This window comes from Haliotis rubra, unplaced genomic scaffold (assembly GCF_003918875.1).
Source record: "Haliotis rubra isolate DU_JTF1 unplaced genomic scaffold, ASM391887v1 Scf376, whole genome shotgun sequence".
Lineage (NCBI taxonomy): Eukaryota > Metazoa > Mollusca > Gastropoda > Lepetellida > Haliotidae > Haliotis > Haliotis rubra.
Window position 1 is genome coordinate 701,151 of NW_025767053.1, and position 60,948 is coordinate 762,098.

Genomic DNA, 60,948 nt, shown 5'->3' on the forward strand with positions numbered 1-60,948 from the left:
TTCTATCACTACCATTTTAGTCACCATGAAGTCACCATAATCCTGGTTGTCCGATATAGCATTTGTTACACTAACGTCTTGTGTTTGGGTGTTGTGCCAGTTTAAATTGTTGTTGGTGATAATGTTGGTTCACCTAATGCAGGTTATATAATAGCATGACAGAACATGCGTTATATCAAAGAGGACATAAACAGAACAATGTTTGTACATCGGTTAATAAACACTGTTGTCATCTACATTGTTTCAGTTAGGATTCACCATTATTCATAATAATATGTTTTAACCACACTTTGTTTTCAGGAATATATAATTTACTTATCTGAGCAGTGGTGTGGAAACAGGATCATTTGTTGCTTAAGTGTGGTCTGGAATCTTCGACAGGAACTTCTCTCTTGTATTGTAAAGAACAGGTTTTCAAGGGGACAAGGGCAACTTCATATCATCTCTCATTCTATCCAGGCCAGGGGTGGTGGGTTAGGTAGCATAATGGTTAAAGCATTCGCTCGTCAAGCTGAGGACCCAGGTTCGATTCCCCACATGGATACAATATGTGAAGCCTGTTTGTGGTATTCCCTGCCGCAATATTGCAAGAATAGTGCTAAATGCGGCGTTATACTACATTCACCCTCACTATCCAGACCAGTGGTTGTGTGATGATCAGATTATTACAAAAGATATCGAACCTTCGATGTGATATCACGAATGAGACATGTCCTGGTCATGAGCGACGGAAAGCGCCACACGTAGTCAAATTTTACACACCCACGTGAAACTGTCTCGTGTACCTTAACCTGTTTCACATTGTGACTCTCCGTCCAGGGTTAGACATGACGAAACCTCATGAGAAAAGCAAGCACGTAACGTATCCCTTGTTAACATGGCTTCTAATAGCAGGCAGAGCCTGAACACTGACCCTTCACATGGTTGCTGCATCCGTCAACCGACAAAAACCTGATGACACAACCGCTGTGCTCCACGGCTGTCAGCTACATTGTATATCACCTGTGAAATAAGAAGAGATGTTCCGATGGACAAGCAATCTGTCATGTCTACAGTTGTCGTCTTCCTCACCTGAGGCCTTAGCCCAGTGATATTGGAGCTGACTGAATGTTGTTTAACGACGACTACCAGCGGCATCACAACCGCCGGTATAGCGGCTGAAATCGATGCAAGAACATGCACATCTTCCCATTCACTAGGATTAAGACACTCACTAAAGGATCAGGACCCTCTCCGATGGTCTCCAATCAACCCTTTCATTGAAGTATTTTATTTCCCAGGTTGTCCAATGTAAAAGTGACCTTATACCAAACATGGCGATAAGATGTTCCAATGCAATTGCGTGCTACTGCGTAAAATATGAAATTCTTGTCCTCTGCGACACCAGGTCCTCAGTTGACAGTACCAACAACGTCTTACTACGTATGACGACACACTCTCTGTCGGTGATTCGAAATCCTGTCCGTGCCATAACCCCAAATGGTATTGTTCTTACCTTGACTAGCAGTATTGATGGGCTAAGACATCATGTATCTGAGTCATGTATCTGAGCGGAGTATTGATGTTACAACGCGGGCACCGTCTCTCCAGACTTGTATATGCAGTTGCACGAGAACCAGAGTGTTCTATCTGCAAAATAAAACTAGAATATTATGGCCGATCTGCCTCAGAAAGTATTTTGTACCTCAGAAAGTAACTTCAGTTTTATCCCAAAACAGTAAGAGCTATTCAGTTCAAGAGTGTGTTACTTTGTGTACTAGGAACCTATTCAACGTCGGACGTTCGTAAGGTCTGACATTTGAAGATCGTATATTATTTTATCAACTAAACCATGACAACAAAACAGATCGGAACATTAAGGACAAAGTTCTACACAGCACATTGAGGCATCTTATGCGTCTTGACCACACGAGACTGGACTATCGAATCTTGACGTAGCTAACCAGACAAGACATACTGGTCATCTCAGCTAATTCTGAAAAAAATGCATACTTAATGCAATATTCAAGATGAACTCTTACTATACAATAAAAAGCATATTTGTATCCTATGCTTACCAGACCACAGGGGCGGTTGGGTAACCTAGTAGTTACAGCGTCGGCTCGTCACGCTGAGGACATTGGTTCGATTTCATACATGGGTCAACAAAAAGCGGGAATAAAAGCGGCGTAAAAGTAAACGCACTAACTCACAGTTCACACACACTACATTCGAGACGTGACAGTAATTCTACCTGTCTACCTGGTGTGTTGGCACCTGTCATGTACTGTTAATGCAGCGGGACGCTGTCTGAAGTCCTTCATCTCCGTCCCACAGGTTAATCTGTCAAACTGTCAACGTGTGGAATTCTTTAGGAACTTAATGGGATTTTTATGTCCATTGTAAGGACTATGTTTTAAGATGTATTGTAGTTAATTTCGTTGCCCAGTGACTTAACTGACAATGAAAACCCCCGTTAAATTAAAGACTTTTAAGCCCTGATAATGACGGACTCAGCCGTTACGACGCAAGCGTGTGTGGTATTTGTTCTTGTGATTTTACGTATGTGACAAAGACACGAGGCTGTACCAAATGCATTGGTGAGTGAGTGGGTTGGATACCGAATGTCTGGGTTGACCAATTCACATTGCTTCTTTGACTGGCATTTAGAAGAAACATAATGAACAGGAGCGATGTTTCATGGAAAGACGACTTCTTTAATGCAATGGATGAGACGTTTTGGTGTGGATGCTAACAACACTTGCTTCATAACGGTGTCAGTAACGGCACCGAAGCGTCGCAGCCATTGCAATAAAGAAGTTGTCTATCCATTGAAAATGGTTCCGCTTTAGTTCATATTGGACAGGAATTTGTTACGGCATTCAATAATGATGTCCCAGTGAATATAGATATAGTTGTATGATTTCGGTCAGTGTATTTAATTATACGTGGCGGTTGGGTAGCCTAGTGGTTAAAGCGTAAGCTCGTCACGCTGAGCACCCGGGTTCGAATCCCAACAAGGTCCAATGAGTGAAGCCCATTTCTGGTGTCCCCCGCCGTGATATTGCTGGAATATTGCTAAAAGCAAAACCAAACTCAGTCAGTCAGTCAGTCAGTCAGTCAGTCAGTCAGTCAGTCAGTCAGTATGTATGTATGTATGTATGTATGTATGTATGTATGTATGTATGTATGTATGTATGTATGTATGTATGTATGTATGTATGTATATGTATGTATGTATGTATGTATGTATGTATGTATGTATGTATGTATGTATGTATGTATGTATGTATGTATGTATGTATGTATGTATGTTGTCTGTCTGTCTGTCTGTCTGTCTGTCTGTCTGTCTGTCTGTATACGAAGTGTAGAAATGTATATTGACCGTTATGTTGGGCCTAGACTGGTGAAATACAACAAGCTACCCTACAAACCGTCCCTGTAATTAGAGAGGCTGTGTACGCTTTGATCTGTTACAATGCAGTCCGCTTAGCTCAAACTCGGAGCGATGAATTGCAATCTAACTCGAAAACTACTCAACATATATGTTGCACGTCACATATATACGTTTACTTATTAAATGTTAAATGACAGTCAGCTGTAATAGGCTGTATTAACACATCATCAGGATCATCATTTGCCAGATGCATTAAGCAGGCTGAAAAACAGTATAAAATGTATAGTATATTGAAAAACATTTATATAGATGAATCAGAAGCATAAATGACATATGCAAATGACATAATAAAGACTAATTTATACAAAACATAAAATATTATGTATAGATATGCATAACTGAGGCATAAATAATGTATAAACGGATTATATAGGTTCGGCTTTTGAGACGTTTTAATATTATTCTCGCGGGTGATAATAATCGAAGCGGTCTTAAAAACCCATTGCTGCCTCACCATCTGTCTATGGGCGCCCTGACACAACTAGCTGGTTTACCGCCGAAGGTACACGCCAAATTACAGCATGTCAGTAGGAAGTGGAAGGAGGACACGAAATAATGCAGGTTACCACTGTGGTAACAGCTACTTGTATAAAGTCGCCAGACAAGGTCTCTGTAAGCGGCTCACTCTACCTTCAGACACCTGAGACGACATGACTTACGCTGGACTGCGGCAACGGTAGCGCGGTGATCTGTTTCTTATGCTTAGGAATTCAAACACAAGGTATAATGGTCAAGATAACTACCGTAAGGTTCAGGGTAATATTCACAGGCGGATGTATTGGGGAGGGGTGTGTGTGTGTGTTCTTCCTAACCTTTGGACTTCATGATGTATGTCCATGTACCACCCCCCCCACCCCTCCTCCCAAACCATGGATCCGGCCCTGATACGATATCTGATGCCTGGATGAAATCGACCTAATGGAGCGATCACTGAGACCACCTCATGTGTTTGAAAAGTATACCTGTGCATAAAGATTCCAAGACAATATGAAAATAGAGATGACGGGGACTTTCCAATATTCATATGTCACTTCGTGTCGAACAATAGTTTATCGGCTCTAGCCTGACGGTTCACGGTTTGGAGGATACAATCGAGCTTGGTCTGTTTCTGCAGACATCGAAGAATGCCACACGACCATTGTTCAAATCGCAACGTCCATGGTCTCAGCAACGATTTCAGTTTCGGGGTAGACATGTTGCGTACATAAAATACCTGAAGCTCTTGCCTTTTACTATATGTTCCTGTACGTGTGCACGTGACTTCCATGTGCACGTGTTTGTGACTGGGGTGGGGTGGGGGCGGAGGGGTGGGGGCAGCTGATTTATTGTTAGAGTTTTCTAACCTGGGGGATGCATGGCTGTGTATCTTATAATACACATTCATACCATATACTTCAAGATGTTCAAGAAAAGTTTCCACACTGTTGCAATGACTGATGGTGTAACAACAAGCACGTCATAAACGGTCCTCTCCGAATCCATATAGGCCTTCATCCAACTATACTCCCATGACATTTGATCAACAGCGTGTTTGAATAACCCTGGATTACAAATATGATATTGGCATATACACACAGCAGTTATATTCTCTTGTAAAACACATCGTTGTTTGAAATAAACACACATTCAAATATAAACGTGTTTTAATGTATATGTATTGTATGTCCTTGATATATTTTCATTGGTTTCGTTGATTTTATCTGGTACACATATTTCACCTTGCGGTAATTTTTATGAGTCATTAATTTGCATTTGTGGGTGAGAGATGACCTTGAATATGTTCATGCGTGCATATTCCCATTACTTGACTAGAATGAATGTTATGTAACGACATATTCCAGCAGGACCACGTGTACATGGTTGATAACAACAGCATAGATCCACTGACGTATGATGACGCGCAATCGGTCAAGCCACTGTCCTTTCGCCTATATGTTTGGTGGTTCTCAGGACATGCACGAGGAATTGGGAACGTTTCTGACCCCCCTGCTAGGGTCACTGGATGTAACCACTATGTAACCACTATGTAACCCCTATGTGGCGAACTTAGCAAGGGACAATGACGATGGTAACAGCGAGACAAAATATGAGCGAGGTCACGTCAGGTGCCGATCAGTGTAAGGTCATACGTGCTGCAGGCGATATGTGTCACCGAACAAGGACACCAGGCTCTTTGCCATGGATACCTTGTCACATAAATGTTAACTAAATGACAACTCAAATATGTTCTTCTGGAGATGAAAAACAGAGAAATAGATTTAACGGTATCCGTGGGAAGGCTGACCGTCCAAGGATATTTATGTTATTCCAGAAACCAGATCTAAATAAATATAATTATTATTTGGCCAAACTAGGATGTATATTGGGTGCTGAGAATATAAATGCACATTTGTTAAGGTAATCTTCCTGCACACTGGTCACACATGAGGTGAAGTAATAAACGTCATGGTTGCGGTGTTCCATGGTTCACCTTGTGATGTCTCCTTTGTCAAAATACTTTAGGTTTGTCAAAATACTTTAGTTTATTTTAACCAGCAGGGAGTGAGTACCGGTACCAGGGGATGGCATTGAGATTCAAGTACACACGAATCAATTGATCATACAGCTTTGTGCAATATTACAGATATATGCACGATTAATTTTTTCTAAATACAGCACTATGTTTTGTCAGCGGTTACGCTTATGTAGTACTAGACAAACAAAATATCCATTAAGTGTTCCATGTGGCTAAAATTAGAAGAACATGCAATATTCACTTCTTACGTCGGCAATACACTCCATATCCACAGAATCGACTAACACTCGGACGGTAGAACGTAACTAGACACCTATGTACACCGAACAATATTAAATGTTTTAAACGACCCGAAATTAGTACTCAGGTAAATGAATAAGAAAGTCACTCGATTCAGCCACATCCATCCCTTTCTCATTTGGGAAGTCACTCACTCATTTCATTGCTCACTCTCTCGCTTACCCAATAACAGTGATAGAATGAAAATTTGTGTATCAATGATAAGCTGCCAAATAATTTCCGTTTAAAACTTAATTACCAAAATATTTTTAATCCCCCATACATTGGCTATCACCATTAATCATCACTTATCCTTATCACTGGTTAACAATGATGTATATTGTTTAGCATATAACCATACATACAATCCAAAGAAATATACATCCATCTTTGTTTAATGCTGGCAAAAAATTGAAAACCGAAGAAACATAAAGTTGCTTATTCGATGATAATGATGATGATGTTGTTGTTGTTGATGATGATGATGATGATGTTATTGTTGTTGATGATGATGATGATGATGTTGTTGTTGTTGTTGATGATGATGATGATGTTGTTGTTGTTGTTGATGATGATGATGATGATGATGATCATGATGATGATGTTGTTGTTGTTGATGATGATGATGATGATGATGATGTTGTTGTTGTTGTTGTTGTTGTTGATGATGATCATGATGATGATGATCATGATGATGTTGTTGACGATGATGATGATGATGATGTTGTTGTTGTTGTTGATGATGATGATGATGTTATTGTTGTTGTTGATGATGATGATGATGATGATGTTGTTGTTGTTGTTGTTGATGATGATCATGATGATGATGATCATGATGATGTTGTTGATGATGATGATGATGATGATGTTGTTGTTGTTGTTGATGATGATGATGATGATGATGTTGTTGTTGTTGATGATGATGATGATGTTGTTGTTGTTGATGATGATGATGATGATGATGATGTTGTTGTTGTTGTTGTTGTTGTTGATGATGATCATGATGATGATGATCATGATGATGTTGTTGACGATGATGATGATGATGATGTTGTTGTTGTTGTTGATGATGATGATGATGTTATTGTTGTTGTTGATGATGATGATGATGATGATGTTGTTGTTGTTGTTGATGATGATGATGATGATGATGATCATGATGATGATGTTGTTGTTGTTGTTGATGATGATGATGATGATGATGATGATGTTGTTGTTGTTGTTGTTGTTGATGATGATGATCATGATGATGATGATCATGATGATGTTGATGTTGATGATGATCATGATGATGTTGTTGTTGTTGATGTTGATGATGATGTTGTTGTTGTTGTTGTTGTTGTTGTTGATCATGATGATGATGATCATGATGATGATGTTGTTGACCAGTATTGTCAGCCTGGTAAGGATACCGTTATTGATGTAATCTAAACATCACAAACCCATTAAGGACCATTTTGTTATTGGATGATGATGACGATGATGTATGCTATATGTGTACCGTAATTCATGCAGTCAAACATTGTATTTTCGGTTCCGTTAATTGTATACTTTCTGAATTTTCAAATTTTGTTTAAAATGCTGTCGGTTGTCCGCTGACGTCATATGCATGTTTAGCGCACGTTGTACTCCTTATTGGATTCACGATTATCAGGTGAATGAGACGGATACCAGTCTACAGCAGTCTTCCTTTATTATTTAACAAGATGTAAATACTAATGAAAACAACCGTAAAACAAGAAATAAAAATATCATTATATAATATAATACGTTACGTTTCCTGCTGTCCAAATCGTACCAGCAGGTATAACACTGTGGCTGAATTGTACGCTTAATTGTCACATACACTCTTCAAAAAAAGAAACGCATATGCTAGTTTAGGAATACTGGACTCATATAGCTGCGTCAAAAGCAATACAAATGTACTATTTCTTTCCAAAATGTCATCATTATGTACAGGGCAATTTTAACTTTTCCCCTTGTTTTAGAAGCGTTTGAGGAATATTCGCCAAAACGTCACCAAGAAAACATACAAAGCAAATTGCACGTGCAAGAAAGCGGAAAAACATGCGGTATCGATCAGTATAAAAAGGGAAACGTTGTGTTGAAGTTTGTCATTCGTTTTTGCCTGGAAAAGCGGAAATCATCATGCCACGACTGAGTGCTGCCAATCGAACATCGCCATAGGCCACCTTGAAGCTGGGGAGTCGCAGTCTGCAGTTGCCCGACATTTCAACGTTCATCAGAGCACCATATCTCGGTTTTGGGACCGTTTCCTGCAAACCAATTCCGCCCCAGAAGCTTCCGTCCAAGAGTTACCACCCCAAGCCCAGTACCGCTACATCCGGGTTGCTCACTTGCGTCATCGTCTTGCAACAGCGGTGGAGACTGCACAACGCATATTTGGTTTGAGGAGAATTTCCGACGTGAAGTGGGGATTCGACCAAAAAGGCCAGTTGCCTTCCCTGTTTTGAGAGACTTCCATCGGCGCAATTGTGGAACTGGAACCTAAGAAACTGGAGTTTTGCACCGCCCCTAACTGCATTCGACATGTCGACATGTGGTAGAGAGAGTGCAATGGTATGGTGTGCCATGGTATCCATCACGCAAAGATCTGATGTACTGGGGATTCAGGGAAAGTTTACAGCAAATCGGTAGATCAACGAAGTCCTTGCACATCACATGCTTCCGATTATGGAGCGACAGAGGGAGTTGTTCCAGCATGACTACAGAAGAAAAAGAAGAATCTCTTTGTTTGCAGTCTCTTTTTCCAAACATACACTCCTAAAAAACAAAAAACAACAAAACAAACAAAACGCATAAGCCATGTTTAGAAGAATTTATTGCGTAGTTTAAGAGCAATTATTGCATGTAATGTCAAGGGTATAGAGGTGACAATTCACACGTCTATAGACAAAGAGTTCGCTAACACAACAACAGCCTTTATTGTTGTGTTTCTGTTTACTTGGCTCCACAAGATGGCCTCAAAGTCAGTACTTTGCATGGCCGCCATTGCTCGGCACCGTCTCAGCACAGACAGGATAAGTCATTCTTGCGGAATTCTCCCCAACTCTTCCTGCAATGCGATGGCCAGTTGTGGAAGTATCTGAGGCGTGTTTTGACGTTGACGTACACGTCCATTGAGTTCATCCCATAGGTGTTCTATCGGGTTTAGATCTGGTGATCGGGAATGCCATGGGCAGACATTGACGTTAGAATTGGCAAGGTGGCAGACCGTGACGCGTGCAGTATGTGAAGTAGCATCGTTATGCTGGAAGAGGGTTGGCATCTGGTGTATTCGGAGGAGGGTTCACATCTGGTGTTTTTTGCTGGTGGGTTCACATCTGATGTATTTGGCGGAGGGTTCGCATCTGGTGTTTTCGAAGAAGGGTTCACATCTGGTGTGTTTTGAGGAGGGTTCGCATCTGGTGTAACCGCCCGAGGGGTAGGGGTGGTGTTCCGTGGACTGGGGTTTCGTGGAGCCAGAGGCGGTGGCACAAATCCAAACAGTGACGGGTAGGGTTATAGTAGACTGAATTCAATATTACAATCGCTAACGGATAATACAGGTTCGATGTTTCAGAATACTGTGTCTCGGTGTTGTGTTACCCTCTGCATCTCACTTTAGTCCACCAGGTATTGTTTGAACAAACGGTGGAAGACTGTTCTCACATTTCTGTAAGATCAATCAAATTGTTATTCAAAACCGTGTTATATAACTCAAAATAGTTATCAATCATATAAAACACACTGTTTATATCAAGTTTATAAGGAGTGGTTGGGTAGTTCAGTGGATATATCGATGGCTTGTCATGTCAAAGGTCGGGTTCGAATTTCTCATGTAACGGCCATTCGTGAAGCTGAAACCCGTAGTATACACCGCCGTGATAGTTGAGTAGAGAGTTAAACCATTCAAATGATGTCTATCATAAATATCATTATACCTGCGTATGTTATAATGACTGCATACATTATAATATTTTCATAAATATCATTATACTTGCATATGTTATAATGACTGCATACATTATTATATTTTCATAAATATCATTATACTTGCATATGTTATAATGACTGCATACATTATTATATTTTCATAAATATCATTATACTTGCATATGTTATAATGACTGCATACATTATTATATTTTCATAAATATCATTATACTTGCATATGTTATAATGACTGCATACATTATTATATTTTCATAAATATCATTATACTATTATTCTAACATTATGGTTATATGTCATCCATCACATTCTTTCGTTCAGTGTCAAAACACAAACACAAACAATGAATACAGTGCTACAAGAATAATATCCTGAAGCGTGAATTATTCTTTGACGCCATCTTGTGCACTCAAGTAAACAGAAACACAACAATAAAGGCTGTTATTGTGTTGGCTAACTCTTTGTCTATAGAATTTTCATCTTTTTATCATTGACCTTACATGAAATAATTGCTATTAAACTAACGCAATAAATTCTTCTAAAATGGCTTATGCGTTTGTTTGTTTATTGAAGAGTGTATGTTTGGAAAAGGAGATTGCAAACAAAGAGATTCTTCTTCTTCTATTGATAGCAAGCTCAACGACCCAGCATTCCTGTTTGTTATGTTTGACAAGTGACTGATCTGATGCTGTTGTTGTGTTGGTCATTGCCCCGCGGACACAAGGTGAATGACCATGCATGTCTCCATCCCTGCACGTCTACCCAATACTCATCTCGTCTCCATATCAGAATGGGCATCGGTGATACAGTGGCGGCGGTGGCTCTACTGACATGTGTCGTCACAGGTAGGTTTCGCATTTCTGTCTCTGAAAAACTGATTTAAAGAAGGATGCATGTTTCTATTTTAATTTCTGTTCATTTTGCTCTATACTTAAATATATTGATTGACATGAGTTTCCTTTGATATTTACAACATGTTTTTATTTATGTAATGTCAAACGGCCCACATTCAATTGCTTCACTGATATTCGTTATTCATTCAATCAAACATTATATTGCGGATCAAAGGACTCTTTTCTGAATAAACTGTTCATCTGTCTGTAACTGCACGAACTGATTGAGATAGTAGATCGAAATTCACTGTCGTTCTAAGCAAACGATAGTTTGTCTATGGAACAAATACAAACGGTTATTCGATGGGGCTGTATTTCGGAGGGGTATAGATGTTGTGTATTTTACTTTAAGCTCTCTGTGTTGAGGGAGCTGCTTTTAGATAATGTTTGTATTATTTTAGTCCAATCCAGGTCGAAATTTATTTTCTTGTGTCCTAAGTATTTCTGTACATCATGTGCTGGAAGGACAACTTGTACCGCGACAATGGTACAGTTACCAAATGTATTTTGCCCGCGTTAAGAAAACAATATGACTAATTGTATTGAAAACGTCAAGGTATGTATCTGTGTTGGGTTGTTAGTATGTCTCGTTGTATTGACATATGGCATATATAAAATTAACAGTAAAGTTCAAATCCACACTTTGAGATTTTGGCACTTGATCGCCAGCACCGCTCTAACCACTAAAACGGGTGTCAGATAACTAGTAGTCTTTATTAAGGAACTTGTGCACCGATCTAACAAGAGTAAATTGTGTATTCATGCTTACATGCTAATTCACGCTTCAGGATGTTATTTTTGTAGCACTGAATTCATTGTTTGTGTTTGTCTTTTGACACTGGACGAAAGAATATGATGGATGACATAGGACCCTAATGTCAGAAATATTGTTCTCTCGAGACAAAAATACACCGTATAGTCACGAAAATATACAAAAATATATATGCAGTCGTCATAACACATGCATAATAATAATGTTTTAACTTTCTACTCAACTATCACGGCGGTGTACACTGCGGGTTATGACTTCACGTATGACCAACCCAAGAAATCCGAACCCAACCTTTGAAATGACAAGCCAGCAGTCTAAGGATATTTGGTATAAATAGTGTGTTTTTAACACGATTTTGAATAACAATTTGAATGATCTCAATGTGAGAACAGTCTGCAGTCGTTTGTTTGGCAATACCAGGTGGACTAAAGTGACTCACATAGGGACACATTGAACCTGTATCATCCGTTAGCGACTGTACTATTGATATCAGTTTAATATAAACCCTTTTGACTCAAGAACTTGTAAAATGTCGTACACTAAATGGTTACATGTCATACACATGTAGTTCCATTGTTGCAGGATGCGAGGCGTTCAGCCTTTACCCCTACCCGTCACTGTTTGGATTTGTGCCACCGCACAACCCCAGTCCACGGAACACCACCCCTACACCTCGGGCGGTTACACCAGATGCCAACCCTCCGCCAAATCCGCCAGATGCGAACCCTCTGCCAAATCCACCAGATGCGAACCCTCCTCGAAATCCACCAGATGTGAACCCTCCGCCAAATCCGCCAGATGCGAACCCTCTGCCAAATCCACCAGATGCGAACCCTCCTCGAAATCCACCAGATGTGAACCCTCCGCCAAATACTCCAGATGCGAACCCTCCGTCAAATACACCAGATGCAAACCCTCCGCCAAATGCACCAGATGTGAACCCTCCGCCAAATACTCCAGATGCGAACCCTCCTCAAAACACACCAGATGCAAACCCTCCGCCAAATACACCAGATGCGAACCCTCCTCAAAACACACCAGATGCAAACCGTCCGCCAAATACTCCAGATGCGAACCCTCCTCAAAACACACCAGATGCAAACCCTCCGCCAAATCCACCAGATGCGAACCCTCCTCAAAACACACCAGATGCAAACCCTCCTCAAAGTGTTCCCTCATACTCTCCCAATGGCGGATCTAATTACCCCTTCTACGGACGTGGTACCCAGAGAACGTTTTCTCCTTTCCCTGGTCGCTCAGGGTGGGGTGGATTCGTCAACAGGTACAAGCCACCGCCCCCTTCCCCGGAAACATCAGGGTTTCAGTACACACCGTCCGTACCACACGATACAGCACAGGACTCCCAGGACTTTGTGGAACCACACAGAGAGTGGGTGTACCACTACAGGGGGACAAAAACAGAACGGTACCCGGAACGTATGTTGATGTCAGGATATGAAAAGGGAATATCAAGAAATATGGTCGATAACCTTGCTCCGTATTCTGAAACTGTATTACCCGGACAGGAGAAGTCACAACGAGATGAAGTCAAACATTATCCCCTAACATCAATGATCAACCATCTCAGAAGCAGTCATACTCCTTCCGAATTACGCTCTGTGTCAGATCCAAGTACTAGTACCCATACTGGAACAACCATACATATAGAAGAACATCAAGACGTGACATATCCAGAGCAAGAAATACAACCAGGCACTGAATTTATCGATGGCGAAAGAAACCTTCCGACAAGAGGAAGTGAATCAACTCCTAGTGGAAAACCCGTATTTCCCAATACAGCACCGGAAGACTCGGACCAGGATGGTTTTCATGGCGATCCCGTCCCGGCAGGTAGATCTCATTCCATGCAACCTTCGGCTGAGGCATATCCAAAGGAAGAACAGGCCAGTGATCGGGCTGCAGTCGCCCCTTTCGCTGGTTCAAATCAACCTTTTTTAATCGAAGACACTCTGATTTCCTTCTTTGGACCAAGGTACCCTGAGGGCGGAGTCAACTCCATGGTGTGATACAGACATGCTTCTTGCAACCAAGGTATCTTGAGCTCGGAGTGAACATCAAGATGTGATACGCCATTGGGAACATTGAATTACACCATTCGAATTACATATTAAATGTAGTATTTGTTAAAGAGTTTATGGGGTGACTGTTCATCATGGCCAGTAGGTCACCTGTGGGGCCTGTGACCTGTGTACATTTCAGCGTTATTGCCAGTATACAGAAACGACTCCAATATTCATAAAAACTTCTACTGCATCTCCACCAAAGAGGTGTCATATGTGAAAGGTCAAAGTGTACAAAGTTGAAATGCTTTTCAAAGAAAAATTGCAAACATTTAATACATGAAAGTGATAAAAGCAATATTTATACCATCCGACATTTGTGCCAACATGTTAACTTGACTGTGCGATCTCTACTTTATCATGAACATGTGGTTCTGAGTCACCATCACAGAGTGATGACATCATGTGTCCGCCGAAAGGTGAGCGTATCCTGCTGCTCGAGAATCACCCATCACAAACATATGCGAACTAACGCAAGTAGCCACAAACACACACACACACACACACACACACACATACCCCTACAAAACAATCTGTCGAAACATACGGTACACTTGAAACTACTGATCTGATTGAGACATAGTGTTTGACGATGAGGCGTCAAGTTTGGATTTATCCTCTACCATTTAGCCCTAAAATCTCCACATAGTGAGGCTCTTAACCCACCAGTCAGTACTTCCTTATGATACTGAAGATGATAAAGTTCCATATCTTAATAAGATAGTTGCAGGTGTTAGAGGGTTTTCATGTGACGTCCGTTATGATAAAGTTACACAAACATAATCATAAGATCATCTTGGCATGTCAAATGTATGCGGATAGCTTGCGTATGACGTCATTCCCATCAGTTGCCATGGCAAAATGGAATGGAGCAAGGTAATCATATTCAGATGATAACTGCTGAACTTCACATGCAGCACGAGTTGGTATGGACAAAGGGTTCCTCTATAACTAACCCATTCACAACACAAGGGACCTGTTAGCATTACAGTAACCTGTTAACCTTACTAGTAATCCGGGGTGGTGGGGTAGTCTAGTGGTTAAAAGTTCGCTCGTCACGCTTAAAACCCGGGTTCGATTCACTACAAGGGTACAAGGTGTGAAGCCCATTTCTGGTGTCCCTCGTCGTGATATTTCTGGAATATTGCTAAAAGCGGCGTAAAACCATACTCACTCACTCACTCACTTACTAGCAATCCAATTCGCCATGGTTTTAAAAGAGACTGACCCACCAAGACTTTGTATTTCTGCCCCTAAATGGGAGTGTTCAGTTAAAAAACAACTGCTTTGTTGTGGATGCGTTCTGAACATTTTACAATACGTCACAATACAACACAATACAACACAATACATCACAATACACCACAAAACATTACAATACATCACACTACACCATAATACATCACAATACAACACAATACATCACAATACATTACAATACACAAAAATACATCACAATACACCACAATACATTACAATACACCAAAATACACCACAATATATCACAATACACCACAATACATTACAATACACCACAATACATCACAATACACCACAATACACCACAATACATCACAATACACCACAATACATGCCAATACATCACAATACATCACAATACACCACAATACATTACAATACACCACAGTACACAACAATACACCACAATACATCACAATACAACACAATACAACACAATACATCACAATACACCACAATACATCACAATACATTACAATACAACACAATACATCACAATACAACACAATACATCACAATACACCACAATACATCACAATACACCAGACAACACCACAATACATCACAATACACCACAATACATCACAATACATCACAATACACAACAATACATCACAATACACCACAATACACCACAATACATCACAATACATTACAATACACCAAAATACATCACAATGCATCACAATTCACCACAATACATCACAATACACCACAATACACCACAATACATTACAATACACCACAATACATCACGATACATCACACTACATCACTCACAATATATCACAATACATCACTCACAATACATCACAATACATCACAATACACCACAATACATCACAATACACCACAATACATCACAATACACCACAATACATCACAATACAACACAATACACCACAATACATCACAATACACCACAATACATCACAATACAACACAATACATCACAATACAACCACAATACAACACAATACACCACAATACACCACAATACATCACAATACACCAAAATACATCACAATACATCACAATACACCACAATACACCACAATACATCACAATCCATCACATTACACCACAATACATCTCAATACACCACAATACATCATAATACACCACAATACAACACAATACACCAGAATACACCACAATACATCACAATACACGACAATACATCACAATACATCACAATACACCACGAACACCTGAACATCTATTTTACATGTACGCACAGCGGTATATGTTTCACCAGACAAAGACGTTTCGCCTTCCTTTGATGAATCTTAATTTTGTTTTCTCTTGTGTACCCGCAGGACCGTCTGTATAGAGTGAGTGAGTTTAGTTTTACGCAGCTTTTAGCAATATTCGGCGGGGGACACCAAAAATGGGCTTCTGACATTGTACCCATGTGTGGAATGTAGGGAATCGAACCCGGGTCTTTGGCGTGACAAGCGAACGCTTTAACCACTAGGCTACCCACCCAACCCCCAACCCCTGTTTGTAAAGATCATGCTTACAATGAAGATTTGATATATGAGGTATATGTGACATTTTATATCCATTGCTACTACAGCTGCGTGTAGAAATATTCTTTAGCAGAAGGCAGAATCATTCTTACAGATATGACATGTTATGATATGCGTGTAACGTAGTGTGCAGACTGTCGTGATTCCTGTTGGTTGTGTGATTCCTTATACATGTTCACGCCATGTGACATGCTGTAACTCATGCATGACACTGTGCATGACATATTTGATGTGTATTGTGCTCTTTATATGTATCAGAAAATAAACCGGCTTTTTTAAAGATTATGAAATAACATAAACTATGTCACGATAATGCATGTGGAAACTTGACGAACGTCACCATGCTGTACAAAACACAAGACAAATAACCCTTTATACACGAACATGAACTGTCAACATTTTACCGGCCTTGTGCACAACATAACAATGCTACAAAACATATTTCAGCTAAAACGCATGAATAGCAGACTGTATTCACTTAAACCTACGATGTTCAACACGCGGCAGGTTATCGGTGAAGTGCCAAAACATGTCGTCGTTAATGTTGATGCTTCCTAAAGTGTAACTGTCTACTGTTTCGAGTGAGTCGGGTCATCAGAAATGTGGGGTGGCCTACATTGATATTATGTACCATCTTTGTTTGGTTGTTTGTTGTTAAACGCCGCATCCACTAAAAATCCAGATATATGGCGTCGGTCTTTAAGTAACTGAGATTGGATCAGGCAATCCAGTGATCAACAGCATGAACATTGAACTATGCTATTGCGATACGATGACAGTCAGCGAGCTTGACCACCCGATCTCGTTAGTCGTCTTACGACAGACATGGGTGAGAACACCAAGATAATATTCTTCACATAATTGATGATAACTGAGTGAGTGAGTGAGTGAGTGAGTGAGTGAGTGAGTGAGTGAGTGAGTGAGTGAGTGAGTGAGTGAGTGAGTGAGTGAGTGAGTGAGTGAGTGAGTGAGTGAGCGAGCGAGCGAGTGAGTGAAGATTTTAAGTCACATCGGCAATCCTTCAGCCATATCGTGACTAAAACTAGTTCTAAATTCATGAGAAATACTTACACTCTATAAAACCCTGTCAACGATGGACAGTAAAATTACTAGATTATCACAGATTTGTTCAAACGAGATCAAAGAAAATTAAGATAATATACCAACAATTAACGATACGAGATCAAAATTTATGAATCAAATCAATTTCTTTCTTTTTTTTAAAAACAATAATTAAATGAGAACTGATATCATTAAAAAGATCCTTCATAGTTAGTGATTTGAAATAGTTATCCCTTAATAGATGATAAGGTAATCCCTATTACAAGGTCACGGTATATAGATATAGTTTACAGGTGTTGCAGTATCAAGGGAAGCGTACCTGTTGCAGAAACAACCAACAGTAAACACGTACCCTCTTGTTTGAATATTTCACGTCGATGTTTTTAATCAAATTCAGCATCAATGATAGCTAAAATTTACCTTCATTGTGTTCTTCGTATCGACAGTAAGGACACAGAACTGTGTATGCAGATATCAAAAACGTTTTCAGCGAGTGGGGAGATATTTTGTTGATTAACTTCTCGTCGCGACAGAGTAGAATGTTAAAGTACCAAAAAATAGAGTTTGACATTCACAACACATGTTTTGGCCACTATGACCAAGTAAAACAAGACAGTTTATGATCCCGGTCAAGCAAAGATCATGTCATGTTCAGTTTGGTGCGTCAGTTACCCCATCACCTGCCAACACTGTGATACGTTTATGGAGGGACTTCTGAAGATTGAGTTCTGAGGTCGTACACAGTTCAGACGGGGTGGGAGTGATGGCGGGTATATATAGATGGATCGATACATGGTTCGAAGTGGTACCTAGCCAGGAACACAACCATGATTGTTGGAATGCTGCGGAACCTTGTGTTGTTCTGTGTGGTGTGTCTACAGATGTCGGGTAAGTCCTACTCTATTCAAGGTACGCCTAGCTAAAGACCCAGAATGTTTTGCGCCTTTGAAAATAACATAAAACATCATTGATGAAATATAATACCGTTTTGTTGGGAACAAGTCGAGTATTATAAGGGTTTAAATCCGAACTGTAAACCTAACCTTAACCCAAGCTCGCATCCACCTCTAGCAGAAATATCTATATTCTGGAATTGACTTGGTTCTTTGTCACTTATAGGGGGCGGTGGGATAGTCTAGTGGTTCGCCCCGGGTTCGATTCCCCACATGGTTATAATATGTGAAGCGAATTTCCGGTGTCCCCCGCCGTGATATTGCTCACTCACTCTGTCACTTATGAGTCGTAAGCGTCAACTTAGTGGTTCCGTTGTCATGATGATGAAATTGGTGGGACGTTGTTCATAATAGTAATCATTGGTTTGTCTGGCCCAGTTTCTATTCTTTTCGAGCCGCTGTGATATAAGTGTAAGTGAAGGTATACACTATTATAGTGGCTTAAATGACACAACTCAGACATGGTATCCTATTGTCATATCCTATGGTTTCAAACGGTTCCAGAGCTGTGTTTGAACATATGGTTTCCAGGGTTTGGGCGACTGTCTTCACCCTTGTAACATGTACAACACCAACATATATTTGGTAAGATCAATATTTAGGTGTATAGTTTCTTTTACCCGTCAGTTTAGGTGGAATATTCTCGTAACACCGAATTACATGAAAGAGGCTCTTCAGTACAATGCATTGTACTTGTAGACGGGTAGTTAGAATGTATGTCATTGTACTCATACCATGTAGATCGCTGCTCATGCTTTATACAACATGTTTCCGTCGGGGACATTCCGACTTGCTTCTTCCTTACAAACTACATGGACAGGGTCTTCCTGTAACGAACCTCTTAAATCGTGAGCAGACTGAAATAATATTCGCGGTGGTCTGAGAGTCACAAATCTCACTGACATCGCAAATGTAGGTTTTAATTGAATAATATAGTCATGATATTAAAGGCAATTCGCTTCTCCAATGTATCAGTTGCGATGCAACACGCCATACTGTTGTAAGTTACTAAGAATCACATATACTTAAAGACAGATAATGTTAAACATTTTGTATATCTTGGCACAGGATGTCAAGAATCGTCAACTACGTCAACCACGTCAACCACGTTTACTACACCCACACCAACGTCGTCGTCCGTGACCGCCGTCACCCAAACAACCAGCACTGGACCCAGTGTGACGACACAAAGCACAGTTCCAACGACATCGTTTGCCTCACCTAACCTGGGTCTTCCCACAACATCTGTCACCGATGGGTCGCCCCAAGTCAGTGTATCTGGTACGACAGCGGACACCCTGACTGGTCAACCGGTAATCAGCTATTTCGGGTATGATGACACTCAACCACCAATCATGGACGATTCAGTGACGTATAGCAACAGTCAACCACCAATCAACGACTATTCAGTGACGTATAGTGACAGTCAACCACCAATCAACGACTACTCAGGGACGTATAGTAACAGTCAACCAACATTCACTGACAATTCACTGTTGTACAGTAATAGTCAAGCACCAAACGCGGACCTTTCAGCTACATACAGTGACAGTCAACTACCAATCACGGACTATTCAGCTACATACAGTGACAGTCAACCACCAATCACTGACAATTCACTGCTGTACAGTAATAGTCAACCATCAAACACGGACTATTCAGCTACATACAGTGACAGTCAACCACAAATCACGGACTATTCAGCTACATACAGTGACAGTCAACCACCAATCATAGACAATACAGCGATGTATAGTAACAGTCAACCACCAGTCACTGACAATACAGCGACGTATAGTAACAGTCAACCACCAATCACTGACAATACAGCGACGTATAGTAACAATCAACCACCCATCACTGACAATACAGCGACGTACAGTAACAGTCAACCACCAATCACGGACTATTCAGCTACATATGGCTACAGTCAACCACCAATCGCGGAGAATACAGTGACGTATAGTAACAGTCAACCACCAATAACGGACAATGCAGCGACGTATAGTAACAGTCAACCACCAGTCACTGACAATACAGCGATGTATAGTAACAGTCAACCACCAATCACTGACAGTAAAGCGACGTATAGTAACAGTCAACCACCAATCACGGACAATACAGCGACGTATAGTAACAGTCAACCACCAATCACGGACAATATAGTGACGTATAGTAACAGTCAACCACCAATCACGGACAATATAGTGACATATAGTAACAGTCAACCACCAATCACGGACAATACAGTGACGTATAGCAACAATCAACCACCCATCACTGACAATACCGCGACGTACATTAACAGTCAACCACCAATCACGGACTATTCAGCTACATATGGCTACAGTCAACCACCAATCGCGGAGAATACAGTGACGTATAGTAACAGTCAACCACCAATCACGGACAATGCAGCGACGTATAGTAACAGTCAACCACCAGTCACGGACAATACAGCGATGTATAGTAACAGTCAACCATCAATCACTGACAGTAAAGCGATGTATAGTAACAGTCAACCACCAATCACGGACAATACAGCGATGTATAGTAACAGTCAACCACCAATCACTGACAATACATCGATGTATAGTAACAGTCAACCACCTATCACGGACAATATAGCGACGTATAGTAACAGTCAACCACCAATCACGGACAATACGGCGATGTATAGTAACAGTCAACCACCCACCACGGACAATACAGCGATGTATAGTAACAGTCAACCACCAATCACGGACAATACAGTGATGTATGGTAACAGTCAACCACCAATCAACGACAATTCAGGGACGTTTACAAACAAATATCCTCCGCGCACCGACTACTCGGGAACGTATGCCAACAGTCAACCAACAAACAACGTCTATACAGGAACTTATAACAATCAACCAACAAACAGCGGTTATACTGGAAGTTATGCCAATAGTCAACCAACAAACACCGTCTATACAGGAACTTATAACAATCAACCAACAAACAGCGGTTATGCTGGAAGTTATGCCAACAGTCAACCAACAAACACCGTCTATACAGGAACTTATAGCAATCAACCAACAAACAGCGGTTATGCTGGAAGTTATGCCAACAGTCAACCAACAAACACCGTCTATACAGGAACTTATAACAATCAACCAACAAACAGCGGTCATACTGGAACTGATGCTAACAGTCAACCAATTCAGCGCGACTTTGCAAGGGTGGATCCACTATATTCTGCTTTAACTGATGTAGCCCCTACAGCTAGTCTGTATCCTACACAAGCGGACGGTAGTTCAACGTCTACCAACACGTACAGTCAACCAGCCAACATCTCACCAGAACACCGCTACCCCGTGACTCATGACAACACAAGACAAACTGGCAGTAGCCAACCTGGAACACATCCCATCAACAAACCAACAAGCCACTCCACATATCAAGGATCTCACAACTTAGATGACGGGAAATACACACGCACTGACGACTCCACTAAAAAGGACCCAGTGGTTATTGATCGAGCACATACAGGGGCATTCGGAACAGATGCTAGTGGACAGGCAGTAAATACACCCCACTACAATCAAACAAGGGTAACAGCGCTTATACAGGCACTACTACCATCTACTGCTTCAGTACAGGAGTCAAATGCTTTCTCGTACGGTGCAACGCATTCTCACACTCCACGAGTGCCTACACAAACTGCTCCTGTCAGTAAAATACCTTCTCAACAAGCACCTGTACAAAGTATCCCTATCCAAAGATCTCCTCAACAAGCACCTGCACAAAGTATCCCTATCCAAAGATCTCCTCAACAAGCACCTGCACAAAGTATCCCTATCCAACGATCTCCTCAACAAGCACCTGCACAAAGTATCCCTATCCAACGATCTCCTCAACAAGCACCTGTACAAAGTATCCCTATCCAAAGATCTCCTCAACAAGCACCTGCACAAAGTATCCCTATCCAAAGATCTCCTCAACAAGCACCTGCACAAAGTATCCCTATCCAAAGATCTCCGCAACAAGCACCTGCACAACGTATCCCTATCCAAAGATCTCCTCAACAAGCACCTGCACAAAGTATTCCTATCCAAAGATCTCCGCAACAAGCACCTGCACAAAGTATCCCTATCCAGCAATTTCCTTTTCAACAAGCCCCAACACAAGTAATACCTACTCAGACCCTTCAAGCCAGATACGTATCTCAAGTATCCTCGACACGTCAACCCACTTTTTCAGCACAAAGGACATCAAATTACATTCAAGTTCCAAACGTACGGGGGCCTCTCGCTCCTCAGCAATCACAAGCATTTATGTACGGAACGCAGCAGCCAAACTACGTACGTCAACTAACCAGTCCTTCTCACAACAGTATGAAATTGCAAGGAACACAGAAAGTTCCACTGGCAAGGCAGCAAGCATCTGCACTGAACTCCTTCACCAGTCATCCATCAGGGAGATTCGGGGCTTCAGCAAACATGGCACTTCCTCCTGCATCGCTGCTACAGTATGTCACCAACACAACCTCTCCACAACAAGCAGCATCTGTTCCCAGGACTCAATCTCCTTTTGAGTTCCTGATGCAGATGGTCGAGGTTGTGAGTAGGATAAAGGCAGCCAGATCCTTGGAATGTAAGACGGTAGCTGAGCTGATGGGACTGGATCATCTAGCCTTCTTCCCCATGAGCTGTGACAACAGGTGCCCGCCCATGATGATGTGTAAAACAGCGGGTCATGTTTCCTTCTGTTGTCCTGTGACAGGTAATTATATGTAATGTTTCTGGTTCAATCAGTATTAGCAAAAACATAAAGTCGCTGAGTTTCTTTACAATAATATAACATGAATGTACTATGTTATGTAAGCTCTGTCTGCCTGTCAAGATAAGTATATCAAGAACAAGTTACTGCTCATACAGAAGAACTCGTCACAAGAAACGTTTCGGTCCGAAAAGGATAATTGTCACTCAGAGTCTTCTAAATAGTTGGCAAAATGTTTGCGATTCATTAAGTTTGATCCGTTGATGACTCTGGATACGGGTAAATGTTGTAGTATATGAAATATCGGTTCGTTTCGGACGTTGTAACTACCTCACTATTGATTAATATATGGACACCTAACACGAATTTAGGAAACCCCAAGAAATTTAGTCGACTTCATGGTCCAAGTTATGTATGCATGTAAGATGTGAATTACATATAACTTTTCAGGTAAAGGCATTAATCCAACATGTTTACAGCACAAGCCTGAACATTTCTGCATAAGAAAAATGTATCCAGAAAATAACTTGCCGTTTTGTCAGTTGTCTCGGAATAAGGAATCAGTGTCTGTTCCTAGTTCTAATTCAAATTAATGTGGTCATCTGCTTCTTTTGAAACATGAACTTGTGTGCTCGTGTGACGTTTCAAGCAATACACACTAATGACGTCTTGAAGTCGTTCTAGGAACAGGGGCGGTGGGGTAGCCTAGTGGTTAAAGCGTCCGCTCATCACGGTGAAGATCCGGGTTCGATGCCCCACATGCGTACAATGTATGAAACCCATTTCTGGTATCCACTGCCGTGACATTGCTGGAATATTTCTAAAAGCGGCGTAAAACCATACTCACTCATTCCTAGGGACATGCACTTAAGTAGCCATTTGACCTCCCCAACACCCTGGGCAGTCAACCCTTGTGTCACCATCCCTGCATTTGCAATCCAGGGCAACAATACACATATATAGGCATGTTATGTCTACAAAGTTTCTGTAACGATCGTATTTTATATTTTTACAGTGACAGACAACCTGATTCGGGTGAAGGCGTATTTGGAGAAAATGGAAATCTTGATGAATTAATAACCCTGAACAAGGAAGAACCAGGGGAAGAACCAGATACTTTGACACTCTTTGTCTAGTCGTGGAGGTGTCCTCTGGGATTTGCCGAGGCGTGCAACAGGGTTGTGCTCCCACAGGGCACGTGTATATATATGGAGATAAGTAGTCAATAAATTTGTTGAAGACGTAACAGTGTTTGTCCTAATCAAGTTGGGTCATTGAACTGGCAGAGTGGCTGGGGAGCGTTAGCCACTTCATAGATGTCTATCATTTGGACCATCTCGTCGTTGCAATGTTACATGCTGTCTCGTCGTTGAATATATTACTTTCGAATCCTGACCACCTGTGAAGACCTAACTCCATTATGACGCATCTAGTTCTGCTGATATAACAGGTTCACACCCTAGGGGTCCCTCGCTCTTTTGGGGGGATCGCCTCCTCCATCAAGCTCGCACGCCGTGATATAATGGTGACAGCTACAAAGCATATTTAAGCTAAGCTCACATACTCACTCACTCGTAAATACCCAATATGTTAACACCCAGTGAACGTCATTGCAGTGAACAGACTGCAGCTGACGTTATCCAACTGACGTAAACACCTAAAGAAAACTAAGTTACCTTAAAGTGCTGACGAGCTCTGAAGAGCAACACTAGTTCCTTTGATATTTGAATTGATATCCACTTTCACTAAACCGTTGACATCCCTTTATAGGGTCACCAATCAACATTAAACACTCGGTGACCAGTAAATGGAATATTAGTAGTCAAACAGGACCTAATAGCATTCAGCCAAGGACATATTCCATTTACCGTTACAGGACAGAAAAAGAGAATTCGTAATTTTTGAATTTGCCACGGCATCAAAGTTTACAACCTTGACTTTTTCTAATTAGTCAATAGGCTGTAGTAGGTATGCAGTTAGATAACACACACACTTTAATTTGACATCAAGTGTACACTGAACGCCAAAAGAAACGTTACCCTCCTTCCTTAATGAGACGGGGGTACCTATCTTCAGCTGGCGTTGTGATGCGTGGACGTCCACTTCTTGGTCTGTCTACGGTGGCGCCAGTCTGTCTGAAGCCCTGATAAGTCTTAGAACCGTGATACGGTGGCATCCGAGGGCATTGACAGCAGTATTGTATGTCGACCCCATCTGCACCATCCACCATCTTTCTCTCTCTTCAGCTGTTAATCGTGGCATATTCTTCGTACTTGTGTATCATATCATGTATTCTATGCTCTCTTCATACCTCATAGAATCATTCTACATGTGAAATGGATGTTAATACTGCTTGAATATTGCTGCGTTTTGGCGATTGGTCTTGCTATGTGTAAACAGAAAATGGAAAAATGTTACTTTGCAAAGCAAAAAATGTTAACAAAGATAATTTTAGTGGTTCCTAAACATTTTTTTCACATTATCAAAGACACGTTTTACTTGTTTTCACTAATGCAAATCAGCAGTAAATGTTTTGAAAGACTGAAATCATAGGAATGGTTATTTAATTTACAATTGTACACATTCTTCAGCAGTTGCTTCTTGTTTTAATAGTTGAAAAATGGTGACTTTAAATGGTATATCTTTGTCCCAAAGCAGAATTTTATTTCAACATTTCTTTTTCTTTTGGTTTATTTCGGCATGGGCGAAAATCGGTTTCACCTAAATATGAATGCATTAGAGATTATTTTTCGTGATTTGCATAAAGCTGAGTTGTTAAGCTTCTTGTAAATTAATACCTTCTAACATATATTTGATATTTTTTAAGTAATTCATAAAGGTAGGAGGGTAACGTTTCTTTGGGCGTTTAGTGTATATTTACGTGTCGTGTGAAATGAGGTTCACAAGTTAAAATATGAGTCCGTGAGGTGTATAACTGATGGAAATGTCTAAACACCGTTTATATCACTGATAAGCGACGTCGTCATATGAGCGAAATATTCTCAAGCACGACGTTAAACCCAATTCCACCACCACCACCACTGATAAGCGTGGGAATGAACTGAAGCTCGTGCGTCCAGAATGTTATATGTGATCCAAACTTGTACGTATCAGGCTTGTGTGAACAATAATGAAAAAGTCTCTGCTTCTTTGCAGGGTACCGAATCATTAACGAGTGAACTTGGCATTAATACACGTCATATCATTGCTATTACACGCCTGATCTGTAATATTTCTAATGATAAATACATTAGCACTGCTATTGACAAACGTGACCATTTGTAGAGAAAGAAGACCTGTCGAGAGTGCTTATGATCAAAGTAGATGTGTTGGTCCTGTGGACTGCCCTCAGTGAATGCAGATCTACGGATACTGCACATAGCGAACGTAAACCTGTCGAAAATGTGTAACAATACACCTTTGGGCAGTGCCTGTGGAGAAATGAGATGCGCCGAGGTCTGTAGTGTTTTCCTTCATCTATACATCTACACTGCCCCTCAAAGAATAGGTCTGTAGAAGCTCCGCATTTTGAAATATGTGAAAGTAGTGAAAGTAGGGACGTGTATGCCGTCTATGATATAAACAGGAAAATCGTCGGTCGAGGCTGCACGAGGTGAACGTAAAGCTGCTGAGACCACATATGGTCTAGAGACAACCAATGGAGAAAGTAGATCTATCACACTGCTCATGTTGGAGGTATAAGTGTAGAAAGCTTAGGAGAAAGCAGATTTGTCGAGGTTTGAAGTACATCGATGGAAAGTCTATATTGCGAAAATATAATTTCCCAGCCTGCAATAAAAATTATAAACCGAGACTCCTGATTTTGAAAGAAGCTCCAGATGGATTCCACTGTCATCTTTCTGGATTGCAAAAGAAGACTCTGTGGAAACTTCCTTGTTTAAAACTCGATATAACGTGACTCACAGTGCTGAAAGAGGATATGTTATGTGCGTGAAAACTACCCACAGGAATAAGTTGATATTGTGGTGAAAGTAGATCTATCGAAATAGCAAAAGGTGAAAGTAGATGTGCCCAGACTGTCATTAATGAAAAGAATAATTGTTGTATCGAAATAATAGATGTTGAAGGTAGATGTGCCCATACTGCCATTGGTGAAAGTAGATCTATCGAAATAGCAGAAGGTGAAAGTAAATGTGTCCAGACTCTGATTGGTAAAAGTAGATCTATCGAAACTGTGTTCAAATTGTTTCTCTGCAGAATCAATAGAGAGGTAGCATGCTAGTTAGACTTGGGCGGAGGGGTAGCCTAGTGGTTAAAACATTCGCTCGTCACGCCGAAGACCCGGGCTGATTGCTTGCCCACATGGGTACAATGTGTGAAGCCCATTTCTGGTGTCCCCAGATGTCATCAGTTGCCAATTGTACAGATCGATGCTAATGCTGTTGATCACCGGATTGTTGGGTCCAGACTCGATTATTTACAGACCGCAGCCATATAGCTGGAATATTGCTGAGTGCGGCGTAAAACTAAACTCACTCACTCACTCGAGTTTCACTTCAAACTGTCTGACGTACAGGTTTCTGGTTAACTTTCGCTTTAACTGAAAACTATGTGTCACCTGTCCATTCAAAGTATTCTCCTAATCAGTGTGTTCGCGCACAAGTACACGTGATCAGGTGGACGTGTTGTCTGTTTGTTTATGTAAACTAGTGCTCAAAAGAAACTATACACAGCAAAATATTGCATAAAAGTTCACAAAAGTAACAATTCAGTGATAATACCATACTGAGCCATGTGACAGACGTACCGACCCATCATTCCCGGTAACAAATGGCGAAACAAGTTAACGAATCGCCTAAACGTCGCAAAAAATCTAAAACGACTTTTTCTGATGGAACACGAAATGCACTTGCATACTAACGGTATAAAACAGCCTACGCAACACGTTAGCAGCACAGTAGTAAAATGAACAGAAAACTATGCTTCGTTTGAGTCAAATTTATAGAGACAGAGAGAGAGCTGTCATAATGATCCAACAAGGAGCCACCCACACTGTCATAGCGAGAACCTTCGGCTGCACCCGTGCAACTGTCATCAGACTGATACGTCAAATAGGCCTGGGAGTGGTCGACGACCTGTGACAACGCCCGGTGATGATCGCCACATCCGGACGATTCATCTGAGAAATCGTTTTGTAACGGCGACGAAAACGGCAGCGACGAAAACGGCAGCGACGGCACTAGGACACCGTTGGCAGATGCGTGAGTGGCGACAGTAGGTTTTGCCTGTACAGTAATGGCGGCCGGGCTCGTGTTTACAGACGAGTTCAGGAAGTCCGACCGTTTGGAGCCAGTAGCGTGATGGTGTGGGGAAGGATCTGAGAGTTGTGATTATTCATGGCAATCTGAATGATCGAAAATACAAATTTTGCGACCAGTTGTGTTGCCATTTATCCAACAACAACGACGTGATATTGTCAACCAACACGATAACGCAAGGCCTCATACAGCAAGACTGACAAACGACTTTCTACATAACGCTAACATCGTTGTATTGCCGTGGCCAGCATGTTCTCTCGACATGAATCCGACAGAACACTTATATGACTACCTGGATCGACAAATCAGAAGACTATCAGCGCCACCTGTCACCGCTCATCGGGTCACGCCTAACGCCATTCGTCGTCTTACGCCAATCTTAATTTTGCACTTAAGAGGCCACATACCTATAGTGCATGTACACAGACAATATTATTAGGCAGTAGGGAGTACATTTTGTTTGTAAAGAAAGGCATGACACAGAAACATTGACAATTTTTCGTGATGTTCTCCGTTAAAATTGGTTGATGGAATTGTTTATATGGTGTCCTCCCATTACGCAGACAGCCAGTTCGCAGACACCTTAAAACAACAACAATTACGGTTCAGTGAACAGATTATCTACTACCTGTTACCTACACATTATAATAGAATAGTCCAAATATAAACACAGGAACAAACTGAAGCTATATTATTTATTTTGAAAGATGGACGAAAAGACAGTAATTTGAATTTTTATTGCTGCAATATAAAAACAGTTTATTTATTAACAGGTTATTTATTTTCATAAACATTTCGGTTTAACCTTCTAGTCTAACGGGAGTCGGCATTATCATATTGAAAACATTAGCTTAGCTATTAGAAATTGCGTCACTGTTGTATCGTATAAATCAAATATACATAAATGTGAACCTAAATATTATTCATTTGGAATAAAGAAGTTATATGTTTTGCACACAATATTAAGATATATGACGACTGCACTTAGTTACGATTTATTTAGAATAAATATTTAAAATATGACGCATCATGTCAATATGGACATGGATGTGAGAATGTTTTTCATTACCTCCTTGAATGTCCATTGTTTACTACTCAAAGACATAAAGTCTTACAATCTTTAGAAAGTATTGTTAAAATGAGAACACTGATTGGTATTAATCGTATCTTACATGGCAATGCAGGTGTCTCATTTACTGCAAATCAGAATGTTTTCAAATATGTACATATCTATGTCTCTCCAACAAAACGTTTTCTCAGTTAACTTCTGTTGTACATATGATATTATTGGGAGGGGGCTTTTCTATCAATAAACACAATCAAACCTCTCAGTGACAAACCTGTTTTTATATTCGATAGTAATTGATAGTAAAATCAATTTTGAGAAGAGAAATAATTTAATCACAACAACGTTCTATTTACCCACAATCAAACTTCTCAGTAAAGAACCTGTTTCATGCTCACCCTGCTCTACTCACTAGACAGCGGACTGTTCCATTATACCCGTAGGTGTTACCCTAACTAACCTTCTAGTTCAGTGTCTGTCAATTGGGTGTCTGTCAAATGGGTGTCTGTCAAATGGGAGATAACCGTTTATATATTATGATGTACAAAGAAATAGCGTCTTACGACATCAATGCGTGTTTTGGCGTGTATTGGTGGGCTCACTCACCATTGATTCAACGTTTAATGACATTTTGCAGAAAAAAGCCGCCTTGTCGATTTCTGTAAAAGTTTAGACTATGATACCACGTGTCTTTCAATGTTAGTGAAACGGTACTTTCGACTGACTGCGTTTTGGTTTTACGCCGCTTTTAGCAATATTCCAGCAACATCACGGCGCGGGACACCTGAAATGGGCTCGACTTTATATGAAATGAAATTGTCTACATTTGCTGTAGAATTGAATACTGTTCTGAAATTAAACAGACATCCATTTACATATGCTATTCCTTTCTGTCCAAGTTTGGTCAAACACATTATATACTTTCTTTTGAGCACTAGTTTAGATGCATCGACAACTGATCGGCTTGGCAAAAGCAACGCACGTGCATCTCTGATGTGTTTGATTGTCATTTCAGAAGTTAATGAATATTATTAATAAGAAAGGGATAACATTTTATGGATAACTTCACTGATGCTTGACAAAAATATAAGAATCTATACCGAAACGTCGCATCACAATAATAAAAGAAGTTGTTATCCATAGAGTATCTGACCTTTTCTAGAAGTGCATCTCTCCAAGAACACATAACTTCAGCATAGCGTATATCGTACATCACTGATGCCACTGGTGTGGAACGGATACACTAATCTTTCAGATAACTCCCCTTTTAACTTATCAAAACCAAAATATACTTAAGAGATGCAGCTTTTAGCAGAGATTATGGGAATATTAATTGCATTTGTTGTTTTCTCGTGAACGTGTCACAAGTTTGAACTGAGTAATAGACAACAACGAAGGATGATTCCAAGTCCAGTCAACCCAAATCCACAGAGAACAAGACACAATATACCAGATAAAAAAGAAAAAACCTCCGGGGAAAGGAATGTATACAACCATGTTTTATACCAGCTGAAACAGAAACAATGGAAATCGTGATGCAACGGATATGATAGCTGTGTTTTGGACCTTACATGTTCACTATTTCGGTGGTCGTTGTCTACCTAATGACGGATTTTTAAAATAATATTTGTACATCTTTTGAGAAAATCCTGATTTCAAGTGTATGCACGTACTTTCTCTCTCACGGTAAGTAAGTTCACGTAAAGTCGAAATAATAGTTTTCACAAACCCACAAACAAAATAGATTCACACAGAAATGATGAAACCAAAACACTAAAAGCAGCCATAATGTGGTATTTTTACACTGATAGATATCGGACAAAATATACTTGCATACTGGAACAATTTTGTGTAAACGAGCACACGTTTCGCCATTTTATCATATCACACACAAGATACACGATGTCTACGTTCTTTGCGTCCTTTGTTCAGGTCAAGGTGGTGTCATCGATGTTCTTTTGTCACAAAGCCAATATATTATTTTGTCAGTGCGTTTATGCTTACATTTCAATGTCAACAATAAAGGTAACCTACTCGCAAAAACATAATCCTGCTTCTCTCAGTCCATCCCTTTGATCGGTTTATGTTGAAGAATGACATTGAGGAGGTGAGATGAAGGTCATTCTTTTCAGTCGGGCAGTGGGGGTGAAGGCTGCACATTCCGGCAGGGGTATATAAAGCCATGCCTCCATAACACAGCACGGCGTGATCACAGAGTCACTCACAATGTTCACATCTCCTGCTCCAGTGTTCGCATCCAGTGTGCTTCTATGTGTGCTTATATCAGGTACGTCCGTCTTACAATTGTTCCATTGCTTGCAACGGTAAATGAGTTACTAACGCTACAAATACGGTTCCTTGGTTTCAATGTGTACCTGATGTCACGTCCATACGTAAGTTAACAGAGGTGGAGTTGCAATCCTTGGCTGATCAGGATCCGCTGCCCACAATTTCAAATTCGTTCGTTGCTTCAATCACTGGCACCATCACTATAATGTAAAGGCAATACTGTGGTACTGATCTTACTCAGATTAATATTCAGATTATGTAGTTATCCCTCCGTGACTATTTACCGAAGTGGGGCGGTGCGGTAGCCTAGTGGTTAAAGCGTTTGCCGAAGGTCCGGGTTCGATTCCCCACATGGGTGCAATGTGTGTAGCCCATTTCTGGTGTCCCCCGCTTTGATATTGCTGGGATATTGCTAAAAGCGGCGTAAAACTAACTCACTGGGTGTTGTATGTGAAGATACCATGAAACATGTCTGACTTAAAGTCAAGTTAGTTAATAAAATAACAGTGTCAAAGTGGAGTATACTTGTGAAGCTACGGCAAGATATCTCAGAGGGTTGACACATTAAAACTGGATATATTTGGGACCAGCACCAGCAGCTGTACACACATGACGGTGTATATTCTTAGACACGACGATAAACTACAGTTCCACATAGACAAATGTCACTTTCATCAAAGGTACACATGAAAACTGACGAACGGTAAATTGGTGTTGTAAATACAAAATCTTGCACAGTCAATGTTGTATATAAATAGTGTAAATATGTTATGTGTAGACTGAAATGGAGCAAACAATCCAACTCTCCAAATATATAACCAAGAATGGAAAACCTAGGAACTATTTTTAACGTACGATGTTTCTTGTAATATTATATCAAAGTTTGTAACCGAGGATCTGTACATACAGTACTTGGCCATAAGGGAGTCATGATTTGTGAAATTCCCATCGACGCACATGTTAATTAACTCTTGCAAGAATATTTTTTCGTAAATCTAGTTTTGGTCGAATTGCTTTCAATACTTATCTGCCAGCTGGGAAATCATCTCAGTTACATACACATAACTTCCATTAAATTTTCCAATGATTATTAACAGAGTGGCAACTATTTTAACAACATACATTAGACATACGAATCAGGTTTAACATGGCTGTCTATGGGATGGATTAAAATTAAGTTGTACTTATGGTGTAATCAGGTGTCATTCGATAACTAATCAACGGAAAGGTGAAAGAAAATTACGTACACGTAGCTGAAGATGATTTCCAAGATGTTGGCAAAATATCAAAATGAAATGACTTCTACTCAATTTATGAAAATTATTCTTGTAACAGTTAATTAACATGTAAGTCTATGGAAATTTCACAAATGATGACCAACTTATGGCGAACTACTGTATGTATCGCGCATTGATGTAACTCGGTTACAAACATTACAAATCAGCAATGAACTGCAATGACCGTATACCAAAAACATTGATGCCATGATTTGAACGGTGCTGTTGAATTTTTAACAGATATGTTAAGTATAATGTTCATACTATACGGCCCCAGTTTAGCATGTGTTTCATGGAAAAGCTGAACACCCCTATTGATTGACATACATACATAGAGACAGATAATTATGATAATTATGTATTTTGAATCATATACATGGCCATTTGTTTAAGGTTGCCTGGGATTCATGGCCAACACGCCACCTACTCTCCTCCAGTCGGGGCAGGCAGCTTCTGGAGCTCCCGCTAACGGACACAGCACGGTCACACAACAGGGTGTCCCACCTAGCGGAACATCCGGGACCTATCGCACTGGACAACAACCTACTGGAGGTAGTGCACCCTGGAGGCAGATAGTCGGTGGTCGGTATAATGGAATGTATACCAACGATATGCCCGTTAGTAGGACAGCAACCGGTTACCAACAGACGTATCCTAACAGCCAGCAAATGGTCAATACGTATGCTGGGGTAACTTCAGGCCAGGGTCAACCTAGCACCCTCACTAACGGACAAAGAGTTCCATATACACATGGATTATTAAATGGAGTGACTCCTTACCAAAGATCAACAGGAAATGTTCCTCTGGGTACATATCCTAACGGACAACCCATTACATCATACGCTGCATATCAGCAATACCTGCATGTCTTGAGGAACACCTTCCCAAGCTTATATGCCAACCAAGTCCAAGGTACCAGGTACCCAGCTGCACAGACAGGTGTGAGGACAAATACACCGACAGGGCGGGTCGGAAGTTACACAAACACACAAAGTCAGCCAGCTGGTGCCAGTCATCAAACACCACTAGCTACGTCAAGTGCGAGAGGGTCATCTGTACCAGGAGCATCTCCTCTAGCCAATATCCAATCTGGAATGACCCAAACAAACACACAAAGCCAGCCAGCTGGTTCCAGTCGTCAAACACCACTAGCTACGTCAAGTGTGAGAGGGTCATCTGTACCAGGAGCATCTCCTCAAGCCAATACTCAATCTCGAATGACCCAACCTGGAACACCTACAGGTAGGAACACTCAGGTCCAACAGACCAGAACACAAGCAGCTGCTTCGATTCGCACTACAACTTTACCACCGACACCAATTGGTTCTGCCTCGACAGCAACACCGCCGACAAGAAGTAAATCCTACAACGCCACAAGGGTAGCCACACTCCTGAAAGCACTGATGGCTCCAGCTGCCTCGCTCCTGCCCTATGCTGTAGTAGATCCTATTCCATACGGCGCCGCTCGGCCTGAAGGTCAGCAAGCACCCTTGGAGCTGGTCGGTCCAGGACAACACCCTGTACCATCCCCTGCTAACACTCTCACAAAGTTGGGACGTGCTATGTTGTCAGGACCTGTTCACAGCTCTTCACCTCTGGCAATCCCACCTACAGCACCAGCCATGCCAGTGGACGATCCCATCTACACACCCTCAAGCAGAGTTGGTGCTAACATGATCAACGGTCCTCACAAATCAATGTACGGTCCTCTGGGCTTGGTTCCTGTAAATCCGCCTAACACCATCAACCCCAACAAACTCGCCATACTCGCCTCGCTGCCTGCATTGCAGCCCAAGCAGAACATCGTGATGAAATTGACGGACGTTGCGACCAGCATCAGTGCAGCCAAATCGCTCGACTGCAAGACAGTGGCTTCTCTCAAGGGACGCAGAGGAAACAGCTACGACTCGATGAGCTGTGATGACGACGTGTGCCCCGGCACCCTGTCCTGCAAGATGGTGTATCCCGTTGCCTTCTGCTGCCCTCAGGGAGGTAAGGTCTTTCAGTGAGAGCGTTTTTTCAGAATAATGAGAATAATTCAGCGTGTATCTTCATAAGAAAAAGGCATTGAGATAGTGATCCATGTATATAAATATAGGATTCATCATATGACTTTTAACATACCCTCTGCATCAGCATTTCGTCCAGGGTCGTTGGGCGTCTTACTGTCATGTCGCAGACTGTTTCAATCTCCTATCTAGGAAGATTGGAATATTCCAATTATATCATGGCAGTCAGGTTTATATGGATGATTTTAGACGTTGGCTCCTTCCTTTAAAACTAGGAGTACATTAATGGTGCTGACAAATCCCAGAAATATGATCATGGTAGGCCGGGATTCTAACCGGATATCATAGGTGTCTGGCGTACACAAGGGCCGCAACTCTGAATAGAGAAATGCCGCGCATTGGCCGGTTGGACTACACGTGACCCTTCCCCTACCCTACGTCCCACCTTTACCCTATACGCCCCTCAGATGACATTTGGACGTACAATACATATGCTACCCAAAGGTGGCAGGTATACCCCAGAGATGTTCTGCAGACTGATGTGTGTGTATCTTCTGTTTCAGTGACATACACCATGATACAGAGAGAGGCCAAAAGCAGTATGATGAACATCATGTATGACAACTAGTGACCTGGACACTGAAGAAGTGAGGAGTTGTGGACGCCCTCACTGAACGTTGCCGTTTTTTAGAACTGACACATTCTGTCAACAGCGACATTACTAAATTTAGATATGGTTGAGTACCTCATGTAAAATAATAATAGTGTACATCATGTTTTTGCATCCTAAACTGTAAAATCATTGTTGTAAGATGTCTGCTTCCCAAACACATTGTTGATGAGGATTCCTTCTATTATTTCAAGTCAAATATATAAACCTACGACTGCGTATAAACTATATAGCATCCTGTGTTGGCATTACATGTCTTGCAAGCTAATATATCCAATAAAGTATCGAATATGAAGTGCTATTGTTATATCATTTTAAGACATGGACGACGGAGTGCATTCAGATGAAATGAGAAAAACCCGTTCATGACAATAAGAAATCTATTTGGTGGATAAGGCGGGAGGCCGCAGAGATTGTCATCCCGACACCCGCATTCCACTTAACACTTGAGAGACTTTGCCAAAAGTGATGTTAAACAATAATCACTGAGATAGAACAAGTATATATGGATGACAACTTCTTTTATTCTAGAGCACGACGTTTCGATACAGGTTCTTGTATCGTTATCAAGTGATCGTTATCGTTATCTCACTTGATAACGATACAAGGACCTGTATCGAAACGTCGTGCTCTAGAATAAAAGAAGTTGTCATCCATATATACTTGTTCTATCTGACTTCCAACTTCTAAAAATGCCACTCAAAGAAGAAATAATCACTCACGCACTCCTGCTGAAAGTTGCATCCCAGTTTCATCTCGACGATAGCGTAGAGTGTTGCTGGTGATGGCACGCGGTGGTATATGTGACCCAGACTTAGGATATAATATAAATCTAGAGTTAGGACAACATCCTCGTTTATCGTGTGTTTCCAGCGGTTTACCCCCAGTGTGCCAACTTTCCTAAAAACAACACGAGTAAACTTAATCCCCCAATCCCTTAAAAACAATAAACAATCAAAGATGCTTTTAAGGAAGGATAACAATATATGGATGAACAACTTCTTTATTGCTGTGAGAGCGACGTTTCAGTGTAGGTTCTAACACCGTTATCAAGCAAGTGATGAACAGCATAAGGATGAAGGAACATATATACAAGTTAGAGCAGATGTTTGTACAGTACAATGGGGATTAGGAAGCCAGACACAAGCCATACCTCAGTATCCAACTTCACTCCAATGCAGTTTGTGGACGAAGTGGCTGTTTGTTTGCACTTTGAATAAATGTATGTATTGTGATTGAAATAGATTTTGAAATGTGGTTGATTAACTGGAATGTATGAATGTATCTAATAAATGTATGAAAAGTGCTTAAAATAATTGTATGATGTATGAAAAGTGCTCAATGTGTCTATGAAAAGTGCTAGTGATTGATTAATTGTATGGATAAATGAACGAATGCACGATCATCTTGCCAGCCGTAAATAACTTTTGTTTACATGCCCCCCAGATTTAACAAACCCCCCCCCCACACACACACACACACACACACACATTGCCATTGTTTCGCTAATCCGTTTTAAATTGGCAAAGGTAAAATCCAATCCGACGTGCTAGAATGGGCTGAAAAGTGCAAATTAATTCGGTTGTCGGTCTAGAGGTACCTACCCCGCCAACTTTACCCCCTTAATCCCCTAATCCCTTAATTTTCAAAAGTTGTCACACGTGTGGCACACCTTCCCAGTAAGCAAAAACCCCTTAAACAAACATAGCTTTGTTTCGGACGTGACGTCACCGATGCAATTGATACAACTTTATACCGACATATTATTACTCTTGCACATGATTATTTGAGCGTCGTGTCAGTGGGAAGCAGTGGTAGTAGACCAGCCCATGGTATGGTAAGTTCATGCACTGGATGATATACTGGAGCCGCTGTAACTTGTCATTATATGTCACACTGTCTTGATGTCGTAGATTGTTGTACTCGCTTCTCAGAGATATTGCCTGCAGCGGCATAAAACAACTGTGATTTTATGAATTGTGGAGAAATAAAATGAGGTTTTACCTCGGATTATATCATACCGATTAATGCCGAGTGGCAGGCATGGAAACAACAAGTAATGATAATAATAGTAATTGATTTATAGAGCCCCTAGTTCCAAAAGATGTTGCTCAATGGCGCTATAAAGAGAAAAGATCGTAGACAATGTCTATGGAAAAGAGAGTTTGAAAAGATGAGTTTTGAGGGCAGTTTTGAAAGCGTCAGCAGATTCTATTTCTTTTAGGGCGATTGGTAGAATGTTCCAGAGATAGGGGGCTTCAGCAGAGAACGCTTTTGATCCCATGGCTGTTTTGACGTGAGGTTGTGTAAGCAGTAGGGAGCTGACGAGCGGAGGAATCGGCTTGGGACATGGCGTATGATATATCACCGTGGACACAGTCGGGTATCAACAACTCTAACTTCCTCTCCCAGGTCATACACTCTGTTCACAAGATCACTGAGGCGGATGATGTCTTTGAACGGTTATGACCAGTTAAGGTACGGATGTCCACTTTGTTTAGTTAAGTATAACCGTAGTTTGTTGCACGTTTTAAACAAAAAGGGACGTCGTTATGTCCTTCAGCGTGGTAGACTGACTGACTGAGTTTGGTTTTACGCCGCTTTTAGCAATATTCCAGCAATATCACGGCGGGGGACACCAGAAATGGGTTTCAAACATTGTACCCATGTGGGGATTCGAACCCGGGTCTTCGGCGTGACGAGCCAACGCTTTAACCACTAGGCTACCCCACCGCCCCTCAGCGTGTTAGATGAGTGTCTTAACTGTATATCACGTACATGTTTAGTCACGGTGTAACAGGGACATTGTAGTGAAGTAGATTAAATCTATCGTCTATGTTGTATCGTTAACATTAGTATACTTAATACGGGGTTCCCCATCGTCTAAAGCATTGCAATCGCATTTGCGGAGTTACGTCCCTTGGGTACACAAGAGTTCGAGTCCCGGTTCCCCCTTAGTATGTAAGGCTTCGTCAGAGCTCGTGGGCTTCACAATAGTGATGAACGTCATCACTTCGGCTTTCTCCCCACCTTGAGCCCAGAGTCTGATATCACCTGCATACTCCTCAAAGCGGCGTTAAAATATAGATCGCTCATTATTTATAGAAAGGGAAAAAAGTTTGTTTTAAATTTTTGTCAATGGATAATTTAGTCATTCAATTAATAACAGTACGCACATGAGAATTAAAGCATGTTTCGCATTTATTGCACTTTCGTTATGATGTATGTTCCAAAAGTAAATACGGAACAAAGGTACCGGAATCGGACATACATGCATCGTGTTCACAATATTTCATTTTATGTGCATTCTCAACTGTGATGTGGACGGCCCCTTTCAATGTGACTGTATTTAATTGTTAGACCGGGAGTTTCAGTGGAAGTAGGTTTTGGTTGTCGAGAAAGGACATCGCGGCATTCAAGCATCAAGTCACTACAGGGTCTCGACTCACATAACATCACTGTGCCTTATTCGATCTCTTCAATACAAAGCGACTTAGACGAGGCCAGACAGGACAGGCTCGAATGACAACGAACAAGGCTTGACCTTCAGACCCACATATTTTTACTATTCAAATCATTGTTCATAGTTAAGGTAGTTTCCTCTATATATAGCAGTCAAGTTCTCTGAAAAACAGCATAGTTATCATGGAAATACCTCTTAATGACATGTTGCTTGACACGTTTAAGTCTGGCAACATTGCTTTTTGGAAAACTACAGATTTCAAACTTTCCAACGGTACCAAATACATCTTGCTATACCTCTTGTAGACCTAGCTCCTTTATTTTGCTACCTAGCTGGAGATTGCCACTGGCGTATATAGTGGCATTATCACCCAAATCACAGATGAAGATCCGGGTTGTAATTGGTCTTCAGCACCCCATGCTTGTCGTTAGAGGCGACTAACGGGATCGGGGCTAGGGGGGCGGTGGCTAGGGGGATGATGGCGAGGGGATGATGGCTAGGGGACGATGGCTAGGGGACGATGGCTAGGGGACGGTGGAGGGGACGATGGCGAGGGGACGGTGGCTAGGGGACGATGGCTAGGGGACGATGGCTAGGGGATGGCTAGGGGACGGTGGCTACGGGGACGGTGGCTAGGGGATGATGGCTAGGGGACGGTGGCTAGGGGACGGTGGCTAGGGGACGGTGGCTAGGGGACGGTGGCTAGGGGACGGTGGCTAGGGGGACGGTGGCTAAGGCTAATGAACATATGTCATCGGATTCAAATTAGGTAGATGAGTGCTAGTGATGTTGGTCACTGAATTGTCTTGGTTTGTCTTAATTATTTACAGACCGCCGCCATAAAGCTGGAATATTGCTGAGTGCGGCATTAAACAAAAAAAACCAAAAACAGTAGGATTTAGAAAATATTTATTAGTTCACCCTTTACACCAAATTGAATCTGTGTCTGAGGATCATATACCCTGGATATTCCTTTTCACGGCCAATTTATATTTACGTCATGACCGATTTGCAGAATACACTGTGCTGAACTGTGCTCTTCTATTTTGTGACAGAAGATATGTGGAATTCTGAATGCATTTAAAACATTCGTTATGTTCAGGAATGGAAACCCTGACATGTAGGTCAATATAGAAAGCAAAACACGCCGACTTGTCATTACGTCTTAAAAGCCCAATATATTTGACCGACAATATACGCTTGTATGCATGGGTTTTACCGTGTCAGACACATACAGAGAAATGCGTTGTTATGTATTCTACTTCATCCCATGCGTTGATCATGGTTTATTGTTGGCTGCCGAAACATCACAGTTAAACTGTTGCAGTCGGTTGTTGGCTTGACTGATGTGTACCCTCCTGCATCACCCCGTCAAGGAGGAGGAGTTGCTGATGAAACGGCGGTCGTACCTTCCCATCGTTACTACTTCAATCTGTGTAGCAGGCATGTGGTACCATGTGAACTGTTGATGACTTGTCGGACACCCATCTGCACATACCCGTATACTACCCAGGAAGGTCAAAATAGACACTGACTATTTATGACTTGATCAGTGTCCATGATAATAAGGGGCGGTGGGGTAGCCTAGTGGTTAAAGCGTTCGCTCGTCACTCCGAAGGCCCGGGTTCGATTCCCCACATGGGTACAACTTGTGAAGCCCATTTCTGGTGTCCCCCGCCGTGATATTGCTGGAATATTGCTAAAAACGGCGTAAAACCATACTCAGCCAGCCAGCCAGCCATGATAATAATGTTTAATTTCATCGTTTCTTGACTTAAATATAGTTTTTGCCACAAGATAATAGAGTGAGATTCTATTTATCATCATAAATCCTTTCCCCAGCTTGCACAGTTAGTAAATAGGAATAACTTGAGGGTAACACGTCCGGTTAACCGAACAAACAGACAGAGTGACCAGTGACGTCATATTCTAGCGAGGTTATGTAAATGCGACGTCACAATGGTCACTACTATACACAGGTATTATTCCACAAGGAGGACATTGTTTTGATGGCATTTTCCCCGACTTGAATCATTTAAAGAAATATCCATAAACTAGCAACCTCCCTGGGACAATGAACGGTGATGGTGTATATAAATAAAACACAACATCTGCGTTGATGAATTGCAGAGCATGATGTAATGTCACGGCGGATGCAGCGTGTGTTCCTTGTCACACACCTGTAACATTGACGTGAAGCCACACAAAACTGCAAGATAAACATGCTTCAGCTTTTAACCTTAAACCTAAAACTTCAATCAACGCGTCCCGAGTCGTGGTTATTCGTCAGCAACCTCTGCTTCCTGTAAAGGCGACTAAATGGATCCGGTGTTCATGCTGACCTGGTTGATTATATGCCATCTGACTTGCCTGGAAATCACTGACAATCCGGGTTAGATTTGGTCTTCAGTAACCCATGCTTGTCGTAATAGGTGACTAACGGGATCGGGTGGTCAGACTCGCTTGCTTTGAAGATGCATGTCATCGTATCCCAGTTGTGTAGATCGTTGCTCAAGATGTTGATCACTGGATTGTCTGGTCCAGAGTGGGTTATTTACAGACCGACGCCATGTAGCTGGGAGAGCGGCGTTAAACAAACACTTACCTGGATTCACTTCCATGTCACGTCCATATTTTACAGATCATCCAGATATCTCTACATCCACAATAAATATGAAAACATAAGTGTGTGAACCTGCAGATGAGTACATCATCCATGTGAGTACCATCAGTATTGTCAAACATAGCACGGGCACTGTGTATTGGTTTTTATCCGTTATTCCACAGTGCATAATTTGAATGGCAACACGTGTCTTTTCAACATCACTAATCGAATCCAATAAGAACTGTCCCGGAGAATGTGTCATTCCTCATCAAAGATTAAACGTTTTTGACTACAAGACATTGAACGCGCTGCTCCTCATCTATTATTCGGCATTGATTTCTCTTAATGGCAAGACCCGTGAAGATCCGGGTTAGAATTGATCTTCAGTAACCCATGCTTGTCGTCAAAGGCGACTGACGGGATCGGGTGGTCAGGCTTGCTGACTTCATCGTATCCCAATTGCGTAGATCGATGCTCATGTTGTTGATCACTGGATTGTCTGATCCAGACTCGATTATTAACAGACCGCCGCCATATATCTGGAATATTGCTGAGTGTGGTGTAAAACTAATTTCACTCACTCACTCTTAATGGCAAAGTTTTACACAACAGATTTCACATGTGATCTCTCACTTGTGTGTCAGAGTACATGAGTGAGCGAGTAAGTGAATTGGGTTTAACACTGCCCTGCGCAGTATTTCAACTATATCACAGCGTGTCACCTGGACTCCAAGCCTTTATGAATGCTTAGCGTGTCCAAGCAACGCAACACTGCAGAGCGAATGACAATTCAAACAATGTGTCAGCTTTGACATCACAAGAACTAGAATGTTAAGGAATCCAAACATATGACAGATATAGAATTCAGAATTAGGAATTAAGGTTTGAACTGTCTGTTCTTCAACTTAAGACACCAAGCAAAAGCAAATTCTGGATTTTGATCACAACAGGAAATAGATGAACAATACGAAACAGATTTGCGATACAAATTTCCCCTTCAATTTATTCATCTAAAACGAGAAATCAAACTGATTCATCGAACAATTTCAGTTACGCGTACGTGAGACTACAATTTCAGTGGCACCAAGAAAACTATCAGGAAATGTCGCTCGTTCACGTGAACAACAAAACATAGTTTTTCTGACTTAACGCTGAAGTTGTGCCCATCAACACCAGTTGTGTCGACGATGTCCCAACCAGTGCATTTTGTCAACCACAGGGAATTTAACAGACATAAACCTGAAACTGAATCTGTGCCTCGTTCCTCAAACAAGAACACCTTTGCACAATGCCCTCTGTGTAAGGTGAGCTGTGTACCATGTGCACTGACATAGATGTATATGAAACATGGGTTGGTGAGACAAGCCATTACAACAACCGCTAAAACAAACATATATGAAAGAAAATTTGGTCAGACGAATCAGGTACACATTGTACACTGACACTGACATATGAAACACGATCTGGTGAGACGAGCCATGTTTACTCCACACACGGAGAAAACAAGTATTGTCAAAGGCAGAAACATTGTACCCAGTCAGTGGTGAAGCATTGTCCATTTATCGTTGGTCGTGTTGAGCTACAGTTGTATCACAATAACGAGAACCTGCACCATGGAGTCATTAAACACATGAATTACTAATCAACTTGGGGTGTGTGTGTCAGCTAGTTAATATACGTGTGAAGATACGACTATGATGGAGGAGGACAGGACTATGAGGTTCTTCCGCTCATATGGTGTCTGGCGTTTTTCCTATGATGACCTCCGTCCTATATTTCCAATGTTCCATCCAAATTGATGGCTACGAGCTGTTACAGTGACGGCGATGATCATTGTTCCTATTATTGAGATCGGATTTGACGGAGAGTATTAGAATCGACAATGGCCCCAACCTCACAATAATGATAATAATGATCATGATAATGATGATGGTTATGATATAAACTGTGCCGAAAGGAGTGTCACCGAAGCGGAGTGCGAAGTGCAAAATAAATTCGGCGCCTGCTCCATCTAGGGAAGACACTCTAAAGGAAGGAGTTTGAGGGCAGAATGATGAGAAAAACAGAAAGCCTGCAGCCACTCACTCACTGACATGAATAACTGACCGGTCACTTCCAGCGAGAAACCACTGATGTGTGATTATGCATTAAAATGTAAATGTTAAATCATTATGTAGATTATGCAATATATTTCATGGGACGGTTCGTCACCTTGTCAGTTATTGCCATGGGCTGCCACAAACAATATATCTTTTATTACCGTCTTTACCCAGATTCAGGTTTTAACTCAGACCCAGAATACGACCCAGCATATGAAGTGAGCATCATGATAAATGGAAATGATAAAAGTCTGTGGAACAGGCCCATATACAGCCTAAGGCTAACCCATCTGACCATCATCATTTTGACAAATGCATCGAAATGATTTATATTATAAAATCCTCTACCCCTTTCTGACTGAAAAGTGTCCCATTATGCGGACCTCGTTTGATAATTGTGTCGCTTGCATCTCAAGAACCAACTTGACCCCCATTGTTCAAGGTGCCCGTTACAGACAATCTCCAGACTGACAGTGGGAGAGTCTTTGTTTGTCTTGGGGCTCGAAAACACCGTACGCAGCCAGGTCACTGGTTAATACAGACTGCGAATGTGGAGTCGGAACATTGTCCGAAACGTTGGGTTGGACTAGGCAGCGCTTCCTGGCAGAAGTCTCATTCGCTGTCTGGACTGCGTGTAATTTGGGTACGGGCCTATCCGACGATTATGCTAGGTTCACCCGAACAATTTCTGTGGCCTTTATTTTGTGTTATCCTCACTACTACTACTCCTACTACTCCCACTACTAGTACTATTACTACGTCTACGTCTACTACGTCTACTACATCTACTACGTCTACTATTTCTACTACTTCTACTACTACTGCTACTACCACATACTACTACATACTACTACTACTACTAGTACTCTTACTACTACTACGTCTACGTCTACTACGTCTACTACTTCTACTACGTCTACTACTTCGACTACTTCTACTACTACTGCTACTACCACATACTACTACATACTGCTACTACAACTACTACTCCCACTACTAGTACTACTACTACTACTACGTCTACGTCTACTACGTCTACTACTACATACTACTACTCCCACTACTAGTACTACTACTACGTCTACGCCTACTACGTCTACTACGTCTACTACTTCTACTACTTCTACTACTTCTGCTACTACAACATACTACTACATACTACTACTACTACTCCCACTACTAGTACTACTACTACGTCTACGTCTACTACGTCTACTACTACTGCTACTACCACATACTACCACATACTACTACATACTACTACTACTACTACTACTACTACTACTACTGCTGCTGCTGGATCTTACAGTAACAGAACGAAACAATACATCTACCAACACGACTACAACCAATGAAGATGCACCTAAAACAATTACTTATCTGTATTTATGGATCCAAGGTGGCGCAGTCTAGATTACTAGACCGCAGCTCCATTTTCTCAGCAGAAGCAGACACCATTTTGCTTGCTCTTAAATATTTCAATGAACAGAACAATACATTATATTTTCACTGCTTAGACTTTTGTTTGCTCTTATGGATGTGGGACGCCTACTTGGGCTGCCAGGCCAGACCTCAAGCCATATTGGCCAAGATCGTGAACAATTATCAAAAGGCGAGGATCCTCCATGCTGTCCTGCTTGACTTAAATGATTTTGTCCATCACAAGTGATCAATATTTGAAGCCATCATCTATGAAGTATATTTTTAACAGCATTAGTTTTTGTATATTTTGTGGATCTTTAACGAACATTGAATTAATTGATAAATTTTGATGTATACAGTTAAATACTTTATAAATCGGAAGGATATGAGTATAAACTGAGATTAAGGAAATTAAAATGAAGAAAGACATCACCCAAGCCATGGGGGCTGACCACTGAATCTCGTCAGACGCATCTTGCGACACGCGTTGGTTGCTGAAGATCAGTTCTAACCAAAACTCTTCACCTGTCTCTTTCGTAGTGTTCAAAGAAGTAAAACTATTCGTCTGTAAAATACGTAGTGGCATGCATACACAGGTGTAGATATTCTGTGATAACAGTAGTACTTGCCTTGCCTATTAACATGTGATGTGCTTATGTCTCGTCCCATAAAGCCATATGTAAACGAGTGATCTGTCACTTTATGACAATACAATACAATATATGTAGTACCTTTACATATATTTCTCAGGTAACTGGGATTATTTCTTGTCAACTAGAAATGTTAATCCTATGTAATGTAAGGTCAGATTAACCTCAGACCATGGTGACAGTGAGGGAGGTTTGATTAACGAAACTTTGAACAGTATTTGGTTGTAACACAATCTAAGCTAAATGAAGACCTAGAGTGTTTTTAACTTTGGTGAACCCACGAGCATGGAACTTGATGCTAACACAACTAGAAACAACATCAAACGCCAGTGCACAAGAATCCCCAGTCTTGACTATCCTCTGAAACATATTCCTTTTGGTGTTAAGGAAACATTAGCTGTGAAAATGTCATAAATGAATCACTGAAAATCACCAGTTACACCAGGCACACCTCATCAAAGAACAGGACCCTGCCTTGTCCCACCTACAAAATGTTCCTTTTATCATTCAGACAAGAAGGTATGACATGTATCACAATCGCCTTTCCCACGTTCAGCTGAAATGTTGCGAGGTAACTTGGTTAGAGCTATGGGTGTAACTGTGTAAACTCTTAAAGACCTGCAGCGTTACTGGACTTCCTTCACCAGTATACTGACGTACCGCGGTATACCAGCAATACTGTTTAAACCTATCTCACTCACTCCATATCCAAACTGACGTACCGCGGTATACCAGCAATACTGTTTAAACCTATCTCACTCACTCCATATCCAAACTGACGTACCGCGGTATACCAGGAATACTGTTTAAACCTATCTCACTCACTCCATATCCAAACTGACGTACCGCGGTATACCAGCAATACTGTTTAAACCTATCTCACTCACTCCATATCCAAACTGACGTACCGCGGTATACCAGGAATACTGTTTAAACCTATCTCACTCACTCCATATCCAAACTGACGTACCGTGGTATACCAGGAATACTGTTTAAACCTATCTCACTCACTCCATATCCAAACTGACGTACCGCGGTATACCAGGAATACTGTTTAAACCTATCTCACTCACTCCATATCCAAACTGACGTACCGCGGTATACCAGCAATACTGTTTAAACCTATCTCACTCACTCCATATCCAAACTGACGTACCGCGGTATACCAGCAATACTGTTTAAAACCTATCTCACTCACTCCATATCCAAACTGACGTACCGCGGTATACCAGCAATACTGTTTAAACCTATCTCACTCACTCCATATCCAAACTGACGTACCGCGGTATACCAGCAATACTGTTTAAACCTATCTCACTCACTCCATATCCAAACTGACGTACCGCGGTATACCAGCAATACTGTTTAAACCTATCTCACTCACTCCATATCCAAACTGACGTACCGCGGTATACCAGCAATACTGTTTAAACCTATCTCACTCACTCCATATCCAAACTGACGTACCGCGGTATACCAGGAATACTGTTTAAACCTATCTCACTCACTCCATATCCAAACTGACGTACCGTGGTATACCAGGAATACTGTTTAAACCTATCTCACTCACTCCATATCCAAACTGACGTACCGCGGTATACCAGGAATACTGTTTAAACCTATCTCACTCACTCCATATCCAAACTGACGTACCACGGTATACCAGCAATGCTGTTTAAACCTATCTCACTCACTCCATATCCAAACTGACGTACCGCGGTATACCAGGAATACTGTTTAAACCTATCTCACTCACTCCTTATCCAAACTGACGTACCGCGGTATACCAGCAATACTGTTTAAACCTATCTCACTCACTCCATATCCAAACTGACGTACCGCGGTATACCAGGAATACTGTTTAAACCTATCTCACTCACTCCTTATCCAAACTTCCGTTGTTGAACTGATGTATTCTTAAATAGAATGTCCAGTTACTTGTGAGAGATCATCATCTCAGATTAGGGAGGAAATCCCGAGGTAGTTACAGTTAAGGCACCTCAAGAAGCCTGCCAGTGATTCATATATACTGGCGCATGAATACATGTCAGGCGACAAGCCATACCAGACATACAACATGACTTTATACATAACATGATACTCGCCAGGGTGATTTATGTACTTGGAGCTAAGACAAAAGAATATGTTATGTTGTAACTAACGGAATTAGTTTTGAAATTCAGATTTTGAAACGAGAACCTAGTCCTTCACATTAACATAAATGTGATAAAAGGCGTGATATGTTTAGATGATTTACGGAGACCCGGAGGAATGCAGTTCCACATTTCCCTTCAGACAAGTCCAGTTCGTGATCAGATCAAACGAAGTTAAGATAGTCGTTTACTTGAATTCAAGTATCTCAAATAATACTGCCAAGAAGTTCATTTCCACGCATTTGTCACGTGTGTGAACCCTTCCACGGCGTGTGTGATGCTAATGTGTTATGCGTTAAGCACGTTAAGCACTTATGTACAACCCACAACAAGGGAAGCAAACCACCTTTGGATCAATGTGGACCATGTTTAGCTGAATTTGCAGTTAGTAACGAAGACAGCAATGTTTTATATTCTGATCCTTCCTGCGTTTTAGACGTGGTTATGTTGGAAAGATAGAGCATGATTAGGAAAGCCCAATGATATTTATTACCTACCTCTCTTGTGTAATCACTGGATCAGCATATATCATACTGATAATAAAAACAAAGAAATGCAAATTAATTTCAATATTAAACATAGTAAGTAAAACGTTAATGTCAACACAAAAGAATCTTGTTTTGGACATGTTTGCCGGACGTGGACTTGAAAGGAAGACAAGGCGCGCCACTGTAATGAAGCAGAAGCTTCTCTTATGGCAGATGCTTGCTGCGTAGCGCGCCATTAATCTAGAGCGAATCCTCCTATCACGATTCACGTGAGGAGTTTGTGGATAAAGGCTCGTGGTATATTCTCTCTGCTGAGCACAGGACTCTTGTGGTAATCTATCTCCACATTTTTCGGATTGTTTCACACAAAAGAATGGTTACTTCTCGTTTATTCTACAAGGCACAATTTAAATGACCAGACCTGTATTTTCAACATCAACAAATCAACAACACCAAAGGAATATATCAGGACTGGCATGACATAAGTATGGCTTTGACTTTGTTACAAGCGTAAGACACTGTAAGTCTCCATCATTTGCGGCATGAAGTTTGTCTTCTATATGGGCATGCTGGCCTTAGTCTGTAACCGGCATCTTGAAGTACATACATGCCTGATCGTCCACAAGATGGTCAGGAACTCCCTCTCCTATCTAAACACATTTAAGATAGGAGGTTGAATAATCTTTCATTTGTCGAGCTAAAGGACATGTTAATGTCATTGGAGAGTGAGTGAGTGACTTAAAATTGCAAGTCACATCGGCAATATTTGAGCCAAATTACAAAGCACCTGTCAGCGAAGGACAGTAAAACAACTAAAATATCACAGTTATGAATATTAAACTAGTATGTAATCTAAAATATTTTAGTTACATAAGACAATACAATATAAAACCAGGCTACAGATTGCCAACAACTGAAGGTAGATCACCATACTAGGGACGATGGGGACTTACAGTACTTTACACCATCCCTTCAGCTGTCAGCAATATAGACAAAGCTTGCCATACATTAAAAGCTCATATATTCTGCGATTAAAAGGAGTGGATCAATTAAATTGACTTTGAATGTTCTGAGACTTATATATCCTCTCAGGAGGACAATAATTTTACAGTACTTCAACCCCCCTTTGAGGATACAGCCACAAACAATCTCAGTGTCATATGCATTGGAGAAGGCATCAACAAGGTCAATATGGATCTTTCAGCGAAGAGTCGCCGCTGGCCTGAAGTTCAGTGTATTCCATGTAAACGATATGAGTAAACGGTGTTGGGATCTGTAGTGTGGAGGTCCAGTGATAACCTACCTCTTAGTTAAATAGCTTCATATTTTCAGTAATGAAAAGAAAACCAAAGGACTGAAAGAATCGATCTGAGATATTCCCCTTCTTGAAATGGTTTGTAAGGTGGGTACCTGATCTTGCAAATACATCAAGTCAACTTGAGTTGACTAACAATTCTTTAAGGACGTGAGTAAAACAAGTAATTGCTATGCTCAGGGAGGATGTGTTAATATTTTCTGCAACAATGTTTCATCTTATTATAAACGTGACCTTTCAACATTAAACGCAAAACTTTGTTCTTACAAGGTGCTGTTATTTTTATGATTGTACCGTTTGTTAACATGTTTTTTGTCAATCCAAATTGACAGTTATTATCAACATCAGTGTGTTTTCTGATGAAAAAGTATATCGACCAAAGGCAGACGTGGAAAAAGGTTCCGAATGGCATTAATGAAAATGAAAATGCACGTGCATATCGTGACAACCCTACAAATGAAAGCCAGTCCTAAACTCGCCTGAAATCATTTTTGTTTTCACACAATCGCCAAGCCACGACTCACGAGTGATCAGAGGAACCAAGCCTTTAGACGATTGCAAGTTGGCCTGACTGTACGGTGGGTAGCCAATCATTTCTATGTTCATGTTAGGACCATCTACCGACTGCAGGTGTGGTATCAGGTCACTAACAACATTCAAGACCGTCCACGCAGTGGGCGACCTTCAGTAACATCACAACGTAAGACCGACAGATTGTGCGCATCCATCTGCAGTATCGTTCCCCAGAGCGACGGAAGCAGCACGCCAGACCCTTGGGACTCACAACAGACCCATCAGTGCCGATAGAGTGCGTCGAAAATTGGCGGGAGAAACCTCTGCTGTCACAGATCATATCGTGGTCCTGTCCTCACCGCTCGTCACCGCCAAAACCGACTGCAATGGGCAACTTAGCATTGACATTAGCGTTGTCGACAATGGAGAACTGTGCTTTTTTCTGGTGAAACATGTTGCATGTATATTCTTGAAAAAACTGTATGAGCCTACTGCGTTGTGCACGTGCATCCCCTGCGTTGTGTTTAGGGGGGTAAAGAGAAATGGTCGTTCGTTCATAAGATGTCTGTCTTTGAAAAGTTTGTTAACTTTACTTCCAATCCAAATTGAAAGTTCAGGTTTCCCTACTTTTTTATAAGAGTACATGTACACAGTGCTATCAGACTTTATATGTAGTATGTATAAGCAGCACTCTCTCAGTTTCTTGCTTGAATAGTGCTAACAGCGGCGTAAAACAATACTCACTCCCTCTGCACAGAGGATTACATTCATTGTGATACTATCTCCGTCATCAACGTGCGAAAATAACTTGTTGTTTTATCTCGTGCATTAAATTGAAAAATCTTTTTACATGATCATTATTCAGTGTTAGAAAAAGTAATATGTATTGTTATTGTCAAAGGCAGGTCAAATATCACACGACAACACACATAAACAACAGCACCCAGACAAAACAGTCATGTCCTGTTTCCAACATGAAACAGTCTATTAATACCGAGTAAGTGTGATCCGCGGTGGCAGGTGGGGAGACTCATTCATCACCGCGACATCGGGCTTCATAAAACATCACAACCTGTTAGACTGTTTTTCTCATGCTTGTTTATTGTTTTGTCCCTGTGTCTGATCAACATGTTTCTGACATGAGGCACGGTAACGATGAGGATGTTTCCACATCATGCTAGGGGATAGTTTCTACGATTTTTGTTGAATGGTAACCTGTCAATATGCCAGTCTGCGACTGACAGATGAGGGTACTATGTTCGTTGCTCACAATATAAATCACTGGTTTGTCCGGTCCAGTCTCTAGGCCCCAGTCTGTCGTCTTAGAGCTGGAATATTCTTTGGAGCGGCGTCACACAAACGCGTGAAAAAAAAACAACACGAACCTTGCATTTTTATGTCCAAATCATTGAATGCTTTTCGTCGTAATACTGACGTCACTACAGTTTAACCATCCACTATCTTTGAGAGTCAGCAAAATGATATATTGAATGTGATTGCATCCTATATCTTATTGGTACTATTTTATTTGACTACACTTCTAGTGGGACGTTAGAAATATGGTCATTTAGTTCATGGTGTTACTGGGTTCGAATCGGTGCCCAGTAACCTTCAGACGGTCAGGCTATGTGACACGGCTGACTGCATGTTATCGTACCTCGACGGAGCGTATTGGTGCTCACTATATCAGCCACTGGGTTGCCTGGTCCAGACTCGATTACTTACAACGCACCGCACTGTAGGAACTCGTAAGAGGCGAGTAACGGGATCTGGTGGTCTGGTTGGTTGACACATGTCATCGGTTCCCAATTGCGTAGATCGATACTCATGCTGTTGATCACTGGATCGTCTGGTCCAGACTCGATTATATACAGACTGCCGCCATATAGCTGGAATATTGCTGAGTGCGGCGTAAAACTAAACTCACTCACTGTGTGTGGTGTTAAAGACTGTATTGCATTTTCTAGGGTAAACCTGCGGTTGGGTAACCACGTGGTTAAAGCGATCGCGTGTCACGTTGACGGACTAGGTTCGATTCCCCACATGGGTGCAATATGGATAAACCCTTTTGTGGTGTCCGCATTGTGATATTGCTGGAATATAATGATATTGCTGCTAAACCAATTCACTCACTCTCGACTTTGGGTAATCATACGATCGTTGTCTGATCTATATAAAATCGGCGACAATTGAAAGCCTCTTAAGGACAGAGATTTGAACACGGTGAAGCTACAACTGCGTATTTGCTGGAACATCCTGAATCCTCCCCCAACATTGCCACTAGGGCGTAAACAATAAACAACCATCTGTCTTTCAGAGTTACGGCGTGTTAGCCGCTTGTACATGGACATGAAAATAGACCCGGATATGTAGGACGCATGGCTGACGATTCGGTGACAGAGGAGTATGGCCCCCGTGATAAAAGGACCGGATCGCGGGTCAGCGGTTATTCCGCCTGCCGACTTCTACCGGGTTACATCATGTCTTTCTTTCCCTTTCTCTTGGCCCTGACGCTCTCACCATGCTTAGGTAAGATCACTGCCGGGTTATCAGGGCCAAATATTGGTTCATAACCAGTGTTTTAGAGAAAAAAAGATACATAACGCATATTTGTGTATTACTCATAATTTGAAAGGAAAACACATTTGACGGTATTTATCAAAGTAAATATATATGTAATATATGCACATTAATTTGTGTCTCCTTCGTGTGAAAGAATTCTGCTGAAGAAAAACCGTAATTGTATTTGTGAGACTTTCTTACGTAAATTTAAAGGAATATTTCGAACATATTTGCCCACGACTATTTGAGTCAGTGTATAAAAATACCTTTTACAATAAAGGGGTCATATGCACGATTCAATGGTTGCACATGGCTGTATGCATCAATGGCCAGCAGTTACTCACATACAGGTATTTTACACAAATGCGTTTATTAAAGTAATGTCACTGCTTTGTTCTAATACAAACGCACACACACATACACTCACTCACAAACAAACAATTACGTCAGCAGCAGCACATATATTCTCATGCATTTGAAACATGGTCAGTACATCGATAAGGTATTTGTAAGCGCAATTTGAATGTTAAAGGTTATTTAATCTTACAGATACCTTATCAAACATACTGAGCGTGTGTAAAATGGATATGAAAAAAATACATGGGCTGACGCAATTATTTGTTTGTGAGTTAGTGTATGTATGTGTGCGTTTGTGCGTGTGCGTGAGTAAGTGTGCAGTATCATCACTGTAAAAACGCGTTTGTATGACAACTGGCATGTAGGTTTAACATGTTGTGTGAGGATCTCAGATTTCATTATCATAGTCAAATATGGTGTTGTGACTTCCCGAAGCAAATGGTTGACGCCAAATGCCAAATGGTTTTGCCAACATGGCATTGGAGGAGTATCGTAATATATCATTATTTTGTCGATTAACACGATCAGTCATGCCTAATACTTAATGCTCTGACCAGACCAGCTAGTGGTTGATAGTATGAACAACGCTGTGGCACTCAATCTATAAAGCAACATTAGTATACATTTTAACATAAGTTTGTAACCACCTTTCAACTAACCAAGGACTAAGAGATGTAATCGCCAAGGTTTCATGAATAACTTCGGTAAATCTCTCTGCGACCATTTCTCATCATGTAGACGGGCGGTGGGGTAGCCTAATGGTTAAAGCGTTGGCTCGTCACGCCGAAGACCCGGGTTCGAATCCCCACATGGGCACAATGTGTGAAGCCCATTGCTGGTGTCCCCCGCCGTGATGTTGCTGGAATATTGCTAAAAGTGGCGTAAAACTAAACTCAGTCAGTCAGTCAGTCATCATGCAGACCATTTTTTACGTTTGTGTTACACTATGAAGCGATGCAGTGATATGCCTACAGAGCACGTTAAGCATACATTCTCTCATGTAGCCTCTCCTTTTCAAGAACGAGTTGTTGGTTGTTGTCTATAGATCGAGAACCTGTATGAAGGTTGTCGCAAGCTTCGCCGTTCATGGCTTTGACCCTCGCTCTAAATATAATCATACTCCAGTGTCACCAGACTATTTACACTGTCGTGGAGTTCACCTTACTGTCTCGGGAATTCCCTTTCCACTTACCTGAATCATCATGTACAGAATGTTCATTTTTGAGGCGATTTTCATGCATTTTGAAGATCGTGCAAAAAAACAACAACAACCCTTTTAGCTTGAGGCTGAAAAGCAATAAACATATCATGGATTCGTGCAGGGCCTGCACTCTCTCTCGTGTTTTGTTGGAACACCTGGGTTACACAAATGTCCTTTTGTATTTCTATTTGGTAATCTTCTAACTGTGTCTGACCGTTCCCATGGAAACAGCAGCCTCTCCCAGAAAAACATGTTCCGGTTTCCTAAGGTCTGAGTGGCGTTCATCTCGTGCTTTGATTGAGAGGTTCCATAAATGCTGTTTTGATGCAATGCTCCATTGACTGATTCATGAATTCGTGGGGGTGTCAGGTTACGTGATTAATGAACACAAAACATCACCCGATTTACGTCACACCACATTATGTATTCTGGATCCCGAATTATTAATACAACTGACTGACTGACTGACTGAGTTTGGTTTACGCCGCTTTTAGCAATATTCCAGCAACGTCACGGCGGGGGACACCAGAAATGGGCTTCACACATTGTGCCCATGTGGGGATTCGAACCCAGGTCTTCGGCGTGACGAGTCAACGCTTTAACCATTAGGCTACCCCACCGCCCCAGATATTTATACAAGGAATCATGAGTAGAAGATCCTCATATGTAAATAAAAAGGCATGGATTGATTATTTCTCGACTGGAATTGCAAACAACACATATTCTAATATATTTCCACCTGAGGAAAGTGTATTCATGTTTAGTTGTGTAAGTGTGAAAGGGGTATGAGGGAAAACATGAAACATGACATCAGTTTGAAGTATTTAACAGACCACCATCTGGACAACAAATCACACACCGGTCTCCCCTGACGTACATACGTGTGTCTATATCCCGGCACAAATACCCTGAGAGTGAGAGAGTTGGATTTATCGTCTCTTTCAGCAGCATTGCAGTTAAATCAGTGGACAGATTGATATGGGCCAGAAGCATAGCAGAAGTCTCCAAAGCTTATCACTTACGAGAAATCTAAGCAGCTTAATAAGAGATTTGGAACACACGATCACTGTATCCTGTACGTCTAAGGAAGGCAACTCTTCATAACAAAATGCTGTGAGTGAGTGAGTGAGTGAGTTAAAATTTTAAGTCACATCGGCAATATTTCAGCCATATCGTGACTAAAACAAGTTATAAATATATCAACAATTTACGTGAAATTATAAAATTCTGCCGACGAAGGACAGTAAAATAACTAGATTATCACAGATATAGATATAAAACTAGTAACTAAATCTAAAACATTTGAACTATACAAGACGATACAATATAAAAAACAGGCTACTGAACGCCAACAACTGAAGGCAGACCACCACACCAGGGAACAAAATGCTGTGAGACGACTGGGCAAACTATGACCGCTAGATTGAGTCTGCTTATAAAATACATATAAAGTGTATATTGTACGTCAGTAGTAAACGTAAAGGTTGTTGTGCTTGAGAGTATATTTATGCCAGTTTATCAGATCTTTATGGATACTTATTGCCAAAGTGACTTTAAATTTTAACTCACTCACTCACTTTATGCATACTAAATACAGCAGTTGAATCATTTTGTTTTATACAGTGAATCTTAACATGTTTGTTTTTAATCCTCATAGAATCTGCTTCGTAGCATGTCAAGTGAGATATTCTATACATTATCGTTGCATGTATTCCGCTGTATTGCTCCTGCTCCTATACTGTTCCTGTCCTGTTTTCAGTGGGAGCTCAGACGATGGGCGGAATAAGTGGCATGCCAGGAATGGGTATGCCAGGTGGTATGCCAGGTGGTATGCCAGGTGATATGTCAGGAATGGGTATGCCAGGTGGTATACCGATGGTCACCCCAAGTGGTATTCCAGGAATGGGTATGCCAGGTGGTATGCCGATGGTTACCCCAAGTGGTATTCCAGGAACGGGTATGCCAGGTGGTATGCCGATGGTTACCCCAAGTGGTATTCCAGGAATGGGTATGCCAGGCGGTATGCCGATGGGTACCCAGAGTGGTATGCCAGGAATGGGTATGCCAGGCGGTATGCCCATGGGTATGCCAGGGGGACTGATGGGTGGTATGGCAAGTGCTATAATGGGGAGACGAGGGTCAAGCTTCCGCAGGTCGCCATTCTACCTCGGGGCAAAGCAGCTGGGCTGTTCTTACGGAATCGATATGGAGTCCATGCTGCGCTTCCTCCTCCCCCGAGGGTGTTCCCCGGGGTTTGACTTCTGCCCCGCCAAGTTTCGTGGACGGCGGTGTGTGCAGGCAGGGGCTATTGGAATGTGCTGTCCTCTATACGGTGGGTATAATCATTTGAACGTTTGTGTTGAGGATGACAGCTCGTACGCTCATATGATTTAACATCTTGATACAAGGGTAAAGTAAAGGAGAATCACTAAGTGTAATACAGGCCAAGAACTGAAAAAAATCCAAATCGGAAATTGTGACATTAATGCAGAAACATGGTTGTCCCTGTTTTAGCGCCCATCGTGTCATTTCAAAATGCCAAAATGCCAGGTGCTTGGAAGTTATCCCAAACATTGCCTAAAACACTTTCACTGCATAAGGAGTCGTCACTGTAGAATAATAACTTAAGAATTGAAGTAACTATCTACGTACAATGGCCAAGTGATAAGGAACGGACGAACATGTATGGTGATGTCAAACATACAAATATAACAAGGCATTTCTGGGACTAAAGTATTTATCTGGGGCGCTTAAAGTACCCAACACCCAAAGGAATATGATGAGGACCTGACCTGACCTGACCTGACCTAAGTCCCAACAGTGTTAATTTTAGTGGTTGTTTAGTAGTAGTAGTAGTAGTAGTAGTAGTCGTAGTAGTAGAAGTAGCGATAGTAGCAGCAGCAGCAGCAGTAGTAGTAGTAGTAGTCGTAGTAGTAGTAGTAGCGATAGTAGCAGCAGCAGCAGTAGTAGTAGTAATAGCAGCAGCAGCAGTAGTAGTAGTAGTAGTAGTAGTAGTCGTAGCAGCAGCATTAATATCAGTTGTGACACACCTACTGTAATATGGTAGCAGTAGTAGTAGTAGTAGTAGTAGTGATAGTAGCAGCAGCAGTAGTAGTAGTAGTGATAGCAGAAGCAGCAGTAGTCGTAGTAGTAGTAGTGATAGTAGCAGCAGCAGTAGTAGTAGTAGTAGTAGTAGTAATAGCAGCAAGTAGTAGTAGTAGCAGCAGTAGTAGTAGTAGTAGTAGTAGTAGTCGTAGCAGCATTAATATCAGTTGTGACACACCTACTGTAATATGGTAGCAGCAGTAGAAAAACACAAAACAGTAGTAGCAATAGTAGTAGTTGTTGTTGTGATGGTGGTAGTAGAAGTGGCAGCAGCTGTAACAGAAGTGGTTATACCAGCAACGGTAGTAATAGCTCTAGTACAAGCAATGGCATTAGAAGTAGAACAAGAGGTAGAACTTTGTAGAAACAGCAGTAGTAGCAGTAGTACCCTCCCTAAGACTACCTGTTCGTCTCATGGTCCAGACATCAGTAACATGTCATTCAAGAATATGTACTTAGCTATACACCTGTCATGTGTTAACAAAACTTGTTTTCTCATTTCAGTAAACAAACGAGCAATCGATTCAACAGCAAACATGATATTGATGACGAAAATGGCAGAAATGTTCGCCGTCTAGATAATTAACTGTTATATCAGCGTAACGTTTGACTTGTGCTACTCCTGAAGATAACTGAAGAACATCGCCTCATTATAAATCACCATCAACAGGATCTATAAGAGACTAAACAGCAACTGACTTCTTTCACTGCAGTGAACCGTGCAACAACAAACACTCACCTTGCCGCATTCAACAACATTGTTTTTCTATTCGTCTTCGACTATTCACTCCATAAAAACAGTTTATCCCTCTGAATCACTGTGGGATCTCCAAACGTCAAGCGTTGACTGTTCAATGTCTACAAAGTTACGCCTACATCAACACACCTCCACAAACATGAACTATCAATAAAAATCAGAATAGTTCACTGGAAATTCCACATATTCTGAATGTTATATATGTTTGGCTCCTCCTTGCAAAGACGAGAACTGAATGAAGTGAAGACCTGTATGTGTACCATCTCACGGACATATGTATCACCACAAGGACATGTATCACCACAAGGACATGTATCACCACAAGGACATGTATCACCACAAGGACATGTATCACCACAAGGACATATGTATCACCACAAGGACATGTATCACCACAAGGACATATGTATCACCACAAGGACATGTATCACCACAAGGACATGTATCACCACAAGGACATATGTATCACCACAAGGACATGTATCACCACAAGGACATATGTATCACCACAAGGACATATGTATCACCACAAGGACATATGTATCACCACAAGGACATGTATCACCACAAGGCCATGTATCACCACAAGGACATGTATCACCACAACGCCATGTAGTGTTGGCTAATCCTAAAAACATAACGTTACTGTTTGGCTCAGCATAAAGATATAACGTCACTGTTCGGCTCAGCGTGAAGATATAACGTCACTGTTCGGCTCAGCGTGAAGATATAACGTCACTGTTTGGATCAGCGTGAAGATATAACGTCACTGTTTGGCTCAGCGTGAAGATATAACGTCACTGTTTGGCTCAGCGTGAAGATATAACGTCACTGTTTGGTTCAGCGTGAAGATATAACGTCACTGTTTGGCTCAGCGTGAAGATATAACGTCACTGTTCGGCTCAGCGTGAAGATATAACGTCACTGTTTGGCTCAGCGTGAAGATATAACGTCACTGTTTGGCTCAGCGTGAAGATATAACGTCAATGTTCGGCTCAGCGTGAAGATATAACGTAACTGTTTGGCTCAGCGTGAAGATATAACGTCACTTTCTGGAACAATATCGAACCACCATACATTGTCTTGCTCAGACGTGAAGGGTAGGTAGTTGTTTTGGTCCTGGCGACTACAGTTCAGTTCATTGTTAAAGTAGATCTACTGTGAAAATATCTGTTCCTTGATTAAATCAGCTGTTAATTACACAGGTGCTTGTGTCTTACGTTGGTTTATATCAATGCGTCTCATCCTCCACGCTGGTCTTGGTCTTGCATCCCTTGATCATAGGTTTATGACTTGCCGGGATGCTCCGATTCAGCTCATTCCGTGGAAACACTGTGCGGATGATGGGTTATGCTCCGGAAAGTCAAGTCTGAGACATGGATCACTGCGGCCTCCCATCACATTTACAAGAATACTATTCGCAGCGGCGTTAAACCGGCTTATGTCCCTCACTCACTCGTTCACTATACCCTGGAAAAGATTAACTTATTTATCGGAACAAACATGTAATAAGCCTAATGTGAATATAAGGTTTCCCCAAGAGTTATTCAGCACTTAGTTTCATGCCAATCGCAGTTTCCTTCATCTTTCGGCATAAATCCACAATGCTGTATAGAAAATCGTCATATACAACATAATATGGTATATTTGAGGGCACCCTTACAAAGCACAGTACACGATTCAGCGATCGAACCCACTCAGCCACCGCAGGTGTCAAGAAAAAATATCCCATATCACGTATCTTGTGTAACTGGCACTGATCCTATAGTCGAAAGCTGTCAATGAAGCTTTTTTGTTCTCAGTGTCTTTCTATCCTTTCAACGACATATGGTCTTGGCGAACCAACAAGTGTCAAAGAGAAACGATATGCCTGTTTTGTGTTCTTAATTCAATTGTGTGAGTAGGACTTGTTCAAAACAACATATGCTGCTGACGCTGATTGCATCCTTCATAACATCAATAAGTGGTTTTCTGGTCCACATCTGAATATATATATCAGCTGCCAATTTACAGGTATTTTACTGAGTACGGTGGTTAAACACAACTACACGCATGTACCCAAACATAGTCACATTAGATGTTCAGATACATTCTAAACAGAGATGTTGTCGTACTATGTCTTTCCACTTGTCTTTCGACCCAACATTTCAATGCTGTCCTCTCTGCATGTATAACTACCACACAT

General features: G+C 41.3%; 2 protein-coding genes across 5 annotated transcripts; both read left to right on the forward strand.

Annotated features, from left to right (window-relative positions):
• The first annotated feature begins 10,974 nt into the window (after window positions 1-10,974).
• LOC124286103 (pollen-specific leucine-rich repeat extensin-like protein 2) lies at window positions 10,975-13,876 on the forward strand. The gene is made up of 2 exons (XM_046722435.1): window positions 10,975-11,029; window positions 12,432-13,876. Exons 1-2 carry the CDS (start codon window positions 10,975-10,977, stop codon window positions 13,874-13,876), a joined length of 1,500 nt encoding a protein of 499 aa, XP_046578391.1.
• A 39,268-nt stretch (window positions 13,877-53,144) lies between these two features.
• LOC124286130 (collagen alpha-1(VIII) chain-like) lies at window positions 53,145-58,920 on the forward strand. Of its 4 annotated transcripts, none has more exons than XM_046722474.1 (4): window positions 53,145-53,310; window positions 56,661-56,717; window positions 56,820-57,233; window positions 58,511-58,920. In XM_046722474.1, the coding sequence occupies exons 1-4, from the start codon at window positions 53,160-53,162 to the stop codon at window positions 58,582-58,584; spliced, it is 696 nt and encodes a 231-aa protein (XP_046578430.1). In that variant the 5' UTR covers window positions 53,145-53,159; the 3' UTR covers window positions 58,585-58,920. The 4 variants fall into 4 exon arrangements, with proteins under 4 accessions (XP_046578430.1, XP_046578428.1, XP_046578429.1 ...); XM_046722472.1 differs by having other exon boundaries at window positions 56,661-56,714; window positions 56,766-57,233; XM_046722473.1 differs by having other exon boundaries at window positions 56,661-56,714; window positions 56,817-57,233.
• Window positions 58,921-60,948: the final 2,028 nt, after the last annotated feature.

Bases quoted from the DNA above. Each gene is read 5' to 3' on its own strand.
- LOC124286103 (XM_046722435.1), top strand. From the start codon at position 10,975: ATGGGCATCGGTGATACAGTGGCGGCGGTGGCTCTACTGACATGTGTC. The intron at 11,030-12,431 runs GTAGGTTTCGCA...CCATTGTTGCAG, and splicing joins ACTGACATGTGTCGTCACAG to GATGCGAGGCGTTCAGCCTT.
- LOC124286130 (XM_046722471.1), top strand. From the start codon at position 53,160: ATGGCTGACGATTCGGTGACAGAGGAGTATGGCCCCCGTGATAAAAGG. The intron at 53,311-56,660 runs GTAAGATCACTG...TCCTGTTTTCAG, and splicing joins GACGCTCTCACCATGCTTAG to TGGGAGCTCAGACGATGGGC. The intron at 57,234-58,510 runs GTGGGTATAATC...TTCTCATTTCAG, and splicing joins AATGTGCTGTCCTCTATACG to TAAACAAACGAGCAATCGAT.